Source organism: Xyrauchen texanus, chromosome 18, assembly GCF_025860055.1.
Source record: "Xyrauchen texanus isolate HMW12.3.18 chromosome 18, RBS_HiC_50CHRs, whole genome shotgun sequence".
Classification (NCBI taxonomy): domain Eukaryota; kingdom Metazoa; phylum Chordata; class Actinopteri; order Cypriniformes; family Catostomidae; genus Xyrauchen; species Xyrauchen texanus.
This window is the reverse complement of record NC_068293.1, coordinates 24,750,315-24,822,403: the sequence shown is the minus strand read 5'-3', so window position 1 is coordinate 24,822,403 and position 72,089 is coordinate 24,750,315.

The window sequence follows — 72,089 nt, the reverse complement described above, 5'->3', positions numbered from 1 at the left end:
TGACATTTTGTGCAGAACACCTGTGAGGGAATTGGTGCAGAGGAACTAAATACGGCTCATTCTAAGCTCCACCAAGGACAATAAGACAAAAACAGGATAATATGCATGCAAATGTGAAAGAGGAAACAGAGAGCCTATTCAATGCCCCAGGTACCTGCACTAATTACCAGAAGGAACACATTAAAAATAAATGTGTCATTATGTTAACAATTAATATAATTATGTTTGTCCCTGCAGCCACTCTACTCTCTCTCTCTCTCTCTGTGTGTGTGTGTGTGTGTGTGTGTGTGTGTGTGTGTGTGTGTGTGTGTGTGTGTGTGTGTGTGTGTGTGTGTGTGTGTGTGAGAGAGAGAAAATGAAAGCGAAAGAAAGGGAAGGCTTTTGGCTTTTTGGATGTTCCAATCTCCAGAGGTCCAGCTCCAAGACAGAAACTTAACAAGCACTTCTAAAGAATATTAATAATACTGACATTTCTGACTCTCTTGATCTGTACTGTCTCCCATTTCACACACAAACACACACATGTTGGTCTGCCTATTATTATGAGGAATTTCCATAGACATAATTATTTCATACTGTACAAAATATAGATTCTATCCCCTAAACCTGACACAACCCCTAAACCTAACCCTCACAAAAAACTTTCTGCATTTTTACATTTTCAATAAAACATTGTTTAATTTGTTTTTTAAGCTATTTAAATTATGGGGACACTGGAAATGTCCTCATAAACCACATTTATAGCATAATACCCTTGTAATTACCAGTTTGTAACCTAATAATTGTCCTAGTAAACCTCATAAACGTGCCCACACAAACACACACACACACACAAGCCTGTTTTGATGAAAAACTGTTGAAAGACGTACGTTCTAATATCTTACACATCTAAAGAAAATAACAAACTTTCTTATTAATGTTTGCTTGCTTCGTCATATCTATGATTACTTTCCTGCATATTAATGTAGATTTTTATACCACAAAAAGCAACCTACTATTTTTAAAAAATATAATTTGCATACGCTAATCTTAAGAAAAACAAACATGAGAATTTACTTGCATAGCCTCAAAGAGCATATTTTTACCGCTCCCCCTCAGTTTGCATCTCCCTTTGCATCTGCCAGTATTTAGTATTTCATCTGTCTGTCATTGAATATGATTCTCTCATCCTATGAGAGACTGTAGTCTGTGTATAATGTCTTCAACTGTCATAGATGAAAGATTTAAAGCATGCCTCCTTTGTTTGTCTTTAACAAAAAAAATAAAAAAGAGAGAAAGAGAGAGACACCACAAATACACTTAACATAATGAAAAAATGTGAAACCAAGAAGAATGGAGTATGAGGATTTTTTAAGCAATAAGCAATGTCAGTTTGATTGCTTATTGCTGCTTGGAAGATTTCATTAATATATTTTTATTCTCATCACAACCAAAACTTAAAACACAAGCAACAACAGTCTGAATTTAATTATAGTGCTGTAAATCTGTCAAATTGCCTATGACAATAAACCACAAATACAATATATAGGTCTAAAGACTGCTTACATTAATTTGCGTTGTTTCAAAAATTGTTGAATTGTTTTGACTCCTGGCCATAACTGTTTAACTGTGATTGTGAGTATAAAATGTCGGCTTTGATTACAGTGACTTTTGTTGATGCCCATTTAAAACAGCATATTCCAGGACTTTGTAAATGGCTATATTCCAATATTTATTCCAATATTTATCGTCAAAAGCACCAAATACCTTGGTGTTCACTTGGTGGAGAACCTCACCTGGTCCCTCAACACCAGCTCTATCACCAAGAAAGCCCAGCAGCATCTCTACTTTCTTCGAAGGCTGAGGAAAGCACATCTCCCAACCCCCATCCTCACTACATTCTATAGAGGGACTATTGAGAGCATCCTGAGCAGCTGCATCACTGCCTGGTTTGGGACTTGCACCGTTTCGGACCGCAAAGCCCTGCAGAGGATAGTGAGGACAGCTGAGAAGATCATTGGGGCTCTCTTCCCTCCATCAAAGACATTTACAAAAAACACTGTATCCACAAAGCAACCAGCATTGTGGACAACCCCACACACCCCTCACACAAACTCTTTACCCTCCTCCCGTCTGGCAAGAGGTACCGAAGCATTCGGGCCCTCACGGCCAGACTGTGTAACAGCTTCTTCCCCAAGCCATCAGACTCCTCAATACTCAGAGACTGGTTTGACACACACGTGTCCTGAGTTGCACTTTAATTACTGTCACTTTATAACTGTCTGCTACCTCAATAACTGCTATGTGCATAGAACATTATCTCATAGTATGTTATGTTTACATTTTAGAAACTGTCATCTTTTTGCACTACTGAGTACTGGTCGGCGCTGCACTGTCTATTGTCCTGTTCATTGTCAGAAATTTGTTGTACTGTCCTGTACTTTTTGCACATGTTTGCACGTGCACTTTATATAGGTATATGTAGGTTTTTTTATATAGGTATTTTATTTCGTTGTGTTGTCTCATGTGGTCCTGTGTTGGTCCTTTGTTGTTTTTATGTAGCACCATGGTCCTGGAGGAACGTTGTCTCGTTTTGCTGTGTACTGTACTAACTGTATATGGTTGAAACGACAATAAAAACCACTTGACTTGACTTGACTTGATGGCTAAGTAACAATAATGACTGGAGGATTTCAGACTCCCAGATGTTCTTAAGAATGGGTTGGGCAGCTAATGTTTCCATTGGAATTCCGTTTCCAGTTGAGGTGAGCTGAGCATAAAGGTGATGAGTGTAATATCTGCACCACTAGTGGCACCAAACGAAATTGAAGAAAAAAAAAAAAAACACTGTTTTCAAACACGTTTCCTTAATAATCTTCCCATCTTCCATTGATTGATCAAACAGGTAGTCCCACCCCAAACTTGCACCATTGGTTGAGCAAATATTACCATGACAGGCTAGTTGGGAGACTGGGGATAAAAAGAAACATTTTGATTGCACTACACAGCCACAATGGTAATCAATGATTGGGAATCGCAGAATGACTTGCATAGTGCTTCTGCGTAATAAACTAGAATAGGTGTAACTTTTTCAGCATTGATATTAAACAATTTAACTTTAAGACACAAATTTATCTAATTGAGATGTCTTTTGTTTTTTATATTAAATTAGCTTATATACTGTAACGTTAGTGTGGGAAGCAGGAGCAGGCAGACAGGTGGATCAGATCCAAACGCAGTTTTATTAAGGTTATGACAAAATAAACAAACACGGTGGCGCCATAGGAGGCTTTAGAGGCGGAGACCTGGAAGGCTCTGGAGGCGGAGCCGAGGGAGGTGGCGCCGTAGGAGGTTTCAGAGGCGGAGACCTGGAAGTCTGTGAAGGCAGAGCCGAGGGAGGGGGCGCCGTAGGATGCTCTAGAGGCGGAGCCCTAGAAGGCTCTGGAGTCTCTGGGAGCAGAGCCATAGGAGGCTCGGGAGGCGGAGCCGTAGGAGGCTTGGGAGTCTCTGGGAGAAGAGACGTAGGAGGCTTAGGAGGCGGAGCCGTAGAAGGTGGGTGGCTCGAGAGACTTGAGTGGCAGAGCCCTGGGTGGTTCGAGAGGCTCAAGAGGCGGAGCCCTGGAAGACTCGAGAGACTTGAGAGGCGGAGCCCTGGGAGGCTCAGGAGGAGGAGCCCTGGGAGGCTGGAGAGGCGTTGACTCTTGGACGGGCACGACCACTGGACTTTTGGATGGTCAGGGCTACTGGCGCTGGCTCTTGGACGGTTGAGGCTACTGGCGCTGGCTCTTGGACGGTCGAGGCTACTGGCGCTGGCTCTGGGACGGTCGAGGCTACAGGCGCTGGCTCAGGGACGGTCGAGGCTACAGGCGCTGGCTCAGGGACGGTCGAGGCTACAGGCGCTGGCTCACTGCTGACGGTGGCGACAGGCGCTGGCTCAGGGACGGTCGAGGCTACAGGCGCTGGCTCAGGGACGGTCAAGGCTACAGGCACTGGCTCACTGCTGACGGTGGTGACAGGCGCTGGCTCACTGACGGCTGAGGCGACAGGCGCTGGCTCACTGACGGCTCACATGGCTCTGGCTGGTTGACCGTGGTATGCGCTGGCTTGGGTTCGCTGGGCGCTGAGGACAGAGCCACGGGGGTTTAGGGCATGGGGCTGCGGCAGGCGTAGGCTGGAGAGCAGAGGCCTTTCCCCTTCTCCTCTTTCTCCGGGCTGATGTGACTGGCGATGCTTGAACGCTGTTCCTGGTCGGCGTGGATTCAGGCTCGCTGACCGTGGCTGGCAAGGGCTCAGGCTCACTGACCGTGGCTGACGAGTGCTCAGGCTCGCTGACCGTGGCTGACGAGGGCTCAGGCTCGCAGACCGGGGCAGGCGTGGGCTCTGGCTCGCAGACCGGGGCCGGCGTGGAAGTTTGCTCGCTGACAGGTGGGGCTGAAGTGGCAGGGAGCGCCAGGGATGACTGGAGAGTCTCCGCAGTGGGTGGTGAGGTAGGGTCCTCCTTGGAAACGCCCAGAGTGAACGGAGAGCCGCACAACAGTAGGGTCTTTCCAGGAGGTCGTGGAGGGTCCAGCCGCGCATCGTCTTAGGCAACCGCTCCTTCAGCGAAGGGTTCAGGTTATCTCGGAAGAAAACCACCAAGGCAGAGTCCGGGAAGTCGGAGAGGCTTGTCAGAACAAGGAAGTCTTGAATGTGGTCTTCTAGGGGACGGTCCCCCTGTCGCAAACAGAGCAGCCGGTAGTTTGCCCGCAAAACAGCTGAATCCATTGTGGTCGTGCGTTCTGTAATGTTAGTGTGGGAAGCAGGAGCAGGCAGACAGGTGGATCAGATCCAAACGCAGTTTTATTAAGGTTATGACAAAATAAACAAACACAGGAGCAAATCAAAGGTCCACAATGGGAAAAAGCTAACTAAGGTGGAGGAACATGAACAAAGAACAAAGGCGAGGGTAAGCAAACTAAGGTGGAGAAACATGAACAGAGAATGAAGGCGAGGGTAACGAGCACAGACATGGGCGACGAACAGAGAACGTCAACGCACGACAAAGGGAAGGGAAAACAGCGGGGTTTAAATAACGAGACACGGTAATGACAAAATGACAGACAGGTGCGGACAATAACACAGTGACGGGGCCGAAAAAGACGGGAAGAAGGGAAGTGTAGTTTTTCACAGAGACAGTGAAACACGGGCGGACAACAAGGAAGTCATGACAGGAAGCGTGAGCGGTAAGACAGAAAACACGGAGCGGACAACGAGGGAGCGTGACATGGACGTGTCTAGTGACGGGTGAAACAGAAAACACGGGGCAGACGACACGAAACAGAGTGCAGACGGCACGAAACACGGTGCAGACGACACGAAACGCGATGCAGACGACACGAAACCGTGACATATACTCTATATAAGTAGAGATGTAAAAAATACAGAGTAGCTGAATAAATGAGATAATTTGTCATGATATAACTTACTTATTCACATTTCATTCATATACAAGTTTATTAAAATGTTATTGTTATACTATGCTGTAATTGCTGGTTTCATAAAACATTAGAGTGGCTTGACAATGATTTTAAAAGCCTTGAATTAAGTATAATATTATATATGATTTTTTATGACAGTTAAATATTGTCCTCTAATATGATTGGACAAGCGGTGTTCCAAGAATGCAAATAAAAGTTTTCATTGCTCTGCTTGTCTTTGTTTGTTTGCTACAATCTGTGCATTGTTTGTCAGCATGCAACTGTTGATCATGCGTTGGCTACTTTTGGAACACTTTCATTTACAGCACAAATTTAAACAAAACAACTGTCCAAATTATGTCTAAAATATAAAAGTCTTTCAATATTAGTTTCTTGTTTATAAAACTATGTTGCTGTTGTACTTATATTCAGGTTATATTGTCTTTTGTTTGATTGTTTTGTACATGTATGCTTTCACTGTACTTGAATTATGTTTGAGCTGCTGACAGAATCAAGCTCCTGGATTGTTGATCCTGAATGTTTTTTGTTATGTTTATTTTCTGTTTTTCAGATAGGGAAACATCATTGGCTGTCTGTAGGTTTTGCTCTTCTTTTGAGGAGGACAAATTAATTAGCAAACAAAATAGTTGGAAGTCAGTGAGTATGAAATTAATTTGTAAGAATCCTGCACATTTCAACAATGCACGCACAGGGAAAAGAGGAGGAGAACAGAAGAACACTGATAGTTGCCATGCAAACAAGCATTTGCAGCTGGCTCGATGAAGTGGAATAAAGGGAATTGAAACTTGCCTTGGCAAACCAAAGCCTAGGTGTAAGCAGAGATGTATAGAAAAAGAAAATTCATAAAAATAAGAAAAAAAGGTTAGAAAAAAAAATGAGAATGAGGTTATTGGTGGCTGCCCACCAGAAGAACAGTTTTGTCATACCTGTAGTTCAGTTCCTTTGTTATGGTGCTATAAATGTCTCACACTCTCCTTTATTTGTGTAAAACCTAGAATTCCCAAAATGAATTCTCTCATAAAACCTGAAAATAAAACTTCCCGCAAACACACACACATATACATACACACACATATGCTGAGACACAGGGAAGAAAACACTCAGGAGTGTTGCTCGGGCAAAATTAACTTTGTCATCTCATTTGCATAAACACAAATACAGTGACGGCAAGTATCAATAGTCAAATCGTCTCGGGTTACATATGTAACCCTTGTTCCCTGAAAAAAGCGGAACGAGATGCTGCGCTGAAGAGCACTTTGGGAACACGTCTCAGTTGTGACCAGCTGTGAATATGTATGCAACACGTCAATAAACATTGACTGGAATTTATAGCCTCTGCTGATGTAATCATTGGACGCACCTGGCGCAGTGGCTATAAATAGATGCGTCACCGGTGCATCATCAGATTTTTCGTCTGAAGAGCAGTCCCGGGGCATTGCTTTTTTCAGGGAACAAGGGTTACATATGTAACCCGAGACTTTCCTTTACAAAAAGCTTCACTATGATGCTGCGCTGAAGAGCGCTTTGGGAACGAGAATACCCACGCTGCCGCACTGTGGCTGTAGTGTGCTCACAAGAGCGTGAGAGGCCTCAGACATGAGCTTGAGATGTTGACTCAAGGACATAAGAGCCCGGAGTAGCATGAACATCCAAACTATAAAATTTTATCAATGTGTGCGGACAGGACCAGCCTGCCGCATCACAAACTTGCTGCAGAGGGACCCCTCTAGCCAAGGCTTTAGAGGAGGCGACCCCTCTGGTGGAGTGAGCCCTGATACCTACTGGCGAAGCTTGACCGCGTGCCTCGTAGGCCAGGGCAATAACATCCCTCACCCAATGTGACATAGTCTGCTTGGATGTGGCCACCCCCGGTTGCGGCTCCCATGGCAAACGAATAGTTGCCCTGACTTATGCCACTGGCTAGTGTGGTGGACATAAGTCTAAAGGGCACAGACTGGACAGAGTCTGTGAAGTCCTTGCTGCTCCGGTGTTGCAAACGGCGGGGAACAGAAGGCTTAGAGAGTGACCTGATGTAGGGTCACGAAAGGCAACTTAAGCAGGTAGTCAGGATGAGGGTGCAAAATTGCTTTGGTCATTCCTGGGGCAAACTCTAAACACGCTGGCAAAACAGACAGAGCCTGTAGGTCCCCAGTTCTCTTCTACAGATAATTGCCATAAGAAAAAACATCTTGCGAGTCAGAAGTCTATCAGACACTGACTCTAGTGGTTCAAAGGAGGTCTCGACCAGACCCTCAAGGACTATTGCCAAGTCCTATGAAGAGGTCATGGTCCTAACAGGAGGCCACATTCGCATGGCTCCACGAATGAAGCAAGCGTGTAGAGGGTGCCTCTGAAGGACACTCCATCCATCAAGGCGTGGAAAGCCGAAGTGGTGGCCACATAGACCCTGAGAGTGGCGGGCATAAGCCTGCTGACGGTTCCTGCAGAGAGTCCAGAACTGAAGCGATCTGGCAGTTATCTGGTTCTGCAATATGAACTTTTAATAAAGGGAAATGCATACAGGCGCATTCTGGGCCATGTATGCGCCACTGTGTTCAGCCCCAGAGAGGGGGACTGGGTGACTAGGGGAGAAGTAGAGGAGACATTGCGCTGTTCATAGAGGCGAAGAGGTCCTCTTCCGCCCTGAAAAATCTACCCAGATTTGTTCCAAGTGGAGGGAGCCCTAGAAATTAAAATGGTCTCGATAACCTCAGGAGAAAGCCCTGTGTACTTCAGTTGGTACCCAACAGGGGCCAAGCATAAGAAGGTTCCACAATTCGGGCCGGGGATGAAATACAGTCCCCTATGCCTGAGAAAGAATGTCCTTCCTGTTCGGAATCGTCCAAGGCGAGCCGTCGAGGGGAGAATTTAGCTCAGAGAACCATACCCTGTTCGGCCAGCGCGGCGCTATCAGTAGGAGGCAAGAGCCTTGCTGTTGAACCCTGGCCAAGAATCCCGGGAGCAGAAAAAACGGGAGAGAAACGCATACAGATGCATACCGGGTCATGTATGTGCCTTTACGTCCAGACCCAAGGGGGCTGGGTGACTCGGGGAGAAATAGAGGAGACATTGCTCTGTTCATAGAGGCGAAGAGGTCCTCTTCTGCCCAGGAAAAATCTCACCCACTACCTCAGGGTGGAGTTTCCACTCCCCCTTTGGTATTTTCTGTCTGGACAGTAAATCTGCTCGCATATACGGGCATCCAGGGATATAAACTGCCCTGAGTGACAGGAGCTGCCCTGGGCCCCAAGGAGAATCCGACGTGCCAGAAATTCAGCTGACATGAACGTGGATCTCCCTGATGGTTTATGTAAGAGACTACCGCTGTATTGCCTACACGCACCAACACGTCAGCCTCAGGAGGAAGTATTTCAGGGCCAGAAATACAGCCATCAACTCGAGACAGTTACTGTGACAACCGAACTGATGACCCTCCTATTCCCTTTAAGCTGGATGACCACTTAAGGCCGCTACCAGCCCATCAGAGAGGCGTCTGTCGTTAGCAGCCTGCGACAACGAGACGCACCTAGAGTGGGACCCAAGGTAAGAAATCGAGGTCTGAACCACATAGAAAGGGAACGAAGCCTGCGGCGCGTAACCCTTATTAGCCTAGGAGATTTGGCCCTTGGAAGAACCCCCCCTGGCTTTGAGCCACAACAAAACGGTCTCATGAGCAGAAGGTCCAGAGGGATCACCGAGGACGCAGTCGGCCTGAGACCTAGTACAAATTTGACCTAGCCTGACTTCGCTCAGGGTATTCTTTGTGGACTCGATTCTAGCGGGAGACAGTTGTGCCCGCATTGTGATCGAACTCTGTACGGTCCCCCGAAAGACAGTGTTCAGAGTGGGAGAGAGGACGCTTTTCTTGGTGTTGAGCCTCAACCCCAGAGAAACTAGATGATCTAAGACGATATCCCTGTGCTGAACTGCCAGTTCCTGGAACTGCGCTAGATCAGCCAGTCGTGTATGTAATTCAGAATGCGGATGTCCCAGAGTCGCAAAGGAGCCGGCGCTGCATCCTGCATTTGTGAATTTTCGGGTAAAAAGGGCTAGGCCGAATGGAAAATCCTGATACTGGAAGGCTTCGTCAATGAAAGTGAACCTCAGGCACTTCCTGTGTTGTGGCAGAACTTCTAATAGAAGAAGTGTGTCATGCGATCGATGGTGACCAGCCAAACGTGATGTTGGGCTTGTGACACGATCGTCTCGATAGACAGCATCTGGGCTTGAACACCCAGACTGGGCAGTTCAAGCCTTAAGATCTAAGGTCAAATGCAACCCCCTACCCTCCTTGGGAACCAGGAAGAATTTGCTGTAATAACCTGACTCTCTCTCTGGAAGGGGAACACATTCCGTAACCAAATGATTTTGCAGTTCGTTCCACAGTAGACATGCCTGATCCGGTTTACGGTAGTGGAGACCACGCCGTTGAAACACAATTTCGAATTGAATTCTGTAGCCCTTTTCTACTGATCTTAGGACCCACGTAAAATATCTGGCAGAAGTTTCTATGCTGCCAGGTTCTCAGAGATGGGTATTCATTTTTTAACTCTTCCTGTTGAGGGGGTGTCGAGTGTTCCGTGTCCTGGATAAATGCAGAAAGCAGTGAAACGCCCAACTTTTTGATGGGAACCTCTGCCTCCCGAAACACCGAAGGCGGCAGGAATGGAGAGGTTTCATGGGGGTACCGGGAGGGGCGAAGTGGTGCACGCACCCCGTCCCAAGGGGAGCTACCCCAGAAGACTAGGCACAAGACCATCAGGGTCCTGAGGTCTTGCTTCGGGGCTGTTGAGGGGGAGCACGACTCGCCATGCTTTGCTTTTGAGCCTCCCTTCTAACAGGACTGAGACGGGTCCAGCGAGGGAGGAACTGCCGGAAGGCCTCCTCGTGGCTTTTCGCCTCTTGGAACCTGGAGATAACTGTGCTCATGGCATCTCCGAATAGGCCAGTAGGTGAAACTGGGGCATCAAAGAGGAAAACTTTATCCTTGTCCTTGATGCTCGAAAGGTTGAGCAAAAGGTGCCTCTCCGTGCTGACCAAGGCAGACATAGACCGGCCAATAGTAGATAATAGTAGGAGCAGGCTGTTTGCTTGGTCGCGCGGAGAGAAAGATCTGTGACGAAGCTCAGAAAAAACGTTCTCGTCGAGCGCAGCACCCACACTCAGGTCGTCCAGCAGGTCAGCCTGTAATACAGCCATTGTATGCAGAGCAGCACCAGCCTGACCTGCTGCTTGATAAGCCCTCCCCACTAAAGTGTGGAAGGGTTCCTTTTTTTTTTTGCCACCACACAGAAATCTGTCTTGCAGTTTGGAGCATTGGGGGGGGTCTCTTGTTCGCATGTCCAGTCAAGCTGTAGTCTGGCCACAGCCTGAGTAACCACCTCAAGTAATTTCTCAGCCGCTTTATTATCATGCGTGGAATTTACAGAGGTTCAGCGACTGTGAGTTAAATAGAATGAAGAGGCGCCGGGGCGCTTCAGGCTTACGAGAAGGATCAGCTGGATCTGGGGAGAGCGCGAGCGATAGGGATGGACCCATCTCTTGCTCCTCAGCCAGATATATGCGAGAGCCCCACGATGAAAGAGTGGGCGCTGACTCCCGGAAGTAAGCGAGGCGAGTGCAAAGCATTTAGCCCGAAAGCAGATCGCAATGCTTGCACCCGCCCCGCTCCAACGTGAGAGCAGCATGCTCTTCCTCCAAACAAACAAAGCAAAACTGATGCGTGTCCCTCTCGGCGATAGAGCTTAAACAAGGGAACACGCATCGTTAGCTCTGATTCTCAGTCATTCTCTCTCTATTTATATATATATTTATAGAAAGCAGAGAAAGGAGAAAAGGTTCACTGCGCACTACCTAACCAAATTCTAATTCCTAACAGAGGAAAGAAATTGACAGCTTCTTGATAGCACACTGCACAGAATGGCTCTTCAGACGAAAAATCTGATGATGCACCGGTGACGCATCTATTTATAGCCACTGCGCCAGGTGCGTCCAATGATTACATCGGCTATAAATTCCAGTCAATGTTCATTGACGTGTTGCATACATATTCACAGCTGGTCACAACTGAGACGTGTTCCCAAAGCGCTCTTCAGCGCAGCATCATAGTGAAGCTTTTTGTAAAGGAACTGCAGTAGTTAAAAAGAGCAGTCATAAAGTATATATTCACATTTGTGAAAAAATATCTACTAATTACTTTCAGATGGGCAGACATTTTGATTAAAAATCTAAACACTTTTCTGCTAATGTATTTAATGTTTTCTTTATAGCTGGTGCGGAGACTGATGTATACTGTATATCTGAGCATTTTCAAAACCAGTCTATTATTGTTTAGCGAAGTGGAGAAATTTTATGTAATTTAACTCTGGACATGGATTGGACATGGCCCCTTTGGGGGCCCGAGTTTTGCGGCACCTGCTTTCCAGAGCTCTGTAGTGTTGTGGGTGTGTGCTGTTTGGAGACGTGGGAGCATGCATTGTGCAAGAAAGCTCCCGGTTTTGGTCATAGTTTGAGAATCTATGGGATGCATATGGATTGCATATGTGCAGTTTGACCACATTTTAGTGCACATACGAGGACTGGGCTCTACTGTATTTAATTTCCGTATACTATTTTTTTGTATTCATTACCGTATTAAATTTTTTGTACTTAATTTTTGTATTGAATTTCCTTGATGATAGATAGTTTTTTGTTTTTTAAACAGATTTTTTATAATCAGAATAAATACCCTAAAGATATTTTCGTATACTGTGTTGTTTCTTTTCAACTCACCGGCCACAATTGTATCAACTACTACAGATAAATCTGCTCCTAAACAGCACATGAACTGTGGATGGTTGCTAAATGTGGCATTCCCGACTGGGGGGAACTTAAATCAAAATTAAACCTGACTACGCCACCTTGGGGGAGAGCCAGGGGAATACTCCCAATAAAGGGCACACAGGTAAGTTGTACCAATTGAAGGCAAAGAAATAAGACGGGAGACGTGAGTATCAATACAAAAATATAGCTTTTATTGACACTTCAGTATTACTAAAACACATACAATTATAGGTTCTCTCTCTCTCTCTTGAAGCACAATAAATATTTAAAATAACTAACAATTCTCCAGCGCCAGGCTTAGCAGGAGCAAGGCAGGCCAGCCGACTTGAGAGATAATCCAAACCCACCTCAAATTCAAGCCAAATCGTCAAACACCACACGCAGCATAAAGTTGTGTCGGCACACTTAGCACACTTGTGAAGCACACCACTGAATCAAGACAGCTAGCCTCCCCTCCTCCCCACAAAGACCTCACTGGCTCCTGGAGAAAAGAGAAACACAAATTAGACCAAGATTTCACTGAAATAACAATATACAATAACACTACATACATCACATCAGGTATAATGTGACAGTGTGGGAAATACCAACCTTTAACAAGCCGCCTTCCACACTATATGTGGTCACAAAACAAATTTTACTCAACTTAAATCAAACAATAGTCACAACATAACGTAACCCTATAACAACAATTAAAAAAAGACAAAAAGACAAAACACAGCACAAAGGGGGAAACGAACTTCACAAATAGGAGCTGATATGCAGCACAGCAAATGCGAGACACTTAACCGGAGAGCCCAAGCGAGCCACAAAGCATATCAGCAACACAATTGCCGGTGAGCAAGCAGCAGAATCAAATGCCCATAAGCAAAACAACAAAGGCAAAATTAAAGAGGCAAAGCAAAAGAGACAAAATGCCCGTAAGCAAAATGAAAGAGGCAAAACAAAAGACAAAATGCCCGTGAGCAAAACAAAAAGAGGCAAAATTAAAGAAGCAAAACAAGAGACAAAATTCCCGTAAGCAAAACAGCAGTAGTGTCACATATAGCGTCTTCGGCTAGAGATTTGTTTAGGGTTAGAGGTTCAACTCCCCATGCTTACCTTAACAAAAAGACAGAATTAAATTACATCCATTGAGCCCCGATGTGAAAAAGGGAGAGGCATACTTACAATTTGGATAAGCAACCACCAGACGCAAAGTTGTATGATTGTTCACAACAAAACCTGAGGCTCAGTGTACAGACCATCATTCACCCACCTGCTAAGGCTGCGGTTACTGTGAACATAATACAATAAATACCTCCACAATATGCGATGTAGAAAATTGTAATACTAGACATACCTGAAAGCGACCTCCGCCGCAAACTCACCACAACACGCATGCCACCAGCGCCGCTCTATTAAAAATGCTTCATCAGCATTTTTTTGCCTCGAGATGTTCACATCATTAAACAGTAAGCAACACCTCAACCTACCTGAATGGAAACAAAACGGAAATGCCAGGAAGTGAGGAACCCAGACTCAACAGGACATGTATACACCAGTCAAAATAAGGGTCCTTAAATGGTATGGTAGCTCCCACCTCATTGGGCTGCCAAAACCATACTCCAACCAGGCCAATAGGATGGTAAAATCACTTATCCTGCCACATTCACATATTGGCCAGGCGATCTCTTCTTGTCTAAGTGGGCACTTCTTAGTCAAAACATACTGCAAATAGTATAAGAGTTATGCTGATGGTCAAACATCTTGCTAGTGTACACAAGACTACAAAGAGTAGAATTTGTTGAAAGCTGATGTGCCCATATTTTGCACCTGTAATACATTTGAGTTAAAAAAAACCATGAAGAGCACAAAACAAAAAAGCAAATGGTCTACCCACGTGGCACAAACAGGCCAACCCTATTGTATTGGAACCAGTGACTAAAGTACTGACTGACATTTTTTCTGGGAACCTCATTCTACCTATCCATCATGTTCCCATTTTGCCTAGTGTGATAATTATGGCTTCACTGACTAAATTATACAGTCCTTGATGAGGCAAACAAAGATAAATCTGTTCTCTGATATGAAGGCTGGAAAAAAAAAAAATACATCTTTCATGCATTTTTGTGTGCTCCTTTCAGAGTTACAAGCTCTTCTTGAGCTGTTATTTAATTATGGTACCTAGAGCACAAATATCTCTCTCTTACTCTCTGCTTCATTAAGTTTTTAATAAAGATTTAGATCTAGCAGAAAATGTGCCAACCTTGCTGTCACACTTTTTAATTGATAGCAGGATATGTTGCATTTCACTCTGCTTACACTACATTTCACAACACAGATTATGAACAGAATATGCCCAGTTGCTATACCCTTGAATAATCAGCTTGAATCAAAGAATTGTGGTCATTCACAGGATGCCCGTGACAAGCAGAGGACAATTTGCCTCTAGTGCAGGGAAACCTTTAGTGAACTGTGACATTCTCAACACTAAACAATCCAGTAGCAGTCACAAGGTTCAACGGATGTAAGCACAATAAAAGCACTAGAGTGGCATTATAGCCTTTACATGTTAAATTCTCAAATAAAATAAAAAAAAATGCTTTTCTGTTGAAAACCAGTAACAACAGGAATCAGACTTATATTTTTACCATATTATATATGATACTACATGTAAACAACTGGAAACATGGTCTAAAATTGAAACACATCAAGTGCCAAATGCAAATAAATTTGTATGCCATTAGCAGGTAATTTCAATATAGAATGTGCTTTTTTATATATACTGTATATACAGTATATGCCATGTTCCTCTTAACCTTTCCTGTATTTCTCAGTACCCTTTGCTGTCGGACCAAAGTGCAAAGGCAGAAATTCATGCTGCTTGTTTGTGTATGTGCCTGTGGGGTTTGCTATGTTGGGAAATGCCTGCGGAGTCACTTGCCTGACCACCTGATAGCCAGCAGCACAAATATCTCTCGTAATACTCTCATAGAAACAGAGAGAACCAGTGATGGGAAAACTTTGCTGTACAGTAATGGAGCAAATTACAAGTGAGTTTGGAAGAAGGTTCTCTGATATTGTGGTTATTTCCCAGTGTGAGGAAGATTTTATCTCAAATAAGTTTGGGACACCAGGATGCACGATTACACAACCATGAAATCAAGTGTGGATGTATTTTTCTATTTCTATTTTTATGTACTACCAGTGTCAGAAAAAAATAACTTTTTTATTAAGGGGCAATATTTTCCTGCTAAAATTGGTTTCTTGAGGGAATTTTTTATTGCACATTATTGGGCTGCAGCACCTGGCTCTCAGTTAAATTCCTATTGGTCCATGGAATGGTGTAAATACAATTAAAGACAAAGGTGCATGTGTGGTCAGCTCTGGTCTTGCTAGGTTAAAACATTTTTTAAGGCTTAGTAAAAGCCAAACAATCATCAAAGTAAATCCTTATTTCACAGTTCTCTTTCTTTCAATCAAAATAATATTTGAATTGAACTACACATACACATGCATCTGCATAGTTTAAATTTTTTTTTTAAATATACACTTTGACCATTGCACCAAATTTTGCTGTTTTTTTCAACGTCTTGTGCAGGACTGCACCATGACAAGTAGAAAAATAACTTTCAGTTTAATTTGTGATGTCTAGCTTTTTCAATGCAGATGTCACAATGATTTGACATTCTGAAGAAGTTCAGGTTGCAAAAAGGACTTCATGTGACTGTTATACAAGATTCCATGGAAGTGCAGCGTAGATCTAGCAGGAAGACTAGCAGCTGTACATGATCACATCATTAGCTGGGTAATTCCTAGCCAATCGCAAGTAAGCCATTGCTTTATAAGTCTGCTCACAATCTATCACATTGCTGTTTCAGTGTGCAAACACTGCAACCTCCACCACCACCAGTTGAGTCCTGTCCCGCATGGGGGTAAGCTCCACGCCCCTGCCTCCTATCTTTGGCAGGACATGGCGGTTCCGGGTACAAATCCCTCGGACTGCCTACACCAAAGAGAGAGACTTTACTTTCTGTTTTACATTTATCAAATAAATGGCATCTTAAACTTCACTCAAGCCTGCGTGTTTTCCCGATAGAAATATTGTTCTTTGCCCAGCAAAATTTAAGGGCTTTATATACGGTGAGCCAATGTTTTTCCCTTTTGCTCTGGTGTGCTAACAGACAACCGTGCCTTGTTAAAACTATGTATATCTACTGTTACTTAACTGTTACAAATGTTGCCTGTGATGCTAAAATAAAATGCAGCCCATTACAGCAATTTTAGTTGCTTGGCGATTCTGAGCTGGGTTCATGCTTTAATTCAATGCTGTACAAATCTCTTTTACTTCTACCATATACTCTTGCATGTTTTACCCATTACAGACCATTTTCATGTCATTTTTAAACTGTATGAAGCATTATCAGAACAGATATGAACAACTATTTAGAGGTGTAACTGGTCTACTCCTAACCGCTGTTAACCGTTCTGCGTTGTGTATGAAAAAGAGGTCGGACAACTGCTGCTTCTGATTAACCAAAGGATGTTTATTGGTCTTTTTCACTCTTTCCTCAGCTTGCATGGGGTAACTGTGTAAAACATGAAAAGTTCAGTACATCTTCAGGACGTAAACGCATCGTTTATACCTCCTCTCCCCAGAATGCATAAAGTGAACTGGCGAGAGAAGCGCGCAGATCCAAAAAAATGGCGTCTACCAGCAACAAGACAAAACAAAAGTCCCAAAAACAGTTCTTTGTCAAAAATAACAAGATTGCATTAACAAAACAAGATTGCATTAACAAAACAAGAAAATAATCTCCAACATATCAGAGGGATTTTAGTGAACTGAATTATTCATATTATGAATATTACAACCCCGTTACATTCACCCTTCCTGAATTTCGCTAAAATCCGTACTAAACTCCAATTAGTAAACTGATACAGGTTCACAATGAAACATTCATTAATTCAACTTGTGAGTTACCCATTAAAGGGTTAAGAAAAACCCCAGGGTGATCAAACCTAAGATTTTCTCAGAGAAATATGATGCCTTTTACACCATAATACAACCTGATCCTTATATTCCATATCTAGAATTGAGATGTCTCCTCACAACTCATTCAAAAAAACAAAAAAAACAAATACTCCTTAGAATAAAGAAAGAAATGACCCAGATTTCTTCTTTAAATTACTTCCTACCCCTTGAACATTGAAGGGTTTCTAAACCATGGATTCAATTAATCTGTTCACTCTCTTAACAACTCTACCTGCCCTTGTCCTAACACCCTGTGTGTCAGCTGGAACTGAAACTTGTGTGTCGATATCATCATCGGCTTTAATGCTAGTGTGGCTATCAGTTTGAATGTCAGCTGAAAATTGTACTTCTATTCCTGTGTCACAGTCAGGGTTAACGTCAAGAAATGTTGAACTGGGATTTTGATACTCAGAAAGACTTTCGCTACCATTTTCTTTGGTTTGCATAGGATCGTTAGATCCTCTTTCATCCAGACTGAAATTATCGGTTTCCAAGACTTCCTCATCTACTGGTTCTTGAACTACAGAATTTCCAAGCTCCTCATTCACACGTTTTCTGGTCCTTTCTTTCGGGTTTTTCTGTGAGAAATCTGAGAGATCTTGTATACAGAATTCACTCTCTGAGCCTTGAGATTCACTCTCTGAATCCTCTATGATAGGCGAAACTCTTCTCTCTCCATCAAGCGATTCAACAGGCAGGAAACTTATGTCCAGTATCAGATTTCGATGCACCACTTTCACATTCCCCTTCTCATCCACTAGCTTGTAAATGTGTGTCTGAAGGTTTCTGTCTGATATGGTGTACGGTACTGGATTCCACTTATCAGCCAGTTTCCTTTTCCCTCTTTCTCCTTTATTTGCTATTAGCACACAGTCTCCAATGTTCAGACATATTCCCTTGACCTTCCTGTTGTAACCTTTGGCCTGTTTGGTCTGTTCTTTTCTGGAATGCGTCTGTGCAATCTCTGCTGCTTCATTTAGGTATGACATCAGCGACTTCAGGTAAGTACCATGATCGACAACCACAGGGTCATGCAGCACTTGTCTGAACATAACATCAACCGGAAGTCTTGGTACCCGGCCGAACATAAGCTGAAATGGAGCGAACCCAGTTGTCTCATGAACTGTTGCATTATAGGCAAATGTCAGAGTCTGTATTTGTTCAGGCCACTTGTATTTCTCTTTCAGAGGCAAGGTACGGAGCATACTACCTAGAGTCCGATTGAATCTCTCCGTCCCTCCATTTCCCATGGGATGATAGGCAGTGGTATGAGATTTGGCGACCCCTGATAGTCTTAACAACTCTGCTAAGAGAACACTTTCAAAATTAGCACCTTGGTCTGTGTGAATACGACTTGGGAATCCATAGAGACAGAACACACGGTCCCACAGCTTCTTTGCCACTTGCTTCGCTGATTGATTTGCACAAGGGAAAGCATGTGCCAACTTTGTGAAATGGTCTGTCACGACTAACACATCCACGGAGCGTTTTTTACCATCCTCTGCAGTCCAGAAATCCAGACACACTAACTCCATTGGCACATAAGTCTTTATACTTTCAAGCGGAGCTCACGCTGAAGGTTCTGGGGTCTTAGCCAAGATGCACCTTTCACACTGCTTAATGTAGTCACACACATCTTGTCCCATTCCTGACCAGTAGAACCATTGGCGGATTAGATGAATGGTTCTTGCTTGACCCTGATGACCCGCAAGATCGTGTACACCCTTCAAAGACTGTCCCTTGAGACTGGAAGGTAGAACTAGCTGATACCGTTTTTGCTTACTGCAAGGATCTTTTGTGACTCTGTACAGAATCCCATTTTGAGTTTTCAACTTGTCCCATTGTCTGAAAAGTGTCAAGACCTTAGAACTCATTCCGACCTTCTCACGTCTTGAAGGCTGATGCTTCAAATTGACAAATGACAAGACCCTTGAAATGACTGGATCAGACTCTTGACTTTCCCGAATCTCACCCTCAGTTATCGTAGGTAGGGCATCGAAACCAGCTGGTACTGAATCTTGAAATGACTGAATTAACTGTATTTATTTATTTATAAACATTTATTAGAGGATCAGCCTCATGAGATGAAACATCTCGTATTCATGGGGGTCCTCAGTAACATATCCAAGCAATATAGAAAAGTAAAACAACAGAGTAGATACAGTATACAAGATACAAGAAAAACCTAAACACACTCACGACACACACACACACATACACACACACGCACACACACACACAAGCTCTCACTATCCCTCCCCTTCACAGAAAGTAAAGTAAATCACAATGGTTCCCAAACTGTGGTATGTATACCACTAAACAATAACACCTTATTTAATCTTAGACTCAGCATGATGGTGCTCTGAAAGTCAAGCATTTTAAGAGTGGTAATAAGTGTGACACAATAATCCCAAAAATAACTGACAAAGTTGACATCACTAGACATGTATTTCTACAAATAAACACATTCATACACCCATAGCTAACATGACACATAATAATGCTAAATCTGAAATATTAGAAACATAGACAAGTATTCTCAAGATGTGTTAACAAAGTATTTCGAACAGAGGAAAAGATGTAGCTAGCTGGATAAATGCAGGAAGGCTGTTCCAGTCACGAGGGGCTTTAACACAGAAGGCATATTTCCCAATTTCTCTCTTAGCTCTAGGAACAGTAAAGAAGATCTGTTCATTGTGACGAAGATTATATTGTGAGCTATAAGGCACTAAATATTGTGATAAATAATATGGATATTGAAAGTGAATGCATTTAAATATAAGCTGAAACCAATGAAATTGTCTTCTGGCTGAGGGTGCAAGCCAGGACAGCTGGTCATACATCACACAATGATGTGTCCTATAGGGGCAGCGAAGGACGAATCGACACAGGCTGTTGTATACCACATCGAGAGAGTGTAGACAAGTGACAGTAGTGTTAGCATATATAATATCTGCATAGTCTAGTATAGGTAGCAGCAACTGGGAGACTATTCTTCTCCTAACCTGAAAATTAAAGCAGTCTATCGATTGATATAATGTTTTAAGACGAAAACTAATTTGTTGTTAAGCGTGTGTATATGAGCTTTGAATGAAAGATCATTTTCTAGCCAAACACCGAGATATTTAAATTTTTCAATTAACTCTAAAGGAGAAGAATCCAGAAAATGCAGATTAAGATTATTTCTCTCTTTCTTCTGGAAAAGCATACAGTAAGATTTTGACTTATTCAACAGAAGTTTATTGAATGACAGCCAGTGCTGGACAGAATCAAAGTCACACTGTAAGGAATAATTTATGTCAGAAATATTCAAATTGGAGCAATATATAATTGTATCATCTGCATAAAGATGAATGTCACATCCTGAACAGCAGAGTGACAAGTCATTAATAAAAATGGAAAATAACAAAGGCCCAAGTGAAGAACCCTGGGGTATGCCTTTATCTACACCTGTAAAATTCAACTGACTACCCCTGAAGGACACACACTGACGGCGGTGATGGAGATATGAATTAAACCACAGAAGAGATGAATGGGAAAGGCCAATTGCGTATAATTTATCCAGGAGCAGATAATGATCAACTAAATCAAACGCTTTTGTAAGATCTAAGAAGATGGCTCCAGTACTCATATCGTTATCAAAACTAGAGAAAATATCATTCGTAAATTTCAAAAGAGCAGTGGTAGTTGAATAATGTTTCCTGAAACCTGACAGGACATCAGCTGAGCTAGCCTGTCGGAAAGTGAAAGAGCTGTCGTAGGGCTGAGAATTCACAGGATGAAAGAACGTTGACTGTACCTTAGGTGTTTGGGCAAAATGCAAACTGAATGCATTTGAGATAACAGCTGGATCATTAACAGTTGCATTATTAATTATCATGTTACTGCTGGTACTGTTCGACTTGTCAATTAGAATATTCATTTTATTCCAAAATTGTTTAGGATTATTGAAATCATGTGACAAACTATTTCTATAGTAATTGACTTTAGCATTTCTTGTTTGAGTTGTGCACGTATTTCGTAGCCGTTTATATTCCTCCCAATCATTAAGAAGTTTTGTTTTTTATATATATTCCACGCCCTGTCCCTCTGCTTAAACAGACTGATAAGTTCCCCATTTACCCATGGTAAGTGATGACCTTTAACCTTAATAGTTGTCCATGGGGCATGCTTATCAATGACGTGCACAAATTCTGTATAAAAGAAATTCCAAGCAGCTTCCGCGTCAGGAATTAGGCTAAATGTATTCCAATTTATCCTTCTCACATCATTATTAAATAAATCACTGTTAAATAATTTCATGTCACGGATCCGAATAAATTTTGGAGGAACATGCGGAGTTGAAATTTTCCAAATGCAATATATGATAGAATGGTCACTAAAACAATCCGAGAGAACACCAGATTTGTTTATTCTGTTTGGATGTGTGACTAATATCCAGTCAAGAAGAGATTTTCAACTTGGGCTGATTCTAGTAGGCTCTTTAATAATTTGTGTAAAATTTGAACCATTGAACATGTTACGTTCCGCGAGAGTACCCGGATCAGTCCAGTTTAAATTGAAATCCCCCAACAGCATAATTTCTGATGAGTCACCAAACGATGAGACAGTGGCTAGGATATTCCGAACAGACTCTAGCTTGGGAGATGTGGGTGGCCGATATATATTACCAATTACTAATTGTTTATTTGCATGAAGAATAACCTTAACAAAGATACCTTCAAAAAGCTCAGGTTTCACTTAAGGAATAATTAATTGTGATTTCAAATTTGATGAAATATAAGTGGCAACCCCACCTCCTCTAGATCCTATATCAAGCCTATATATAATGTAGTTGTCCAGTTTAACATTAGAGTCTGCTATGTTTTCATTTATCCAGGTTTCAGATAAAGTTATAATATTAGGATTATTGTAAACAAGCCATGCCCTTAGCTGATCAATTTTAGGAACTAAGCTGCGAATGTTTAAATGAATTACATTAAGACCTTTGCCCATTGATCACAGCTTTGAAAAACGAGTGCCAAAATAGATCCAACTTGACATGTCTGATTTACAAAAAAAGTAGTGAATTGAGGTAAGGAGAATATGAGAGCAAACCATCATGCAAACCACATACGCACACATACACACACACACACACACACACACACACCCAAATAAAAATAAAAAATAAACACAAAATACGATCTTGCATGGAAACAAAGCAAAAAAGTCAACAACTCCAAGAAAATGGAGTATGGAGAAATGGAGAAAATGGAAAAACTGTATGGCTCTTGCTCGGGATGCCTCTTCCCACTGATCATGTAGGCTTAAACAAGCTTTGACTGTGGCACTGTCACAAGGCATGGCAAAACAAGGCTGAAGGAAAGCCTGTGAATTCTGAGCTCCCTGACGAAAGGCATCCTGAACTCCATCTACACTGACATCCTTAGCTTCAAGAAGCAAGTCAAAATAACATTCCGTCATCAATCTACTGCTCACTGTTTTAACGAAAGGGTCTCTGCTCAAAGTGTCAGCTACCACGTTCTTTGTCCCTGCTATATGCTTTAATTCAAAGGTGTAAGCTGCCAGTTTTGACACCCAACGTTGCTCACAAGCGTTGAGTTTGGCCTTTGTCATAACATAAGTGAGCGGGTTGTTGTCAGTCCAGACTGTAAATGAATTTCCCTTCAACCAATGGCTGAATTTTTCACACACACTCCACTTGAGTGCCAAAAACTCGAGTTTATGAACCGGATAGTTCCTCTGAGAGCTGCTTAAAGTCTTGCTCACGAATGCAATTGGGCGGGCTCTTTCCTCGCCTGCAGGTACTTGGGATAATACAGCTCCCAATCCATTCAAGGAAGCGTCAATTGCCAGTATTAATGGACAAGTAAAATCAGGGTGTGCTAATACCACACTGTGTAGGAGACTCTCCTTAAGACTGGATAAAGCGTCATCACATTCCAGTGTCCAATCTGTGGGCTTGAGTTTTCTGTAAGTGCCTGCTTTTGCATCTCCCTTAGCTCCTCTTTTCCTTCTTTGCCCAGCTGTGACAGCGAAAAGAGGCTTTGCCAAAGATGAACACCCAGGAATGAAATGTTGGTAATAGAAGATCAGGCCAAGGACTGATTTAATTCTCCGCACTTACGGGGTACATCCATCATCTTCCATGAAATCAAACTTGGAAAGCTTTGATATGACCTCAACTTTGTCAGGATCCACAGAAACTCCATCACGATCTATGATGTGATCCAGAAATTTGACAGATGCCCTAAGGAGGTGACATTTCTTAGGGCTCAATTTGAGATTGTACTGTCTCAATCAGTTGAACACGACTTCCAATCTTTCCAACGCTTCCTGCTCATTCGGAGCAAAAACTAGCAAGTCGTCAAGATAGCACAAGATGCTGGTAAAATTCAAATTTCCAAAAATGCTCATCATCATGCGCATGAAGGACGCTGGGCTGTTGCATAGTCCTTGTGGCATTCTGTTGTATTCATGCAGCCCTATGGGGGTTGTGAATGCAGTGTACTTTTTATCCTTTTCAGCCATGGGGATGTTATAGAATCCTGATGTCAGATCCATGGTACTGAAAAGAACATTTCCACCTAGAGCAACCAAACAGTCAGACTGGTGTGGGAGTGGGTGTGCATCCTTTATGGTCCTTGCATTTAACCATCTAAAGTCAGTGCATAACCTCAGGCTGCCATCCTTTTTCCACACCAATACTAAAGGGGAAGCATATTCGCTCACCGACTTCTGAATTATGCCCTGTTCTTCCATCTGAGACAAAACTTGTCGCAGCTTTTGATAATGTGCTGGTGGCACTCTGCGATAGGGGAGTCGGAATGGCCGTTCATCCATTAGTCGAATACGATGGACGAATCCTTTGACTTCTCCACAGTCCAATGCATGTTTGGAAAACATATCATTGTATCTCTCTAATAGTTGCACTAACTTTTCCTTAGACGCATGGCTGACAGAACACGACCAGATATCAAGATCCGCGAGTCCCACATTTTCCAGCCTTTGTTTGAAATCAGCTGTAGAATTTGGTGAACACAGACTCTCATTGCAATCTAATTCAACATGACTCAACCCTTGGAAAACTTCAAAATCTTCAACAGAAATGCATGGAAACACATCTGCCAATTTGCGATTCCTTTTGAGGGTGACTGGTTTATCAGAGAAGTTAGTTACTTTTACGGGAACCCAGCGATCACCCCATAATGGCGTCACAACCCGGCCAACTATAATGTCTCGTGAAATGGACCTTGAAGAAGTTGGTTCCACTACAACGGTGCTCCCCGGTGACATAGGGACATTTTTTGGCAACTTTCCCCAGACAAGATGTTCTTGTTTGGCCAAAAGGGTAACGCTCTGTTGTAACTTAACCGTTCCCACCTTGTCTGGCAGCTCGGAACCCTTCCATCGACACGTGTTAGCCATGACATCCAAGAACTGCTCACATTCTGCGGTTGGTTCCACTTTATGATTAGAAACGAGTCTCCAATAGTCATTAATACCTTTCATGCAGTGTGAGAGGAACTTGATCACATTCGTTCCAATGATCAAATCGTCCCGCTGGTCAGGTACGACAAGAACAGGTACAAGACAACTTTCTCCATAAATCTTTAACTCCACCTAATACAAACATTTCGGCCTTGTGGCTTTGCCTCCACATCCTACTAAAATCACTTCCTGCTTAAGTGGTGTCGGTGTAGGAAGCACATGCTCACTTAACATCCTTCTCTCTGCTTCGTCACTGAAGGTGCAGGCCATGGACCCCGTATCAAGCATTCCCTTCATTAAAAACGTGTTATTTACGCTAACTGGTGCATAGAACAGTTCATCGAACGTTTCAACTGCCTGGACATTCTGTGCTATCACTTTAGCTCCCGCTGGAGCTTGCGCACATGCACTCTCATAAAACTTTTGAAGGTCAGCACTCTCTAGGGGTTGTTCACTCTTGCCCACGCATCCCCCTTCCAAACGTGAGCTGTCTAGTTTAAAACTGACTGACCCTGCAATGACTGCTTACTTGCAGGGTTAGGTCTGTATCTGTCACTCGTACAGTCTCTCTTACTGTGCCCAGACTGGAAGCATGTAAAGCACAGGTAATGTCTACGTCAATGTGCTATGGTAGTGTGTTCTTGAGATCGACATATTCTACAGGGCTTACTTTGTGACTGACGGGTTGGCAACTGCTTACCCACATTCTGGATGTTCTGAGACAGCGCACGGTCTAGAAGGCTGACTAAAGTACTCATGCAATTGTCACTCTGTGAGGCATATGCATTACTAGCTGTACACCATTCACTTGGCTCTACTTGAGGACCAGCATTAATTGAATCAACCACGTTAGATGTTTGAATTTGTGCTGTGACATGTCTCGTGGCAGCATGACGCTTCGGCTTAGCTGACATTTGCTCTTTCATTTCAATCTGATACCGATCAAGCTGTTCTTGAATCTCCTGTGCAGTCCATTTTTCAGGAGCTTTGAATCGGAATACCGTAGCGAGAGTAGCATCAGGACAGTACTTTACAAACATCATGGAAACTTCTTGGCATGGGTCCTCAATTTGTCGCCCAAGCCTCCTCAAAGCCTCCTCTGCAAGATCCACTGCCTTGTTTAGTCGCACCCAGTACTCAACAGGATCCTCTCCTGCTAAAGGAACAGTACTATAGAAATCAGCCAGAGGCATGCATGAGTATTTAACATCACCGAAATGTTGTTTCAATATGTCAATAATAACTTTTGGGTTCTCTATTTGGTTTAGAGATGGATTGCAGCGAAGTGTTAATCTGACGATATCTTTAGCTTTACCCATCAATCTGCATAATATCTCTTGATGTTGCTCTGCTAGTGGTATGGCTCTCTTTCGCGATACGTATCCATCAGCTCCTCCCACTCATGCACACTAAGCTTATCTGACCCATCACCACGGTAGACTGGAGGCTCTTTTGCTTCACTCTGCATAACTAGCTTCACTCCAGTCAGGTTAAGTGAGGGTATGTCTGAGAATGTCTTACTGATCCCCATCCCCTGTGTCTGCGCACCTCTGTCTTCCCCTCCCCCACAACCAGTCTCTTTTTGAGATGCTAACATGGTCTGCCCTACTTGTTGAGCAATGTGTGCTATCAAACCATGCCAATTTGGGTCGGTTATGTCAGGGACAGCTAAGGGTAAGGTGTCAGCTGTGGGACTAATGCCATGGTCACCTATACGAGTGGAGCATAACACCGGAGCTATTCTGTTCACTTTGCTTCCTCTCACTATAGGGGTGGCTGGAGTTCCACCAAGAAACCTTCCCCTCCCCAGACCTAAACCTGTCATTGTGTCAAATGCATCAAATTCGTCTCCCCTTAGACTAAATGCCATGTTCAGTTACACATGAAAATAATACAAGTCAAGATAAATGTCCAAAAAAAACTATAACTCTCGAAAAATAAAAATAAATCTGAGAAAATAAATCACTCAAATGATAAAATGCATAAATATAAACATTAGAAGGTGTCAGATGTAAATTTGCATCGTTGACATATTTACAGTCCTTTAATGAAGAACATTAAACCTCAATGCAGCGTCCTCGGTGACCCAACTGACGTTGATCCTTTAGATGAAGATCCCGGGCTGAACTGATCTTCATCCGGGTCACGGCACCAATGTAACCGGTCTACTCCTAACCGCTGTTAACCGTTCTGCGTTGTGTATGAAAAAGAGGTCGGACAACTGCTGCTTCTGATTAACCAAAGGATGTTTATTGGTCTTTTTCACTCTTTCCTCAGCTTGCATGGGGTAACTGTGTAAAACATGAAAAGTTCAGTACATCTTCAGGATGTAAACGCATCGTTTGTACCTCCTCTCCCCAGAATGCATAAAGTGAACTGGCGAGAGAAGCGCGCAGATCCAAAAAAATGGCGTCTACCAGCACCAAGACAAAACAAAAGTCCCAAAAACAGTTCTTTGTCAAAATAACAAGATTGCATAAACAAAACAAGAAAATAATCTCCAAAATATCAGAGGGATTTTAGTGAACTGAATTATTCATATTATGAATATTACAACCCCGTTACAGAGGCATTCGACTTGAGAAAATTTTAATTGTGAGGAAACTAACTGGGGGATCACAGGCATTTTTTATAACCCCATAAAAACATTCAGCATGTGCCCATTTATGTTACATACACCAGTTCAATCAATTTTCCAAAGGCACTAAACTAATACTGAACCCATAGCTAGATCAATAGAATTCCTAGAATAGAATGAAATGAACAATTTAAAATGTTAGTTAACAGATGAAAAGTGGAGAAATTACATTGCAAATACCTTGGGCATTCTTTTATTTTTTTATTGGCCAAAGCCCTGGTTAATTTCTAACTTTCTACACTCTTTCTATACAGAATAGAGAGTGTGGTGATCATGAGTAGCAATTGTCATGGCAACCTGTTTGCTATTGTAATAATTCTTTGAGTTTTAATGGCCTTTGTGTAAAACACCGTCACAAATAAGAATCTCAACAGAAGTTGCCATTTCCACTCTAGTGAGCTCTGTTTCTTGCCATCAGTTAATAATTAAATCAGATGTGGTGGGACATGTGCGCCGCTTGTATCACACCGTATGCAATAGGATGGATTACAGCCTTAGTTAATGTGAACGGGCACAATATGCTTATTCACTAGTGCACGACCGGGGAATTTACATTGCATAATCAAATAATCAAGTCCCAAAACTAATTACTGTATGGCAACGCATCTTCATTTATTGAGGACTGCCTTCACACTCTATGGCATACTCTGTGGTCCGTCAAAGATTTTTTTTCTCTCTTTGCAACAGAATAACTGTGTTAATTAATGTCATATTTTAGCTTGCATTTTGGGAGAAAGCCCTGATGTCATTATAACATTAGGAGCAGATAGAGGTATCATGCCCATTCAAACTGAGGGGGCACATGCCCCCTTAGAATTTTGAGCCAAGAGGATTTTGAATGGATTATTTAAACAAAAAGGTATTTGAATCTATGATAATTAGGTTAAATTATCAGTCCATGTAAAAAAAAAAAAAGAATATCTGTGGCAGGAATATTTATTGACATGCCTAAATTTGGTCAGTCTAAATCCAATTGCGTCTATACATGTTTTTAAAAGGTTTTGCCACTTTTTACATTCTGTAAATGTGCAATTAATGCGCCAATTGCGTCTTTTACATGTTTAAAGAGAGCAGCAGTTTATTATCTATTTCAGTGTGAATACTTTCCTTTAAAGTCTTTATAAAAACTTTAAGCGACAAAAGGTGGTTCCTTTTTGTGGAACTCGAGCTGCATGTGATCGCTATGCGCCACCGTCCAAGTGTCACATAGTGTGATGCCCTTTTGCAGTTATGGCAATTTATTGGAGTATCGCTGGGAAACAAATTAGTCAAAGTGATAATTTTGTTTGCAGACTTTGTGCCTCCTTCTACGAATCAAGATTAGCAAACTCTCCCCTCACGTGTATAGCATCTCACAGATGAGCGCTTAGGGTTTGTATCGGTGCATTTCAGAGGACCATACTTCTGAACAGCCGAAGACCGCTAAAGTATTTATTGATGCATAGTTCACTATCGAGTCAAGTTCTCTGTTCTTCATGCCTCGAACGCTCAAAGTTGTGTCTGTCTGCGTTTTGAATTATCTTGGCGATTGGTTGTTGTTAGCTAACATAGAGACTTTGACTGCTCAACATCGAGATGTCGTTTTCAGCCATTTGAGTAATCTAGGGATACGTGTAAACCTAGACAAGATCATCCTGTTATCAGGGAAACGTCTCGGGTTACTTAACTACTTTACTCGGGTACCCTGTTCCCTGAAAAAGCGGAACGAGATGCTGCGCTGATTTAGCGCTTTGGGAACGTCTTTAGGAGTGACCAGCTGTGAATATGTGTGCAACACGTCAATGAAATTGACTAGAATTTGTAGCCTCCGCCAGTGACATCATCAGGATGCGCCGGTACAGGCGCTATAAATAGATGCGCCACAGGTGCATCGTCAGGTATTTTGTCTTCAGACAATTCTGTGTGTGTTGTGCTTCTCAACCCTGTCAAAAACATTCTACTTTCCTCTGTTAGGAGTTCGAATTTGTTAGGCAGTGCGCAGAAACATTTCTCTTTCAAAAAAAATTTACAATTGAAAATTACTGATAAACATAGCAAGCGGTGTGTGTTCCCGTGTTTATGCTCAGTGGCCGAGAGCTTGTCTTTATGAGTTTCCACTGATCATTCTGGTGCACGCAGGTCTGCAGCAGGATTGGAAGAATTGGGTTTGGCTTCTTCATGTGAACATGTTTTCTCAGGCATAGGTCAGCATTTGGCACCCCCGGACAGACATGTGGAAGTTATGGGTGTGGCCCTTTAATAGGGCGCTCTTTTGAATGATGGTTATTCCCTGCTATGGTTGTTAGCATTCTAAATGCTAGAGCTCCATCACAAAGGAGTCTAGATAAGTTTAAGTGGTGTATTTTTGCTTCTTGGTGTTCAGCGCAAAGAGAAAATCTCTCGCAGTCTCTCGCTTTATGCATTGGGACCTTTTTGTCCTGTCCACGTTCCTTTATGGGATTTAACTGTTATTTTAGAGGCCCTCTCGGCTGCTCTGTTTTAGCCCATGATAATCATTACAGACAAGTTTTTGATTCTCAAAATGGCACTGCTAGTGGCATTGGCATCATTTAAGAAAGTCAGTGATTTGCATGCCCTGTCGTTCAATCCCTTGTGTATGGATTTTGCACCAGGGTGTTCAAAGTTTGTGTTAAGACCTCTTTTGGGCTATTTGCCCAAGGTTAATTCTACATCATGTAGCTTGCAGGCCATTATTTTTCAGGCTTTCTCTCCTCCCCCATTTGAGTCGGAGGATCAAGATTGCATATGCTTTGCCCAGTTTGGGCGCTGTGAGTTTATGTTGACCATACTAGCCAGTGGTGTAAGTCAGAGTAGTTGTTTGTGTGCTTTGCTGACCGTGACAGTTGTTTCGGTGTCCGAAATGATGCAAGTTTGAGTGCTTACGTGCATGTTTGAGTGCATGTGGTTAACCTTCCCCTTTAGGATTCGAGCCCATTCTACAAGGAGTATGGCATCCTCTTGGGCTTTGGCTAGAGGTGCGTCCTTCTTGGACATTTGTATGGCGGCAGTGTGGTCCTCTCCACATACATTTGTTAGATTTTATAATCTGGACAAGGGTTTGAGTCCTGCTTCCTAGGTTCTCTCTGTTGAAATATTAGTAAATTCATAATTCCTTTATTCACATGTTGTAGCTCATTTGTGAACCTCTATATGCATGCCACATGGGCTTAGACAGTTGGCCGCTACTGTTTGCATGGTGTGAATGCATTTTGTTCCCATAGTGATCATGCGCAGCTCAAGTTCAACAAAAGGGAACGTCTTGGTTACGTACATAAACTTGGTTCCCTAAAGGGAACTCTGCGTAGCTGGCCATACTCTCTAGCAGCTGTATAAGCTTGTGCCTTTAGCAGAAAATGTGACTTGATGGCGCAAAAGCAGGCATCTTCATGGAGCCCATGACGTAGCTCCCTAAGGGGCATCGCTTAAGCGCCATCAGTCAATAAATTGCCATCATTGTATAAGGGCTTCAGACCACAAGACACTCGGACGGTGTCCCATAGCGGTCATATGCAGCGTCTCGTTACCCTCAGGGAACCAAGGTTAAGTACGTAACTAGATATTTTGTATGGTTCCTTGGTAGCCACTGGTTCCATATTTTCCATGGGTGAAATGCAGCGTGTGACTGAACAGACTTTGTCACTGCTTATAACTCACACTGCACACAATAAAAGTATTTAATTTTTTCACGTTTGATGCATGCCATTGACCTTCTCCCAGAGATAACTTTTTATTCAGTTGGCATTTGGATTTTAATTATTCTGTACCGTTAAGCACAGTCTGATCTGTTTGATTGTTATCTTATGGAGAACAAACTCACTCTTGGAGACATGCAAACCATTTAATTTTTATTTAATTATTATTCTTCATTTTTACACTAAATCATAAATATACTAAAATATTAACAGTAAATGACTCAGTCAGAAATAGGCAGGGTTGGTAAGTAACGGAATACATGTAACGGGATTAAAATACTAAATATAAGTAACTGTATTCCACTACAGTTACAATTTAAATAATTGGTCATTAGAATACATTTACATTAAAACGTATTTTGATTACTGAAGCGATTACTTAGCATTTTTTTTTACATATAAATGATGCGATCCAAAGTGCATTTGAACAGCGGTGAAACACTTTCTTATGATGTGTTACATTCATATGAGCAGACAGAGAAGTAAGTTCGAAATAAGTCTACGGCAGAAGAAATAGAAATAAAACTTGTGTTAACTGTCAGCTTTACGCTAAGCTAAAATGGTATTCCTATCAATTTTACTTGCACGTTACCAGGCACGATCATATTTTTTTTATCAAGAAAATTCACATTAGATCATCATTTCTTTTTTTCTGGTAAGACCTTTGATATTAGGGCTAATTTTTTTAATTGTTTTCCAGTAAAAAAATCTAAAAATCCTTAAAACAGTTTGATTTATCTTGTTTTAGAAACAACACTGCATAAGATATTCAGGTTTTTCAGAGAATTGTTTCAACACAATGGGGGCCACGATCCCAAGGGTAAGCCTATGTTGGGGACAGCGTTCCCTTTCCACTGTCCACCAAGCAGACAAAGAGCTGCTCAGAGTGCCTAGAGCTTGTGTGATCCAAGTGGGTGCGCAAAGTACGCACCAGACACAGCAATGCTAAGGCTGTGTCTGCCTCCTCCCAGGGCCGCGCTTGTGGGTTAACTACCTTAACCCTAAAGAAAGGGGTCGTAGGAACCTTGGGCACTTAGCCTCAGGGGTTTCAGGTAGACGTGAGAGTCTGCCAGACTGGGCTCTAGGCAAGGGTCGCAGACAGAGAATGCTTGCAGGTCCCCAACCCTCTTGATGGAAGTGAGCGCAATCAGGAGGGCCATCTTCAAGGGGAGGGCCTTTAGTCCGACTGATTCTAGTGGCTCAAACGGGGCTCAAGTTGGCTACCAAAAGGACAATGAGAGATCCTATGAGGGGAACAGGCATAGCCTTGGAGAGTTCAGCCTCCTGGCGCCTCTTAGTAACCTGATAATCAGGTTGTGCTACCCAAACAACTTACCGTCCACTCCATTGTAGACCTTCAAGGTGGAGGGGGACAGCCGTACTTGCACGTACTCACACGTACTTGCGAAGCCCCCTGGGCCAGCTATGTTCCAACGCGTCTGTGCATAAGGGGGCTTCTGTCAGAGAGACCCAGAATAGGCAGTGGGTGGAATCTTGGCAGGCGAACAGATCTACCTGTGCTGTGACGAACCAAGCCCAAATAACCTAAGGGTGGAGTCTCCACTCTCCGCTGAGCATTACCTGTCATTACAGCGCATCCGCCGTGGCGTTTAGGTTGCCCGGGATATGAGTGGCATGCAGCGACCTTGGGGAGAGCTTGCTCTTTTCCCAGTTGACCCGAAGCTCTAAATGGCTGAGGTGCGTGAGCACCAGGTCCCTGTGTGCACAGAGCAACTGTCGAGAGTGTGCTAAGATTAGCCAGTCATCAATATAGTTGAGTATGCGAATCGCGCACTTCCCTTAACGGGGCAAGAGCTGCCTCTGCGACTTTCATGAAGACACGAGAGGACTGGGACAGATCGAAGGGGGGGACCTTGTACTGATACACCTGGCCATAGAAAACGAACCACACGTCCAAGCTCCAGGCAAGGGGCACTAAGGTGACGTTCACATGTGGCGTACCTTGAGATGGGGCCTCGTGGCTGGGGGGAGCAGGTGACATCACGTCTGGGAATGTTGCTTCGTCCCGAGGTGGTTCTGCTGAGGAGACGCTCAAAGCACTTACCTTGCTCGGTGTACCCAGCCTGGGGCGGGTAGGCGACTGAGGAGGAGGTTCTGTAGCGACGACCTCTGGACTTGTCACCACCTGCCAGCCTGAAGCACGGGTGTGGTGCAGTGAGGCACGTGAGGGCAGATGGTCCACGTTCATAGGGGCCTGGCTGAAGGTGCTCGGTGTCTGATCGCCATGAGAATGGTGGTTGTGGGCATCCTCTAAGTGACCCAGGGAGTGAGGAAACTACTCTTTTATTGACAATGTGGGTACTGCAGCCCGTTCGGGGTGTGGCAAACAAAGAAATGGAACAAAAGATTTTCCACTCGGCCCTCCACTGGGGGATGTAGTGGTCTGAGCACCAGCTCCGCTGCAGGTGTTTCTTTCCCTGGGTTGCCCGTCTCAGGAAGGTTTGGGAGCTTTCCTGGTCCGAGAGGAGGTCCGTGAGATGGGGGGCGTCTACCTCTTGCAGGGAGCTCTACACGGGCTGAGAGCTGGGCCCGGTCTGGGGCGAGCAGGCGGGGTGAGGGACAAACGCCGCCTCTCGATGTGTTCTCTGCCCAGACATGTGAGGCAGCGCCCGTGGCCGAATGAAACGGAGAGGTAAACGCCTCCAGGAATAACACAAGAACGGAAAAGCATCTTGAAAAAGATGTTCAACATCCAAGTGCTTGCTCTTTTAGAGAAATATTCTCTTTAATAGAATAAAACTCTTTTAGATGGCTGTCGAAGCACCCTGGGGCGTAGTCTGCACTGGGGTGCAGAGAAGAGAAAAGCAGCTGATTTGCACCATATCTCCAACAGCATACGCTCTTGTAGAGGTGAGTGGAACAGTAGTGGATTTATTCAGCTCACTGAAACACAACCGCTCGGCTCCGAAGAGAAAATCTTTCTGAACAGACGCACACTTCCCTCCTTTTAAACCCGTATGCCTGGGGGAGGGGCATGCAAATTCTGTTCGCCAATTCTCATTGGCCTTTTATCAAAGATAAGAGGTAACGTAGGCACTCAAGTGAGACCCCTAGTGTCACTACAATCACACAAAGTCGAGTGAGTGGCAGACTTTGTATTCATGTGACTGGTGGCAGTGCCACACCATAAAAAAAATGTCTAAGTTTAACAATAAAAGACTGTAAAAATACTACAGTAAAATACAATAAAAATTTTAAATACTAAATTGGTTAACTGGTAGTTACCAGTTAAAAAACATAACATATATGGTAATAAATAATAATAAATAAATTATAAAGACAATACATGTAATTTTATGTTAAAATGTTGTAAAAATAAAAAACATTTGCTGCAAAAAGTATGATTTTACCATATAATTAACAGTACAAATTTTTTAACAAGAGAGTACATGTACTTATTACAGTAAATTATTTGTAATTACGGAAAAAAAAAAAAACAGGGGTTCCCAGAATTCCCTGCATGACCCATAACATTTCATTATTGTAGTACAGAGGCAGAGGCATTTGGATCCATTTGCAGTAGTTTATTGACACAAGCGATCAAACAGAGAGGCAGACATAAACAGAAACAGGCTCAGATGTAGGGACAATCCAGTACTCGTAATCAGACTCAGGCAAGGGTCAGGGCAGGCAGCAAGGGTTCACAGAGTCGAGAGTCCATGCAGAGATCTAGGGTCCAGATAATAACAGGGGTCAGGGAATAACGCTTGGTAATGTCAGCTGAGCAAAACAACACTTCGCAAAGTGACAATGAACGGGGCAGTCCAGATATAGGGGAGATAATGATGAACAGGTGACGGTGATGAGGATAATCAGGTAAACCAGGCAGGGATGGAGATAGATAATGACCAGAGGGAAAGATGGGAAGTGCAGTTCTAAAACTCCGGGGAGAGGGAGCGGGTGAAACCAGCGGGAGGCGTAGCTGAGCGCTCCGTGACAATTATATTTATGGGAATAGTTATGTTTTTTCTTATTTTTAATATCACTTATCTACATTAGGGTTTAGATGCATTACTTTATAAAGTGAAAAGCATATTCTTACATCTCAGCAGCATAATCATAGGGCAAAGTGACACCACTCTTAAATTTACACCGTAAAAGTTTACTGTACATGATTTGGTGATAAGATGGACAATTAGTAATAAAATGAAAGGACAGCGTTAAATATGGCAGCTGTAGGGTTGGAAGTCCTACTTAACAATAGAGCACAACAGTGCCCCCACACTTTTTCAGCTTTCTTGGTTCGAGAAGTGTTCTTCCCATTCATTTTCTCCATAAAGATTTCATAAAAGTCTTCTAAACCTTAAACCAAACTACCTAGCTATGAGGTGAATTACAAGATTACAAACTTTTATTTGAAGCAAAAAAAAAAAATAATAATAATTTTTAACTCTTCTTCAGTCTTATTTACTGGCTGACACTCTTACTATTCCAAGTCAAATTTGACTGGATACAGTAATCATGTATTTTATTTTATTTTTCAAAAGTAAAACAATACAATTATGATTTTTACAACATATTTATATATACAGTACTGTGCAAATGTTTTAAGCACTTAAGATATTTCACAAAAAAACATTTGTGTAAAGATGGTTATTAATATTTTCAGCTTTAGTGTGTCAATAGGAAAAATATGTTTTAGATTCCCAAACAGTACTTTTGCAAATAGATTAGAATAGAACAAGGCACTCAGCAAGAGATGGCATCATCCCCACAGAGCCCCCCACTGAACATCAAGTCAGTGTGGGATTACATGAAGTGTAGGACACAGAAGCAATTGAGAAAGCCTAAATAGATAGAAGAACTGTGGTGAATTTTCCAAGAATCTTGGTACATCCTATCTGCCAACAATCAAGAAAAACTGTGTCCAGGTGTACCTAGAATTGGTGCTGTTTTAAATGCAAAGTTGGTCACACCAAATATTGATTTAGCTTTTTTATGTTTACTGGACTTTGTAAGATGTTAATTAATAAATGAAAACTATTTATGGCATTATTTTTGAAGACATCCTCACTATGCAACATTTTTCACAAGTGCCTAAAATTTTGCACAGTACTGTACATTTTTCATTTTCACCTTTCGTTTGCATATGTAAATAATAAAATCTATGTAACATTACAACAGTAAAAACCTACACTTTTCTAAGTTGAAACGTTAAGAAAATATAAGAATGTGTCATGTATTGAGGACAGTTTGCTGCCATCTGGTGTATAAAAGAAAAATAACATGACTTGAAATTATTATGACAATAATTGCCAGTAGATGGCAGCAGTGCTCTCTCTCTCTTTCTGTGTGTGTGTTCTGTTCTGCCTTCGGGTTGTGTAAGTCTCACCATGCAGTGTGTGTGCATGTGCTGTATTTTGAGTGTGTTATTGCTCCTCCCTCACCAGGCAGAACCTACCACCGCGCCACTTTCATGTGTGGCTTGTAAGCCCATGTGACGTATTTGCCACATGTTGACCTCTCCAGCCTGGGCAGGATGTGGTTTCCACTGGGTCTTTTCCCCCTGAAAGAAGAGGATTGGAAAAGAACACCTTCCCCGATGCATGTTATAGCGTTAGATGGCCCCAGCCGCATCTAACACTCTATGGAGAGAAAACATAGAGAGAGAAAAGGCCGCGGCTGGCGCGGCCTGCTCTCATGCTTGTCATGTCCTTTTTTTCCCTCCTCAGGGATGCTGGGTGCGATCTGATGCAGTGTGCTCCTTTGGCACCCAACAGCTTGCTGAATAAATAACACTCCTGGAAACAAACTAAACAATTTAATACAAATAAATAAATTATTTAATTAATAAATAAATCAGACTTTCTATAGATTGTTATTATTTAAAAATTCACATATTAATCTGTCCCCATATGAGGATTTATTTTTAGGAAAAATATTTGCTCTAGATTTTTTTTTTTAATGTTTATTAGGTGCTACTTGTTGCGAATCAAATAGGGAAATGTAAAATGCACACGGAGAATATGCCCTGCAGAATACTTGTCACTGCTATTACAACTGGCACGCTGTAACAATAACTGGCAGTTATTGAATAAGATGAGGAGAATGTTCCCATGACATGTGTTCTGTTCCCAAAGAGATTTTCCCCATGTTTTTTACATCACATCCTTTTAACACCCAGGTTAAAACATTTTGAGCTGAATTCCTTCCTTCAGAAGCAAGGCATAGCGATGGGCTCCATATTTTCGCCGGACTATGCATGTTTATTTATGGGATACCTAGAAGAGAAATTTTTTAATAATAATTAATTTCACATAATATTGTAGCATTGTGACTTTTTCCAGGAAAGCGGTCCAGTTCACAAACACCCAAATCAAATGTTTTATTGCCTATAATTTTATAGGCTAACCAAACGGGTATCAGGAGGTGTCTTAACTTCACCAAAAACAATAAATATCAGCTACTGCTCTGCTAAACGGCAAGATAGGGGCAAAAACCTGCAACTTTTGCCACACACACTCTGTTCTTCTTCTCCCCCTCTTCCCACTCCACCCTAATCAAAATAATATAAACAAAAACAATAACTCCACCTTATTATTCACCCTGACCTATCTATTTCCCTAGCTATTCTTGCCCTAACAACTCCACCCAATCACAGGAAAACACAGAATACGATGAACTCCAATAAGAGAAGGGAGAGGGGAACTACACGCACACATTATACAGAAGGGTGACCAACTATGCGCCACAATATCATCATGTGAAAAGATATGCGGATGAGTTTTTTTTTTTTTTTTGCATATTTTAATTGGTTTTGATAATTTTCTTCTATTGTTGAATAACATGGTTATCTCCATCAGATTTAATGCAGAAACTGATTCACACTAGTTTTAATTTCTCAATACAAGAGTTCAGTTTGAATCAGGTACTCTTTGTGCTATTTTATTCACTAAACCTACCGATAAAAAAAAAACTGTATTTTACATGCTTCAAGAGTGCATCCTACTTATTTTAAAGCAGCTCTCAGTAATTTTTGTTTGTGTCATCTTGGACTTACAGAGACACCTATATGTGTGTATGCAGCATAATTCAAAATCAATAGCTTTCAGTCATGACCGAAAGAACTATGTCGCGAGTACAAGCAGCCGAAATGGGCTTCCTCAGAAGGGTGGCAGGCTTCTCCCTTAGAAATAGGGTGAGGAGCTCAGTCATCCATGAGGAGCTCGGAGTAGAGCCACTGCTCCTTTGCGTCGAAAGGAGTCAGTTTAGATGGTTTGGGCATCTGGTAAGGATACCCCCTGGCCACCTCCCTAGGGAGGTGTTTCAGGCACGTCCAGCTGGAAGGAGGCCTCGGGGAAGACCTAGGACTAGGTGGAGAGATTACATCTCCACACTGGCCTGGGAACGCCTCAGGGTCCCCCAGTCAGACCTGGTTAATGTGGCTCGGGATATGGAAGTTTGGGGCCCCCTGCTGGAGCTGCTGCCCCCGCGACCCGACTTCAGATAAGTGGTTGAAGATGGATGGATGGATAGCTTTCAGTTACAGATGCCATTGGAGAAATTCACTACTCACAAGCAGCCATGATTAGTTTAATCCAAGAGTGAAAGTCTCCAATTACAAGATGGTTATTGAGATTAAGCGAGTAGTATTCAGTGGTCATGTGATTTTAAAATGCCAGCCCCCATGAGGTCGCCCCTCCCCCATGTGGAATAAGAGAGCTTTTATAAGTTTACTGATATGACAAGAGTCCTCATCTCATGTAAGTGGTAATGATTGTATACATATGTTTCAAAATTACAATACTTTCTTTAGGAGTTAAACTTTTTTTAATGGGGAAAAAATTATGAGTGCACCTTTAAAAAGGGATTACCATACACACATACATGTCTTCGGCTGAAGCATATCTGTACCTTAGAATGCGTTTTTTTTTTTTGGTTAAAATTTACAATCAATTTTGTTTAAGGGGATATCTGAAAAAGTGGCATGGCGATGCTCTTGATAGAGTGCGTAATACAGCTTCCACACAGACCAAGAAAGATAAAAAAAATTCGGTCGTATACACTACTATGTATTCGGATTAGAGTTAGAAAATTAAGAATGTAATCAAAAAACATTGGCATATACTATTGAGCAGAGGGATTTTTAACATAAATCTACAGTAGTACCTTTACGACACATGATGCAATGGATGGTCTTTTAAGTAAGGCCATTGGTTTTTGTGCTGCATGTACAGTAAGTATGCACAAATAAGAACTTTATCTTTTAATAGTTCGATAACAGCCCGAACATTTAACATCAATCAACTTGTTACATGTGGTTCAGAAATGTTGTTTATTTGCTCTCATGTCCTTGCAACAAAAAGTATGTTGGCAAAACAAATAGACAGATTAAAACGTGCATTATTGAACATATTGAACACATTCCATTGCACATCATTTTAGTGAGGTGAATCTTTTTGTTTCTGAGCCTAACTTTTTTGTGATTGAATGAATTTTATCTAAATTATATGTATCTTTTGGGAATGAATGAAGATCTTTCTTTGAGTTGTTTTATTTAGATTGGAACTATGTGATTAAATTCATTTCTTCTTGATTGTCCATGTATAGAAATGCACCAACATAAAAATCCATAGAAATGCATTTTTTGCAATTTTCAAACCGCAAATAATACAAAGAAAACAAGTTCACATTCATTTTGAAACAACACAATACTAATGTTTAACTAAGTTCAGAAATCAATATTTGGTGGAATAAACCGGATTTTTAATTACAGCTTTCATGCATCTTGCATGCTCTCTACCATTCTTTCACATTGATGTTGGGTGACTTTATGCCACTCCTGGCGCAAAATATTCAAGCAGCTCGGCTTTGTTTGATGGCTTGTGGCCTTCCATCTTCCTTTTGATTACATTTCAGAGGTTTTCAATGGGGTTCATCGGCCATGACAGGGTCTTGATCCGGTGGTCCTCCATCCACACCTTGATTGTCCTGCTGGATAAAACAATCATCAGAGTTGGGGAACATTGTCAAAGCAGAGGGAAGCAAGTTATCTTCCAGGATAAACGTGTACATCTAAAAAAAAAATAATATTGTGGAAAAAGCCTTTTTTGGTTTAAACTTTATGATTATGGCTTACAGCTCATGGAAATCAAAAATCCAGTATCTCAAAAAATTAGAATAAAGAATTTATAATACAGAAATGTTGAGCTTCTGAAAAGTGTTAATTTATGCTCTCAATACTTGGTCGGGTTTTCTGACCAGTTAATTACTGTGCTTGATTGGCCAGCCAACTTGCCTGACCTGAACCCCATAGAGAATCTTTGGGCTATTGTAAAGAGGAAAATGAGAGACACCAGACCCAACAATACAGACGAGCTGAAGGCCACTATCAAAGCAACCTGGGCTTCCATAACATCTCAGCAGTGCCACAACCTGATTGCCTCCATGCCACGCCACATTGATGCAGTAGTTTGTGCAAAGGAGCCCCAACCAAGAATTAAATGCTTAAAGAACATACTTTTCAGAATTTTAACATTTCTGTATTATGAATTCTTTATTCTAATATTTTGAGATACTGGATTTTTGATTTCCATGAGCTGTAAGATGTAATCATCAAGATTAAAACAAAAAAAAAGGCTTGAAATATTTCATTTGATGTGTAATGAATCTAGAATATATGAAAGTTCCACTTTTTGAATTAAATTACATAAAATTTTACTTTTCCATGATATTCAAATTTTTTGAGATGCACCTGTATGTAGCTAAATTCAAGCATCCTTCACAAAGATGAATCTGCCCGATTCCAGCCTTGCTGAAGCACCCCCAGATCATCACCGATCCTCCACCAAATTTCACATTGGGTGTGAGACACTTGGGTGGCTTGAAAGCCTCTCCAGGTCACAGTCTAACCATTAGATGCAGTTGGAGGATAGGTGATGATGAAGTACAGAGAAACTGATAATTTTGCAGTGGTCTCCTTAATTGTTTTCCAGATCTATATATATATATATATAAATTGTGCATGAAAGAAAACAATCAAAAATTACTGCGCATCGTAACCACATTACCACCTTGGGTGTGCATTCAATGTTCATCGTCAATTCCTTTTTGGATGTATACAGCTTTGTCTTTATGACTTCGTTTCTGTTGCATACCTAATAGTAGAATATTTACGGTAAATGTTTATACTATAAATTATTGCAGGTTTGATGCCTATAGATATCTTGCACTGATGAAGGGGTGATCCTGAAAATATTTTGCTACTGCACTTGACAGTTTTTGCACATCTTTTGCTCTGTAGGGCCTTCTGAGACATTTTTTTCCTACTTTGAGTGTGAACTCATTTTTAATTTACCTTTGGATTATTCTATTTTTTTTTTTTTTAAATCTATGCACTTGGGCAATTAGATTATTGTTTGAAGCCTGGACTGGTGTTTGGCACAGTGTTGTTTGTTATACTGCTAACACCCATATTTTAACTCTGTCTTCATCTCCAAGGTGACAGTAATTAGCTTCCATTATGTCATATCACTGAGCTAAAGGAAGAGCAGAAATGTAAACAAACGATGTCAGCCCAGTTTAAGATTAAGATGCATCCGCGCACCTGCTAAAGTAATAACAACGAAGACATACACAAGTCAAGATCACAAACGACAGCAGCTGCTTGAAGTTGAACTGTGATGCTATAATTACAGACAGGGTGATATCCGTTAAACTCAGCAGAAAAATTAGCAGAGTTTTATATACTGAAAAAGTCAGCTGAGATCTTCTATAAATGAGCAAGAAAATTACTGCGAGAAGGGGAAAAAAGGAAAGTTTCACAAAAGAGTCTAGTTTTTCTTCATCAGAGCTTTTTTCTTCCAGATATGGGTTACAGAGATGGAGAGGAAAGGGTCAGGATGGTTTCTCCTTTCATCCTTTCTTTCTTTCATTCTCTCTCCATTCTTTTTATTCTGTTTCTGAGAACCGTACTTTAAATGGCAGCCATTTCTAGCTATTCAGTCAAGAAAATAGCCACTGCACAGAGACACATTCATAAAATGACTCACAAGAAGAAGAAAAAACCTGTAGTGAAACAGTGAGAAACCAAGATTGTTGAGAACGAGGTGAAGGTCTAAGAAAGAGAGTAAAAAGTGCATGTGAGATTAGGTTAGCATACAAATGATGTGGAGCAAACCTCATGTCAATCCATTGGCTGGAGGTGACCATCTTTGTCAGGCCTGTGGTTTAACCCACAGCCCCTGGAGATTAGGGAGGCCGATTGATCCAAATGGTTCAGATTATTCTGGATAAGCATTTCAGATCAGAAGATCTTAATGGTGGGAATGAAAGTCATAGACTGATACAGCAGGAAACACTATTGATCATTGTTCAACATGCAAGTGTAGAGACGAGATCAGGGATACAGTTCATTTAGTTCATCAACTATTCAACTTCTGTGAGAGAGAGAGAGAGAGAGAGAGAGAGAGAGAGATAGATTAAGACAGACAAAAAAATACAGAGAAGGACAGAGAATAAACCACTCACAGTGCTCCTACCTGTACAGAGGAAAAAATTAATTAACCTGTATTGAACTGAAACAATTAATTTAACTCCCTCCATAACTCTTACTGTATGTTGTATGATGAGCCATACTTGGAAAGCGTTAAGAGAGAGATTAAAATATTGAAGCCTTACAGAGAGGCATGCAGAACTCTTGGTGAGCGATTTGCTGCTCTCCTTGCTCCATCCATGCCAAGAACAGAACCATACTGTCAACACCAACAGATGTTTCATTTCCTTGTCAATAATGTATTATTTAAAGTAGTCAAGTCTATTAATTAGATGGAAATGGTCTTGAATGAAATACCTAATTTTGGTCAAATTCTAGAGCAATCGTTGAATGCATTACAACTGAATAAAATAATAACAATAATTACAGACAAGTAGACAAATGGCTGCTATAAATAATTTTAATCTAATTAAAAATGGACTAGGGGAATCCTAAATTGATGAGTCATCATAGTGGTATTTTTCCTGTACCATGAAATGTCAGAAAGGTCTCTCTTCAGTTCAGAAGATTTGGTGACAAAATCTGGTGGCTCGGCAATCTTCAACACGTGAGGACATCATTGAAAATGAGCAGTTTGTGTGTGGATTTTACCGCGTTGTGAAACAGGCCCGATGGCACTTCATCGTGGCTCTGTCAAAACATGCAGCCTCTTAAATAAGCCATGTGAGCATTTAGGCTCTGGTCCTTGTTCTAAGAAGAAGGACTGATGAGGGGCACTGGACTTTTCCTTGTTTTTTTCACTTCCTCCGGACAGATGCACCATTCTCGCCATCGAGACATGCTCCTTGTTCTGGCGCGGCCGAGTTTGGCGGCGTTACGCACCATGCAGGCTGCTTCCATCAGGATAAACTGGTTTGGAGGTTTTTCATTGCGGGAATGATGGAAATGGCAGGCACTTGTTTAAAAAATGCCTAATTGATTCTATTTTTTCATACTTGAGAGTTCGCAAAAATGTGAATGAGGCAGTTCAGTCACAGCCCTTGCCTCTCATTCTTTCTTTCCTGTTTTTGGAGCACTGTTACATGATGGGTGAGCTCCCGCATGACTGGTGCTCAGGCCCGGGGATTTAAGAGGCTCTAAAAAAGAGCATTTTTCCCCAATACAGTAATTATGAACCGACGCGAGGTGCTTCATCAGGTTTAACGCCTTTGCCGGTCCGATGTCTCGCCCACGACCCACGGTGTGTTTCAGAGGTTTATGTTTTTGAAAGATAAAACAAAACAAAAAAAAAGTAAACATAATACATATATTTGGAAAGCTGAGATACTCGTGATTCGAACGATGTAAACCTTTTTAAGATGCAATCAACACATACAATGCGTCGAAGTTGTGATAGCACTGTCGGCTAACGCGAAATGCTACTACTATATTCCGTGGATGTTTATTGATATATAAATGTGTTATGGACTATATACTTCATTGAATTGGAATGTATGACCCTTTACAGTGTAACCAAACCATTTTTGTTGGAATGTAATGGATCAGTGGACTAACAGGAGGCTTCATGGGTGAGTTTCTTCCAGTTTGGGTTTGTTTATGTGGCTGTTGGTGGTCTGAAAAAGAGACAGACTGTACCCGCTGTGTTGATTGTATCGTGGGGGAGACAGCCCTTGCCTCTCATTCTAAAAAAGAGACAAAACAAGTGCTAAACCAGAGAGGTTGCAAATAGCCTCTGAAAAATGTTAGGTGGAATCTGTTTTAGAGCACGCATAGTTTTGTTTGAGTACCAGATGTGCCCCTGGAAGAGATATGTTCTTGGATTCTGAAAAAAAGAATAATTTGTAAATAGTTTGAAATACATATACAGTACATACATGTGTATGTATATATATATATATATATATATATATATAGTGTGAATTCAAATATTAAAGTGTTTTAGTACCATAGCACTTGTTTTGTCTCTTTTGTAGAAAGTTTGGTTTCAGGAATTGAAAAAAAAAACACTATAGTGTGTTTATGCTTCAGTTACTTTGTGTCAGAAATTATTGACAGTGAATCTGGATAAGGAATATAATAGCCCTAAGTGTAACCTTTCATTAGAGCCCAAAATTATGACTGTAGAGTAAAGCATTCAAGAATGGCAGCATTTTATGTGTCTATGGTCACAAAGGGTCATTTGGAGTCTCCATGTGGCCTTTTTTTGAGAAGCGCCTAGACATACACTTAGATAAACATGTGTAGAACACTCATTTTATAAGGTATTGTTATAAAATTTTAAACTGTGTTTGGTAAGGCTTCATGCTGTGATCCCATTGTGTTTTCCAGCTAATAGCTCCCAGCTGTAGTTATCTGCAGGCATCTGTTTACAAAAAAAAATGTAGGCGGAATTTTTTTGGTCCTTTTTCAGTGTGTTCAAAGTTATATTACTCAATAACAGTAAGACTTACAGTGATTCTGACTATTTAGGAACAAACCTCTGAGTGTCACAGGAACGCTAACATGTTAATGTTCTCCCTGGTTTCCATCAGGAGATGGCAAGGCTGTTAAACTCAAATGGTTGCGTGGCCACATTTTCTTTGGCAGGGGATGTCCCCTCTGGTTTTCTCTCTCTCCTCGGCAATGCAGAGTATCGTTGCGCTGGCGCATCAGTGGCCAAAAGCACATCTTTATGTGTTTCCAGAGGATTCTGCATAGGTTCTGCAGATCGCTATAGCAGCTGAGCCAGCCCTGGTGAATGGAGTTCCCCTTCTGTCACTCACTCGAAGTTGTGTCGATGTAGAGACACTAGGGGTCTCTTTTGAGAGCCTCGGTTGCCTCTGATCTAGAGATGACTTAAGGCAAAGAGCCCAAACAAGTTCTCAGCATGACCTTAGATAACCCTGGTGCAAAAGCCATGCACGAAGGATCGATCAACAGGGCATGCATATCACCAGCCCTCTTAAACCATGCTAATGCTAAAAACAGGGCCATTTTAAGTGTCAGAATTTCATCAGATACTGATGTTAAAGGCTCGAACAGAGCAGACAAGAGTGACTCTAACACCATAGATGAATCCCTTAAAGGAAAGCAGGTGGGACGAAAAGGTCTAAGCCTGTGTGCTCTGTGCAGAAAACAATAGACACGAGAATGTCTTCCAATAGAAACGTCTAGGTTACTGTTGTAACCCCAATTCCCTGATGGAGGGAACGAGATGTGGTGTCGATGTAGTGACACTAGGGGTCTCTCTTGAGGGCCTCGGTTGCCTCTGAACTTGAGAAAAGGCCATTGAAAAATTGGTGAACAGAATCTGCATGTCCCTCCCCTAGACATTCGGGTATAAAGGAGGGTACAATAATGCTGTTTATTCAGATTTTTTTCTTAGACTACTGTTCCAATCACCTCTGCAGTGCTTTGCTGTTGGATCTTTCGGCATGCTACCAGCAGCTTTCTCTTCTCTCTTTCTCTTGTGGATGGCTTTTGTTCTCACTGCGAGAACTTGCCAATGGGAATGTTGCCAATGGCAACTTTCTGAAAGTAAGTGCCACTCCAGCTGCCCCCCGCATCTTGCCTTCTTGCCACGGGATTGAGGCCAACATTGCTGGCAATGGAGGCAATTGGGGGAGTTCAGCGGGTGCAATTTCACCGGGTAAATTCCCACAAACCACCCTCTCCCTGAAGAGGGTTGGGGACCTGCAAGCATTCTCTGTCAACGACACTTGCCTGGATTTTGGTCTGGCAGATGCTCATGTCATCCTAAGACCCCGACCAGGCTATGTGCCCAAGGTTCCTACAACCCCCTTCAGGGACCAGGTAGTGAACCTGAAAGCGCTGCCCCAGGTGGAGGCAGACCCAGCCATATTGTTGCTGTGTCTAGTGCGTGCTTTGCACACCTATTTGGACCTATTTGGACCTCACACGGAGCTTTAGACATTCCGAGCAGCTCTTTGTTTGCTTTGGCGGACAGCGGAAAGGGAACGCTGTCTCCAAACAGCGGCTTGCCCACTTTGTCATCGACACCATTGCATTGGCTTATCAGACCCAGGCCGTGCCCGCCCCCTTGCGGGTTCAAGCACACTCTACAAGGAGTGTGACATCCTCGTGGACACTGGCCAATGGCACCTCTCTAGCAGACATCTGCAGAGCAGCGGGCTGGGCAACACCCAATACCTTTGTGAGATTCTATATTCTTCGGGTTGAGTCGATCTCATCCCGTGTTTTTTCAGGTCCAAGCACATAGAACTCGGTAATACAGAACAGCTGACCTGGTGTACCGCTTGCGCATAGCACCTCTGAGGCGAACATGTGCGCTCATATCAGCGAGCCCACAAACTCATGCTCCATGGATGTCTTTCCTCCCTATCCCTCTGGGTCACAAATTTAGCGGAGGATTTCCTGACCAGACCCACTATAGGTACTAATTACTCTGTACTGGTATAGGTGCTCGGCAGGTGTCTGTTATCACGGTAACCCCCTGTGTTGTATTTTTCGAGGTACGTTTCCCCTGTCGGCAGACAGTTCCCTCTCAAGTCAAGTCAATTGTATTTGTATAGCGCCTTTCACAACACACATTGTTTCAAAGCAGTTTTACAGAAGATCAGGCATTAACAGACGATAAAACTAATGTCTATAATGTCGATAAAATGTGATCGATCACGGAAAGTAGGGACACAAGTCGGTTTTGGGGCATTTTGAGTTATTCACAGATTCTGAAAGTGTAGTCTCCAAGCTTTCCAACGATTTGTAACACATGGAAATCTGACAATATTTGGAGAAGTTGTGGCCATTTGAAGGTAGGCACTCAAAAAAGCTAAAAGGGGAGAAAACGGCCTCAAAAGATTGTGCAGTTCTCACCTCTCTCTGCTGCTGGGAGTGACAATAGGGCTCATTTACATCTCATTTAGATAAGCCATACCCCTGTAAAGCTCCCCTGTAAACATGGACTAAACATGAGATAACGTGTACGTGTTCTTAGAATGAACAAAAACGACAAACTTTGATGTTTATGGAAACTCACCCCATAAGAAACAGAAAAGTATTCTTGCAGATCTCGTTGCCTCCAATGAAATAAGTCGTTCGGGCACACTTTCTGTTTGTCGGGGTCTTCTTTGTGGATGTAACCATCTCCGAAGTTTGCACTGTGCGTCTGTTTGCCTCTAAATGTCCAATAATTCGCATGACGCCAGTCCGATACATTCTTCCTCGTCTTCATCTTCGCTCAGTTGTAGATTAGGGATATTATTCAGTCTTATCATGCCACTTTCATCGTCGCTCAGATCGTCTTCAGAATCAGTGAACGCTTGTTCATAAGCATCCGGCTTGTCGAAGAAGTACTTCAAAACATTTTCGTTGTAACGGCCACGGTTCAGCTCGTCTCGCGACATTCTTTGCGGCGTCCATCTTCATTGAATTTTGATATCAGATAGAGCCGGCTAGAGCTGCATAATAAGTAGCCACGCTGTTAGGGGCGGGGCAAAAGCGCCGGCGCTATTCAGTACGGAAATACACACAGACAATGACACGCCCTACTGCATGCTAGAATCTCCGAAAAACAAGCCGATTTCAACCTCAAAATGTACGCTTTTAAATATACCAATACTGTTATCTCAAACATGGAGAGGCTTCTTCATGATCTCAACTAACAGATTCTGCAAAAAAGCGGAAATCACCAATTTTGGAAAAAAACACTTGTTTCTCATTTTGCTCACAAGTTGTGCTGCCGACTTGTGTCACTGGTTTCCGTGACGGGTCACAAATACGATTGTTTAGTAATTAAATAATAATTGTATTAATAACCCCAGTGAGCAAGCTGAAAGCGACTGTGGCAAGGAACACAAAACTCCATAAGATGTTGATTAATGAAGAAAAATATCCTTGGGAGAAACCACTCACTGTGGGGGCCAGTTCCCCTCTGACTAACATCATGAATATAATCACAATATTAATTATGTATAATTAAAGTCATGGTTTAAAATGATTAAACTAAGTAAGTGTTAAGGGTCAGTGTTTAAACAAAGATTTAGTTTCAACTGTAAGATTAATGACCAATATCTTTGAAGTCCATCCTGGATTAACTGCAAAAGTTCACATAGGTACAATTGTCCTTGTTAATTGGCTGATGAAGGCTTTTGTTGGCAATTGTTAGTCTATGCAGTCCATTTCAAGATCATAGTCCATCAATAGACCGAGGTGATGCAGGCAGAGATGAGGGATGTGAAACGCAGTTCAAGCTGGCCGGTAATTTCGGTGAGGTTCGCTGTGGTCCATCCTAAATCCAAGGTTCAGACAATGGCATATGAAGTATCCCATGTCTTATGGTTGGAGTTGGCATCAGTTAATCATCTGAAGCCCATCATAATAGACTGAAGTGATGTTTGGCTGGCACCGGCTGCATTTAGTCATCATCATTCAGCGACACGTAGCAGTGGAGTCCAACATGAAGCATGATTGGTGCTGGAGCCCCGAGGTTGAGACAGGGAAACAAATTTAATTAAATTAAATAATATAAGCATATATGCCATTCAGTTTAGTGCAGAGATATAAATCATGATCAATGAACGTGATGGAATATAGCGTGGTAGAAGTTCACTTAAGTACTGCGGAGCTGGACCATTCAAAGCTTTGTATGTAGTTAACAGAATTTTAAAATAATATGGAATTTAACAGGTAGCCAATGTAACGATGATAAAATTGGGCTAATATTATCATATTTCTTGGTTCTCGTTAGCACTCTGGCTGCTGCATTTTGAACCAATTGAAGTTTATTTATTGATTTTGCTGGACATCCTCCCAGTAATGCATTACAATAATATAGTCTTGAGGTAATGAACGCATTAATTAGTTTTTCGGCATCAGCAACAGAGAGCATGTGCCGTAATTTAGCAATATTTCTTAGGTGGAAGAATGCTGTTCTACAAACATTGGTAATATGATTTTCAAAGGACAGATTGGTATCAAATATAACACCGAAGTTCTTAGCTGTTGAATATAATGTAAAAGTACATCCATCGAGAGTCAAATTATATTGTAGTGGCTTATTTTTAGACTTTTTTGGTCCAATAATTAGTACCTCTGTTTTGTCAGAATTGAGTAGAAGGAAATTTCTTGCCATCCAATCTTTTATTTCATTGATACATGCTGCTAATTTCGAGAATTGTTAAAGCTCATCAGGTTTTGAAGAAATATAAAGTTGTGTATCATTAGCATAGCAGTGGAAACTTATTCCACGATTCCTGATAATATCTCCCAGGGGAAGCATATACATGGAGAAAAGCAGAGGCCCTAAAACTGATCCCTGTGGCACTCCATATTTTACTTTTGTTTGGGTTGACAATTCCTCATTTACATAGACAAAGTGGAAGCGGTATGCTAAATATGACCTAAACCATGCTAATGCAACTCCACAAATGCCAACATAATTATCTAGCCTATTCAAGAGAATGTCGTGATCTATCGTGTCACATGCGGCACTAAGATCTAAAAGCACTAGAAGAGAAATGCAGCCGCGATCAGTTGATAAGAGCAAGTCATTTGTAACTCTGATAAGTGCAGTCTCTGTACTGAGATGAGGCCTAAATCCTGACTGAAATTCTTTGTATTTCTCTGTTGAAATTAACATATTTGGGAGGATACTACTTTTTCTAGTATTTTTGACATAAACGGGAGATTTTAAATCGGTCTATAATTAGCCAATTCTCCAGGATCAAGTTGTGATATTTGTTTGATAACTGCCATTTTAAAATGTCTTGGGACATGTCCTAAGCATAGCGAGGAGTTAATAATATTAAGATGAGGTTCTGAGATTACAGAGGATATCTCTTTTAAGAGCTTAGTTGGTTTAGGATCAAACAAACATGTTAGCGGGCTTTTGATGTTTCGATAAGTTTTGTTAGCTCTTCATGACCTATGACAGAGAAGGACTGAAGTTGCACGTGAGGAAAATTATTAGACATTGTTTTCTGAGGTGCTATGACAGATGATTGCATAATTCCAATTTTATTTCTGATTATTTCAATTTTATCTGTAATGTTTTATCTGTAAAGAAAATTCCCTCTGTTACTGTGTTTGTAGAGCTCCTCCCTTACCATGCAGGACCTACCACCACACCACTTCCATGTGTGGCTTGTAAGGACATGTGACGTATTTGCCAAATGTTGACCTCCCCAGCCTGGGCAGGATGTGGTCTGCTCGTGGTCTTTTCCCCCTGAAAGAATAGGATTGGAAAAGAACACCTTCCCCGATGCGTGTTATAGAGTTAGATGACCCCATCCGCATCTTACACTCTATGCAGAGAAAACATAGAGAGAGTAAAGGTAGTGGCTGGCGCGGCCTACTTCCATGCTTGTCACGTCGCTTGTTCTCTACCTCAGGGATGCCGGGAACATATTATGCATATGACTTCTTATGGGGCGTTGGGGATGGTTACGTTCAGCCTGATGCAGTCCACGCAACAACTTGCTTGCAACTGCATCAGCAGTTCACGTAACATGGTTCAGTATTGTGGCGTTATTGGATAGGGACCCCTAGTGTCATGACATCGACACAACGTCGAGTGAGTGACAGAAGGGAAATGTCTAGGGTCTAGGGTAATGTTGTAACCCCCGTTCCCTAATGGAGGGAACGAGACATTGTGTCCCTCGTGCCACAACACTGTACAAACCGCTGTAACGGCTGAACCTTATTCTCGGCTCCTCATTGCAAAACCTGAATGAACAGCCATATTGCACCTCCTTTTATTTTCATTGGCCTTTTCTCAAGTTCAGAGGCATCCGAGGCTCTCAAAGGAGACCCCTAGTGTCACTACATCGACACAACGGTCTTGTTCCCTCCATCAGGGAACAGGGGTTACAACAGTAACCTAGATATTTCTATCGGAAGACATTCTCTTGTCTATCGTTTTCTGCACAGAGCACACAGGCTTATACATTTTCGTCCCATCCGCTTTCCTTTATGAGATTTATCTATGGTGTTAGAGTCACTCTCGTCTGCTCTGTTCGAACCTTTAACATCTGTATCTGATGAATTTCTGACACTTAAAATGGCCCTGTTTTTAGAATTGGCATTGTTTAAGATGGATGGTGATTTGCATGCCCTGTTGATCGATCCTTCGTACATGATTTTGCACCAGGGTTATCTAAGATCATGCTGAGACCTTGTTTGGGCTCTTTGCCTAAAGTCATCTCTACATCCTTTCACTCAAAGATTATTAATTTGCAGTCCTTTTCTCCTCTATTTGAGTCAGAGTAGCATAAGAGGCTACATACAGTAAGCTTTGCCAAGTATGGGCTCTGAGGGTTTATGCTGACCGTACTAGCCAATGGCATAAGTCAGAGCAGTTGTTCCCTTTACAAAAAGCTTCACTAGGATGCTGCGCTGAGAAAAGCGCTTTGGGAACAATCCTACATGTTTGTGACCAGCTGAAATATGTGTGTAACACGTCAATGAACATTGACCGGAATTTATAGCCTCGGTTGGTGTAATCATTGGATGCACCTATGACTGGGCTATAAATGGACACGCCACCAGGGTGTCGTCAGATCCTTTTCTTCAGAGTATTCTCTGTGTGTGTGTCTCACAAGCCTGTCAGAAACTTTCTTTCTTCTGCTAGGATTTAGAATTTGTTATGCAGTGCGCAGTGAACCTTTTCTCCTGTCTCTCTTTCTGATATATATTTAAAATAAAAATTAAAAATAAAAGAAAACGGTGGAACAATGTCGGAGAATAAAAGCTAACGATGCGTGTTTCCCTGTCAACATTCTATGACTGTCAGGGACACGCATCAGTTTTGTTTTGTTTGTTTGGGGGAAGAGCATGCTGTTCTTCCGAGAGCCGGCACCCACACTTCATTCGTGGGGCTCTTGTATGGATCTGGTTGAGGAGCGAGAGACGGGTTCGTCCCTTTTGCTCGCTCTCTCCCCAGAGCCGGCTGGTCCTTCCCGTGATCTTGAAGTGCGCTCCGGCGCCTCTTCGGTTCATGAGGGGGACTTTGATTCTCTTGTGTCTGCGGACTTTGAGTTACCCACATCCGAGCACTCCAAACACGACTCAAAATCTTACTCGATTTACTCGATGTGGTTACTTGTGCGGTGGCCAGACTACAGTTAGACTGGCCAAGCGATCAAGAGACCCCCAAACGCTCCAAATTAGAGGACAGATTTCTGTCTTGTGGCCAGGGGAAGGGAACGCCTCATCAGTCCCTTCCCTTCTTTGATGACCTCCACGACGAGCTTTCTCGTTCGTGGAGGAAGCCTTATACCTCTCGCGTTTACGTGCCCTCGACGTCGTTATATTCGACTATCGTGGGTGCTGAGGTGCGAGGGTATTCAATGATGCTGCCGGTCGAAGAGACACTTGCGGGTTATCTCTTGCTGGGTTCAGCATCATCACACAAGAAACCCGCTCGCCCCACTAAGCCATGCAGGACTACCTCCATGCTAGTGGGGAGGGTTTAAGCGGCAGGTCAGGCTGGTGCTGCGCTGCACACCATGGCCATGTTACTGGCTTACCAGGCTGACCTACTGAAAGACCTGAGGGCGGGTGCAACGCTCGACAAAGAAGCCTTTTCTGAACTTTGTCGGGCCACAGATTTATCTCTCCATGTGACCAAGCAGACAGCCCGTGCTATTGGTTGGTCTATGTCTGCTTTAGTCAGCACGAAGAGGAATTTATGGCTTAACCTTTGGGACATCAAGGATAAGGACAGAGTTTTCCTACTTGATGCCCAGGTTTCACCTTCTGGTCTCTTTGGAGACGCCAGATTCCAGGAGGCGAAAAGCCATGAGGAGGTCTTCGGGCAGTTTATTCCTCGTCGCACTCAGGGGGCGGGGCCATTGGACACCCAGTCCTGCCCCGACTCTGCTAGGAGGGAGGCTCAGAAGCAGAGCGTGGCGAGTCGTGCTCCCCTTGTAAAGACTGGGGACAGGCTCGTCGCCCTCAGCAGCCCTCCAAGCAGGACCTCAGGGTCATGGTTTCTAAGAAAGAAACCCTGACGGTCTTGTACCCAGCCTTGTGGGGGGTAGTTGCCCTCGGGATGGGGCGCGTGTACCATCCACTTCTGCCCTCCCGATACCTTCACAAAACCTCTTCACTCCCACCGCCTATGGTGTTTCAGGTGACAGAGGCGTCCAACAAAGAGTTGGGTGTACCATTGCTTCCTGCCTTAATCCAGGACGCGGAACACTCAACACCCTCTCAACAGGTAGTCTTAAATTAATACCATCTCAGAGTACCTGGCTGCGTGGAAACTTCAGCCAGATACTTCTATGTGGGTCCTAAGAACAGTACAAAAGGTCTACAGAATTCAGTTTGCTCGCCTTCAATAGTGCGGTCCCACTACCGTAAACTGGAGCAGGCATTTCTACTGTGGAAAGAACTGTGAAATCTCTTGGTCTAGGGGCCATAGAACATGTTCCCCTTCCAGAGAAAGAGTCAGGTTATTACAGCGAATACTTCCTGGTTCCCAAGAAGGGTGGGGGGTTGTGTCCGACCTTAGATCTTCAAAGTTTGAACTGCCCAGTCAGGGTGTTCAAGTCCAATATGCTAACTATCAAGACGATCGTGTCACAAGCCCAACATCACGTTTGGCTGGTCACCATCGATCTCATGGAAGCATATCTTCATATAGAAATTCTGCCACAGCACAGGAAGTTCCTGAGGTTCGCTTTCGGGGGCAAAGCCTTCCAGTCTCTGGTTCTTCCATTCGGCCTAGCCCTATTAACCCACACATTCATGAAATGCATGGATGCAGCACTGGCTCCTTCACGACTCCGGGGCATCCGCGTTCTGAATTACATAGACGACTGGCTGATCTTAGCGCAGTTCCAAGAACAGCACAGAGATATTGTCTTAGCTCATCTGGTTTCTCTGGGTCTGAAACTCAACATCAAAGAGCGTTCTCTCTCCCACCCGGGGAATCACCTAACTGGGGGTTATATGGAATTCGATCACGATGTGGGCACAGTTGTCTCCCGCTCGTATCACATCCATTCAGAACACCCTGAGCAAACTCAGACTAGGTCAAGGTTGCACTGTTCACCAGTATCAACAAATACTAGGTATCATGGCCTCTGCATCCACAGTGATCCCTTTGGGCCTTTCTAAAAGCCAGGGGATTTCATCCAAGGGCCAGTCCCCTAGGGCTAATAAGGGTTACGCGCCACGCGCTTCGTCCCCTTTCTATGTGGTTCAGACCCCGGTTTCTTACCTTGGGTCAAACTCTAGGTGTGTCTCGTCATCGCAGGCTGCTAATGACAGACGCTTCCCTGATGGGCTTGGTAGTGGTATTAAGTGGTTGTCCAGCTCAAGGGGATGGGAGGGTCATCAGCACGGTTGTCACAGTAACTGTCTCGAGATAATGGCTGTATTTCTGGCCCTGAAATACTTCCTCCAAAGGCTGCCATGTCTTGGTGCGGGTGGGCAATACAGTGGCAGTCTCTTACATAAACCATCAAGGAGGTCCACGTTCACGTCAGCTGAATCTCTGGCACGTCAGATTATTCTTGGGGCCCAGGGCAAGCTCCTGTCACTCAGTTTATATCCCTGCCCGTATGTAGGAGCAGATTTACTGTCCAGACAGGAAATACCGATGGGGGAGTGTAAACTCCACCCCGAGGTAGTGGAACAAATCTGGGGGAGATTTTACAGGGCAGAAGAGGACCTCTTCGCCTCTATGAACAGCGCAATGTCTCCTCTACTTCTCCCTGAGTCACCCAGCCCTCTGGGTCTGGACGCGATGAAGCATACATGGCCCGGAATGTGTATGTATGCGTCTGTATGCTCCCGGGAGACTTGGCCAGAGTTCACCAGCAAGGGTCTTGCATCTTACTGATAGCGCTGCGCTGGCTGAACAGGGTATGGTACTCGGAGTTAATATCTCTCCTTGACGGTTCGCCTTGGGCGATTCCGAACAGGAAGGACCTTCTCTCTCAGGCACAGGGACATATTTCATCCCCTGCCCGAATTGTGGAACCTTTCATGCTTGGCTTTCTCCTGAGGTTATCGAGACCATTTTAAGTGCTAGGGCTCCCTCCACTTGGAACAAATCTGGTGAGATTTTACAGGGCAAAAGAGGACTTCTTTGCCTCTATGAACAGCGCAATGTCTCGTCTACTTCTCCCGGAGTCACCCAGCCCCCCTCATTGTCCAGAATGCACCTGTATGCGTTTCCCTCTACTAAAAGTTAATAATGCAGATCCAGTTAACTGCCAGATTGTTTCAGTTCTGGACTTTCTGCAGGAAAAACTGTCAGCAGGCCTATGCCCCACTACTCTTAGGGTTTATGTGGCCGCCATTTCGGCTTTCCACGCCTTGATTGACGAGGTGCCTTTGGGGAGGCATCCTCTACTCGCTCGCTTCATTCGTGGAGCCATGTGACTGAGGCCTCCTGTTATTACCAGGACTCCTTCTTGGGACGTAGCAATAGTCCTGGAGGGTCTGGTTGAGACCCCCTTTGAACCTCTAGAGTCAGCGTCTGACAGACTTCTGACTCTCAAGATGGACTTTCTTAGGGCGATCACCTCTCTAAAGAGGATTGGGGCTCTGTCTGTTTTGCCGCCCTGTTTAGAATTTGCCCCAGGTATGGCTAAAGCGACTTTGCACCCTCATCCTGACTACCTTCCTAAGGTGCCTTTTTCGACATTACATCCGGTCACTCTTGAAGCTTTCTGCTCCCCACCATTTTTAACGCTGGAGCAGGAAAGTCTTCACAGACTTTGTCCAGTCCGTGCCCGTCAGACCTATGTCCACCGCGCTAGCTAGTGGCGTAAGTCAGGGCAATTATTCATCTGCCATGGTGGCCGCAACAAGGGGGCGGCCGCCACCAAGCAGACTATGTCGCATTGGGTGAGGGATGCTATTACCCTGGCCTACGATGCGCACGATCAAGCTTCGCCAGTAGGTATCAGGGCTCACTCCACCAGAGGGGTCGCCTCCTCTAAAGCCTTGGCTAGAGGGTTCCCTCTGCAGCAAGTTTGTGATGCGGTAGGCTGGTTCTCTCCGCACAAAATCATCAGATTTTATAGTTTGGATGTTCATGCTACTACGGTATCTTATGTCCTTAAGTTGACATCTCAAGCTCTTGTCTGAGACCTCTTGTGAGCACACTTCACAACCGTAGGGGTCCGGACAGCCTCAGTATGGGTATTCTCATTCCCAAAGCGCTTTTCTCAGCGAAGCATCCTAGTGAAGCTTTTTGTATAGGGAACGTCTCGGGTTACGTATTGTAACCCTTGTTCCCTGAAAAAAGCGGAACGAGATGCTGCGCTTCTTTGCCGCACTGGGATGCCCCAGGACTGCTCTTCAGAAAAATATCTGAATATCTATTTATAGCCCAGTCACAGGTGCATCCAATGATTACACCAACCGAGGCTATAAATTCCGGTCAATGTTCACTGACGTGCTACACACATATTTCAGCTGGTCACAAACATGTAGGATTGTTCCCAAAGCTCTTTTCTCAACGCAGAATCTTGTTCCACTTTTTTCAGGGAACAAGGGTTACAAAATGTAACCCGAGACGTTTGTATGATTTGTTGAAAGTGTGTTGATTGAACCACTAAACAATTTGGCACACAGAAGGAGACTTATAAATTGAATGAACTGACTTTACCAATTATTTTTATGGGTATATATTTTGTATGCTATAACACATACAATATATTTTTTATATTTTATATTTGTTCTGAAGAATGCATGGAGAAGAAGAATGCAGCTAAATTATTTAATTGATTAGAAAGCATTGGAATGCCCTAACTTTGGATTACAGAAAATAATGTTTATTTCTATCTCTTTCTCTTTTTCTTTTCTTTTTTTTCCTCCTTTACCATTATATTTTTGTCTGCTCAGGTTAGTTGAGATATTTGTTGTACATTTGACATTTTTGCAATAATAATATTAATAGTAATAATAATAATATAATTAGATTAGCAACATGCTAAGATAAAACTCTATTGGAATTAATTGTAAGCTGTCCTCAATTTAAAGACTATGTATGAAGAATATAATTGTCAGCTGCACTACGTTTCTGACTATAAAAGCGTTCCAAATCAGTCACTTAGGAGGTTCCATTTCAGTTGGAATGCTATCTTAGGCCACATCCACACATAACATTTTTTGTTTAAAAACACATTCATTTTGCCACATTTTCACCTCTCAACAATTCTGAAATGGTGTTTACCTACACCAAAAATACTTTGTAAAATGATGCTTTTACAGTAGGAAACTGAAAACAGTTTTCAATTGAAAAATTATTAATATTGGTGTAGCCTTAAAAGGCACCTGCCTTTGTTATCAGATTAGTTTAGCAGGTTTTGGAACAGAGCCATATTAAAACATTAGATGAGTATTCTATAAATGCTAAAACACATATACTATTAAATGCTATACAATATATTGTGTTGTTCACCAGTAGTTTATCTGAGTAAATAAAGGCAGTTTATTTATTTAACTATGCACCGGAATTTGGCCAACAACACTAGACGTTGTGGTTTCCAGAATCAAAATGCTGATATTTTAAGAAGTAAAATTGTTATTTAGTTATTGCATATTATAACAGAGAGAGGGGTGGGGGGGACGACAAATATTTTGTGCTGCATCAATAAGAAAGGTTAAGGGTCTATGGGGAAATATAATAAGTACAAATTGTCTCCCCTGTTAAATTAAGAGGCTAATATGTGATTTGCATGAGAAGTGCAGTATTGCAACGCTAAGGCAAGAAAGGTTACTACTTTCAAGCAATACAAGACTATATAAGACTTTAGACTACAGAGGACAGTTCGGACTGCTGAGAGGATTATTGGTTGCCCCCTGCCCCCCCTTCGAGAACTATACACTTCCAGAGTGAAGCAAAAGGCTGTACAAATCACTCTGGACCCCACTCACCCAGCCCATTACCTTTTTGAACTGTTGCCTTCTGGCCGACGCTTAAGAGCTCTGAGCACCAGAACCATCAGGCACAGGAACAGTTTTTCCCTCAGGCGATCCATCTCATAAACAGTTAAAGCCGCCCCATTGGGCAATAATTATGTGCAATTCACATGCAGTTTAAGTCTATTTATATTATCTAACATATCCACTTCTGACATTACATACATTGCATTGTACATAATAAACTGTATTTTTGTTCAGTTTATATATGTGGGTATGTACAAATATGTATAATTATTTATTTTTCTTCTGCTTCTTTTTTTTTTTTCTTTCTTTGTTTTGTTTATAAAAATCTATGTCTTGCTGCTGTTTTTGTATTGTTGTGCACTGGAAGCTCCTGTCACCAAGACAAATTCCTTGTACGTGTAAGTATAATTGCCAATAAAGTTGATTCTGATTCTGATATAAGAGAGAGAGAGAGAGAGAGAGAGAGAGAGAGAGAGAGAGAGAGAGAGAGAGAGGTTTACATTCAATTTACAAATATATTTTTGAAGTTAATTCCTCTCTGCAGTTTTCTGAAGCAATTAAATTATTCAAATGGGTGCATTTGAGAGAAATGACAGGCAGTCCGTCATATTCCTTGCATGCTTTCCAAGGAACAGCCAAATTACACAAAGAGAGGAAGGAGAGATTTGGAAAAAGACAGACCATTCTTCCACTGAATTATATGGCACATAAGAGAGCTTGTCTGGTTTTAGAAAGAGTAATAGCCACTCTTATGTCTTCTTTTAAGTGTTATGAATTTGTGCTTATGCAATTTTCTCATGGTAGCTGTCAGCGGTTCACAGATGCCTGTATGAGGAAAAGCAAGACAGGTAGTGCTGATGGATCTTTCTTAGGAATTCTGCTGTTTATTAGATTCAAACCAGCCTAGTTACATCAATACATGGGTGACCAGGTTTTCCAAACCTCAAAAGAATCAAAGGCAGATTATATAAAATAAATAATAACAAATTGTTTCTGTACATTTTTTACATTTAGAGTACATGTGAATTACAAGTTAAAGTTACAATTAAACACTTACCAAAACATTCTATACAATAAGTTTTACACACAAATTTACAAGTTGGTAAATACAACTATACAATGTTATTCTACTTACAACATTCCAGTGTTTGTATTGCATAAAATGTGCAGTGTCTATATCTAATTTGTTTTACCTCTATGCAGTGCCGTAACCACAATATAATTAGAGCTGGACAAGTCACCCCCTTTATATATAAAGTCGAGCCTTATCACCATGATATCACCAAAATGGTAAGACCTGTGACTTGTGACTTCTATTGTGCTTTTAGGTTTTGGCAAGGACAGTGTCATACATTCTTAATATTATTAGGTAATAATTTAAAATCAATGTAATATTTTAGGTCTTTAATTCTGAATTTTGTACAGCATCTCCTAAGACGTCTTATAAAAGAGACTATTTTATTTTGAGCATGTCTTGTCAGGTTTGTGCTCAAAAAGCTACCAGTTTAGGTTTGTGCTCAAAAAGCCACCAGTTTTAGGAGTAGTTCACCTAAAAATGTAACATTTACTTTTACTCACTCTTTAATTCCTCTTATGTTGTTCAAAACCATATTCTGGGTTTTTTCTTGGAACATAAAAAATAGATATTTTAAGCAGCTCTATTCCATAGAAAACAGTTTATAGTGAGCAGTGCTGTTAACTTCAAAAAGGCCAAATACTATAAAGCACTACTAAATGTTTAGAATAAAGACATCATATTCTGTTGTCCATATGACAAGTGCACTATATTCCAAACAATATAAGACGTCAAGGGCCACACAACAGCTTTGTGTTGTGTGGACTACTTTCACGGTATATTAATAAAGATTTTGTTTCTTTGGACCTTAACAACTGTGGACAAAATTAAGTTTTTATATGGAAAAGAGCAGTGTTAGGATTCTTAAAGAAAATATTGTGTTAAGATTCTACTGGGAGGAAAAAACAAAGACAGACACATTGAGGGCAGTAAATATTTTTGTGTATTTTTTTTTTCTAGCCAGCTGACACAGTCATGTCATATCTGTGGTGAAAATAAATTCTAATTATATTAATATTTTCTTTGCGACAGCACAAAAAAGAAAGAAAAGATGACTGAAACTCAAATTGCTAGCAATGCAGACACAGTGTTTGTGTTGTACTATGTGAACTTTAAAAATACATGTAAACCAAAAAACATAACATTTTGGAAATTCCCATCTTGAAATTTCATTTCAAGCCTTTATTCAGAAGATTATTGCATTCAGCGACTTTACTATATTAAAGGACCAAAGAGGTCCATTGTGTTTGTGATCTCAACTCCCGTGACCCCCCACCCCCAATGTTCAAGACATGCTTACGGCCTTGCCTCTATGAATGACAGAAAATGAACATTTACACTCAAAAAATCTAAACTAGCCACAAACTTTCCACAAATTTGTAGCAAATTTGCCTCTCATTATTTTCACATGCAAATGAGCTTTTGATTCACTGCAAATGTTTCCCAGAAGTTTGCAGCTCTTCGCCTGTAGTGGTGAGCCTTCACCAAACCTTTGGCAACAATGGACAATTTGGGGGACAATGTGGGGGGGCCAAGATGGCGGCATGAGAGTTGGATGCTTTTGCTGATGCTCCTGCCTCACTCAATATAGAATTCATCATTTCTTCAGTTGAGTACGTAATTTAATCAATTTTGGCAATGCAACCTGAGGTACTATGTCATTAGAAACATTTTGGTCTGATTCTTTTGTGAAAATGCCGAAACCAGCGAAGAAACTCGAGAAAAAGTATCTACCTGCGGACGCAGCTAGCGAGGATTCCCACACGAGCGACCATGTTGGCCAGCTTGATCCAGCGTTATCCAGGGCGCTACAGGAGATGACTGAGAAAATCACAAAGGTGATTGACGATAAACTGGGGTCGCTTGCGCAGACTATCCAAGCCCATTCGCAACAACTTGAGCAAACGACGGGCAGACTTAATGAAGCCGAGAACAGAATTGCTGAGGCCGAGTCGTCAGTTGATACAGCGAACGCTCGGCTTCAGTCTCTCGCGCGTCAAGTTTCGTCACTCGCCGAACACCTGGATGATATAGAAAATCGAGGTCGGAGGAAAAATCTACGCATCATTGGCCTTCCTGAAAATGCTGAAGGAACTAATCCGACCGCATTTCTTCAGTCTTGGATCCCAGAGTTCCTCGGCATCGAAACATAGTCGGGGATGCTTAAACTGGAGAGAGCTCATCGCATCTCCATGCCGAAAGCTGACGCCAGGGGTAGGCCTCGTCCGCTTATTGTTCGCTTCCACAACTTTCAGGATAAACAGCGGGTTGTGGATGCCAGCAGATGTGAGGCACAAAAAAGAGATCTGATATACAACGGCTGTAAAATATCGTTCTATCAGGATTTTTACGCTGCTGTTCAACGCAAACGGAAGGAGTTCTATGCGGCGCGGCAAAAGCTACAGCAGATGGGAGCTCAGTATGTCATGCTTTACCCAGCTAAACTCCGAGTTACCATCGGTAAAGCTACTAAAGTCTGCGAGTCCCCTGAAGAAGTTCTGGCCTTTATTGACTCGACATAGTGAAAATTTTCTGTTGAATGGATACCTGATGGTCTTAGGTAGGCTTACACAGTTTTATGGACCGTTTCGTTTACCGCCTGCCTCAGTGGTATGTTGAAAAAGTAATGTTAACTTAGTCCTGTTTGATTTCGTACTCTCTAAATTGTCAATGAATGAGACAGGTTGCGTTAAAGTGCATGGTTACTTAAGTTGTTTAGTGTGTGCTTATCAGCCATACTCTCTTTGAGGTCTGCACAGCAAGAGCCTATTGCGCTGAACAGCGCTTTATTGTTGCGCATCGTTCCCCTTGTTATGGGGGAAATACCCCTCATAAATGTATTGTTCATTGTTTTGTTTTTGTTTTTTTATATATTTGTTATAATGTTCACTGTTGAAGTTTGGGCAGGCTCTTTTTCATTTGAGTACTTAATTTGTTACTTTATAAAAAGGGAGGAGCAGTTCCATATCTTTGTATTTGCTCTATTCATTAATATTTGCTCTATATATTAATGTTGGGTACTAAACTAAGAATATGTACTTGGAATGTCAGGGGTTTGCATGGAACACTGAAATTGAGGAGGGTAATGTCTATTCTTGTTAAGGAAAAGGTAGATATTGCTCTACTACAGGAAACACATTTGGATGATGAGGCACATTTAAAGTTAAAACACAATTGGATTGGCCAAATCTTTTTTCATCATTCACAACTAGTAGAGGGGTTGCTATACTTATTAATAAGAACATCCCCTTTAATGTTGTAAAGAGTGACAAAGACCGATTTGGTAGATATGTTTATCTTAATGGGGTTCTGTATGGGGAAGAGGTGTCATTGCTAAATGTGTATTTTCCTCCAAACTTTTCCCCTGATTTTCTCACGTCAACCCTTGCTAAATTCTCTGTATATCCCTCTGAAACACTTATAATTGGAGGGGATTTTAATTGCCTGATGAACCCTTTGATGGACAAATGGCCTGTTAGAAATCCCTCTCATACTAAGCAGTCAAAGACATTAGTAGCTATCTGTGAAGAACTAGACTATTTGGATGTTTGGCGAACTTTAAACCCCACAAAAAGGGACTTTACCTTCTATTCTGCCCCACACAAATGACACACAAGAATTGACTATTTTTTCATTAATAAGCTGTTTTTGCAATCGATCGCTGGCTGTGAGTTGGGTAACATTTTAGTATCAGATCATGCTGCTGTATATTTAGATATATTAGTTCAGGGAGTCCCACAACGAACAAAAAGATGGCGTTTTAACACTAGCTTACTTAAGGATACGGCTTTTCTCTCTTTTTTTGTACAGAACTCAAAATATTTCTTTCAATTAACTCCACTGACTCAGTTAGCCCATCTTTAGTATGGGAAACTTGCAAAGCATATATTAGAGGGCTGACTATTTCATACTCATCTAGCAAGCGACACAGACAATTGGCAAAGCAGAAACTTCTTGAAACTGAACTCGATAATGCTAAAAAGGAATTTAATGCAACATCAGACTCTAAAATACTTGAAAGAATATCTAACCTTAGGACCTCTTTGGATTTGTTGTTAACACAAAAAGCTAATACAAATGTTTTATTTTCTAAGCAGAAATTGTATGAGCATGGTAACAAACCCAGTAAATATCTTGCTCAGTTGACTAAGATTAGGGTAAAACAACAATTAATTACCTCTGTGTTGGACACATCTGGCAAACAACATTTTGATAATCCTTCAATTAATGATGTGTTCAGGGAATTTTATTCGGATTTATACAAATCTGAGCAATGTGTTGACGGTGCAGAACGAATGTATTCCTTTTTTAACAATTTACCCTTGAAAACTCTCCCACAAGCTTATAGGGACCTTCTTGATGCCCCAGTTAGTAGAGAAGAGGCTATGCAAGCACTTCAGAGTCTCCAGGCCGGTAAAGCACCGGGCCCGGATGGCATAGGTTCTGAATTATATAAGGAATTCCATTATGTCCTGCTGGATCCCCTTCTTGAGATGTTGAACCACTCTTTTGAATTAGGATTGTTGCCCGATTCACTAAGAGACGCTGACATCTCATTGATTTTAAAAAAAGGGAAAGATCCAGAGGATTGTGGATCTTATAGGCCGATAGCTCTGCTCAATTCTGATTTGAAACTGCTATCCAAAATACTTGCACTCAGATTAGAGCAAGTATTGCCAATATTAGTCTGTGAGGACCAGACTGGTTTCATTAAAGGAGTTCTAGCCACAACGTCAGAAGACTTTTAAACATAATTAATATCTCACAGAATCAAAAACTTGACACTTTAGTTATTTCATTAGATGCTGAAAAGGCATTTGATCATGTTGAGTGGCCCTACTTATTTTATACTTTGCAGAAATTTGGGTTTGGGGACAAGTTCTTAAGGTGGGTGCAGATGCTCTATAATAAACCTTCATCTGCCGTCATCACTACTGGCATCAGATCTACAACATTTCTTCTACCAGGCAGGGCTGCCCACTTTCGCCATTATTGTTTGCCCTTGCCGTTGAACCCTTGGCAGAAGCTATAAGACATGATTCATTGATTAGAGGGGTTACATTAAGTGACAGACAACACAAGATTTCACTTTATGCAGACGATATCCTGCTATTTTTGTCGGATGCAAATACATCAGTTCCACAACTGGTTGATGTTATACACTTCTTTGGAGAATTTTCTGGTTATAAGATTAATTTGACAAAATCTGTTGCTTTACCATTGGGCAGTCTCACCTCAGAAACACAAATGCTCTCCTCTTTCCCTGTTAAATATTCCATGTCAGGTTTTACTTACCTAGGTCTTCATATAACCCCAACATTCCAACATTTATTTAAAAGTAACTTTGCTCCTCTTTTAAAAAAAATTCATAATGATTTGCAGAGGTGGAATGCTCTTCCCTTATCTTTTTTGGGAAGAATTTCTATTATCAAAATGAAAATTTTACCTCGTTTAATATACCCTTTAATGATGCTGCCTATTTTACTTTCTAGCAAGGTTATTAAGGAGCTTAATGGATGGCTTTCTTGTTTTATTTGGAGTAAAAGGAAACCAAAACTGAAGATGAGCAAACTACAGCTCCCTAGTCATAAGGGTGGTCTAGATGTTCCCAATATCAGATTGTATCAGCTGGCGTGTCAGCTTCGTTTTGTGGCGGACTGGTTGAAGAATGATCCAGGTTATATTTGGCTTGATCTTGAAGCCTCACAATCTCTGTGCCCTCTTCAGAATCTTTTGTTTGTTGTCAATCCTAAAAAGTTAAAAGTTCTATATGATAGCCCAATCATACGGAACACTCTTAAAGCTTGGGCACAGTCACACAAGCTAGAGGGTAGGTTTAATTTGACATCAGCTCTTACACCAATTCAGAATAACCCAGATTTTCCTCCTGGTACTGATGAGTCTGGGTTTAACCTCTGGAATTCTTTAGGTATTGTGAGGCTGAAAGATATATTTGAGGGTTCGTCACTTCTGTCTTTTGAACAGCTGTCTGCTAAATTTAATCTGCCAAGACATCATTTCTTTAGGTACTTGCAGCTAAGGGACTTCATTGGAAAAAAGACCACTTTGAATATTGATCATTCTAGGACTGAAATTGAGAAAATACTACAAGAAGACAAGAGACAAAAAAAAATATCTCATATTTATGTTACACTGAGTTTGACTCTCCCAGGAGACACAGATAATCTTAGACAGATGTGGGAAAGTGATTTTGCAGTAAATATCTCCAGAGAGGATTGGGATTTAGTCTGGGATCACGCTAAAAGAATATCAGTGTGTAACAGAGCACGTGCTATTCAATTCAAAGTAATACGTCGGCTACATATCACCCCTTATATTAGAAATAAAATGGACCCCATACTTTCCCCCAATTGCTCAAAATGCAAAATATCAGTTGGTAATTATATTCAATGTATTTGGTCTTGTCACAAAATTCAGTTGTTTTGGAAGAAAATAGCAGACCACATTGGCAATATTCTGGGAATGATAATTGATGTTGATCCTTGTTCATTTATTCTAGGTCTGCCGGCTGGTATTATTTTGAATAAATATCATGAAAGACTTTTTAGAATTTTAACTTTTGCTGCAAGAAAGAACATTTTGATGTTTTGGATAAGTGAAAAAACTCCTTCAATTAAAAAATGGCATAACCTTGTGAAAGAGCTCATCCCAATGGAATTTTTAACATGTATATTACATTCTTCAACAGACGTATTCAAACGGATATGGACACCCTATTTGGACTATGTTTCTCTCACTTTGGACGATTGCTTACATTCTTCTTGAAATCTGTTGTGTTGGCTTAAAACGGGAAGCCTATTCCTGTGAATGTTTATGTATCTTCCTTTGTAACCTATCTTTTTATTTTATTGAGAATTGATTTGAGAATCGCGACCCTGTACACAGGTTAAGCGGTTGACGATGGATGGATGGATGGATGGATGATTTGAGAATTGTGCATTTAAGGTCTGCCTGAACTGTTGTTCTGTTTTTTTATTTATTTTATTTATTTATTTATTTATTTTTATTTTTTTGTGTTGTTCGTTCTGTATAAAAAGGGAAAAAGAATAAAAAAAAAATAAAAAATAAAAAAAACAATGGACAATTTGTCTCAAAGCTCTTTTGCATGTGAAAATTATCAGTGGCGAATTTACGTAAAGTTTGCAGCAAATTTGCCATGAACTCTCGATTTTCATAAGGGCAAAATCTGCTAAATACGTCACTTTCATTTCTTTTTGTTGCGTGAAGAAATGGGAGATCTTAAGCTCTTTTCATTTATGTATTTTGCCAGCTTAGCCAGCAAGCTAACTTGTAAAGCTGCTTGTACTGAGAGGAAGACAAACAGCAGCAACAGGTGCTGAAATTATTGTTATGACAACAAGATATAATGCAAGCTAATTTTCTAAAAGACATGTAGAATGTAAGTATCAGCAAATCAATTTGCAATGGCAAAACAGAAAGAAACCGCTTTCCAATCTTGATTGTCATCCTATAGAGTAGCCACTGTAAAAATTAAAAGATACTCAATGCACTACTTAGTTCTTCAACTCTAATGAGCTCTAAGGACTGTCAGCATTTCTATTAATAAAAGCATCATAAAGGAAAAGTTTGAGGAACTTAAAATATCTTTAAGTTCTAGGAGTACATAAAGTACATTTTTGAGGTTCATATAAAGGGTGTCTGGAGGATCTCCAGAGGGTTCAGCCAGTGTCGCAAATGAGGAAACCCAAATGGTGCATCAAGAATCTATTAATTTTAACAGTGGAATGATACAATGGTAAGCTAGAAGGACACTGAGAATACTTAATTTTAAGTCAGTGAGCCAAACAGCTGAAACCAGGACATATTTTCATTTCTGGCTAATTGTTGGGACCCCGTGATACACCTTGTGAGACATAGGGTCACCCTAATCTATATGCACCTGCAAACACCCCCATAAAGGCACACACATTATACAAGTTTCAGCATGTTTGTTTGTTGAAACCATGATCATTCTTTGGTTACTTCCAGAAAAAAAAAAACACACAAGGTGCCGTCAAACCCAGCTACAGCCATCTGAATCTAAGAGTTCTCTGTTCACACACAAAAATTGATAACCAATGACAGTTGCTGTCTGTGAACAGTCTCACATCATATTGACTCTCACTGAGCAAATGTAACTCAGAGATTTCAATATGAACTCAAAAAGTTCTCATCAAATTCTTACCGAACTATCTGAATTAACCATCATCCAATTTATGCATTAACAAGAATTGATGGACCGGCAATATCTTATGTGTAAAAAATGAAAGGTTATGTCATATTATTTATAATACAATATTTGATTACACATATTATTTATAAGAGTATAATGTCAATCATATTATGACACTGAACATGAAAGCTGGTTAGTCACTGAGTACAACTTGAGACTGAAATTCAGTATGTGACATATGCAATGACACACATAACAACTTGTTAATTTCTGTAGTTCATTCACATATAGGCCTACTGTTGCGACTCAAGGTTCACTACATTTGCTTGCAAGTTAAAGTCAAAGAATTAAAATCCTTACGGAGCAAGAACATGATAGAAAGACCGTGAGAGACCATTGGTATTCAACCCTGAGAAAAGGGTGTGTATACATGCAAGGGTGAAGTGTGGCCAAGTGCATAGAATCCAACAGAGAGCACGTGTGCATGTGTGTGTGTGTGTCTCTGTATGATATTGGATTATTGTTATAATAATCCCAGACATCCACTGGGAAACCTGCTGATAGCACAGATTGGGATTTATTTATTTTTTCCACTACACACAGCAGAACTGTGCAGAACAAGCAAACCTTGACAGCATTCCATATCATGATTATCAGATTCAGTTACTGAATATGATACCAGCTACTTCTGCCAGAATTCCAAACCGGGAATTCTTAAAACTGGGCTGTTTGGACTTTGGCCACAATCGTCCAGCAGGATGAGTTGCTGCTATTGAGTAAAGGGTTAAAGCAACAGTTCCTTGAAAATATTTCCTCATCATTTCCTCATCCTCATGCCATTTCAAACCCTCATGACTTTCTTCAAAGGTGACAAACTAACCATTTATAGGGGGATTTTCAGTTTATATCAACACGCACACTTGAACATGTCATTGTCCAACCATACCCTTTGGGATGATTTGGCATCCCTTTTGTGTGGCACCCCTTTGTGGTGCATATATTATAGTTGCACCCCTGAATTCCTTTTTTCCTGACTCTTTCTTCCCTGGAACACAAAGGAGATGTTTAGCAGAACATTCTTGCTGCTCTTTTCCAAATAATGATAATGAATGGGGATGAGAGCTGTCAAGCTCCAAAACCTTCCTAAAGGTTTGACTTGTGTGCTAATTTACAAATCCTCAAAGGCATAGAATAGCTTTGTGTGAGGAACAGGCAGACATTTAAGTAGTCATATATTTTCTTCCACTGTAGCTCTTAAATCTCATTTGTGCTTCTGCATAGTCAAATTTAGCATGTTTCAATCGGTTATGAGACACAAGAAAACCAATGTTTGGTATCATTAAAATGGTATTAACATCTTCACATAGCATGTTTGAATATAAATGCATATACCTGCAGAAGATCATGTAAGAAATCTCACTGTGTCACAATCAAATTTGCATATATAATGAATTCTTTGATATTACATACAATAAAGAGCTCTAGCCGGGGGACCATTCAGACAGTTTGGATCATATATGTGACAGAGATAATTCTATTAGTCCTATTGCTGTATAAGATACAGTAAACACTTATGACTCATTTTGTGAACTAGACAGGCTTAATAATGTTCAGAGACATAGAAGAAATGACAAGGATCTACTTGCCATGCTCCAGAAGGTGACAGATAACTGTAACAGCAAATCCTCCAGCATCAGCTGTTGATAGCTGGCATTGTCAGAGATCAGTTCTGCTTGTTTAAACCATAAACATGTAAACAAAAATAAATTATACTTATTAATGAAAATACTTTCATGTAAAACTACAGTATATTATAACAAGCCTAATATAATAGTTTAAAATGACAGATTTCATTAATTTTAGCAAAGGTTAATAATAGGGTAAATTGAATTTAAAATAATTTAAAAGAGAATCCAAATATAAAGATCAACACAGCATCTGTTTGTATATGGAGCCCTTTTAGCTGAATTAATGAACAACCAATATATATAGTGTTTGTTAAACAAGCCATAGGGAGCATTTTATCAGTTGAAGATAGAAAATATTTTAGAGTGATAAGACTCTTAGTTATTGTGGCTATGATTATTATATTCTTAGTGTCATGTGTTTATGTCTCGTAACATAGGATGTTTTCCATGCATATCTAGGTGGATTAAAGGGATAGTTCACCCCAAAATGAAAATTCTCTCATCATTTACTCACCCTCTTGCCATCCCAGATGTGTATGACTTTCTGTCTTCTTCAGTACATAAAAAAATGTTTTTAAAATAATATATCAGCTCTGTTGGTCATCACAATGCAAGTGAATGGTGACCAGAACTTAGAAAGCCCAAATGGCAGTATAAATATAATCCATAAGACTCCAGTGGTTAAAACCATATCTTTTGAAGCAATATGATAGGTGTGGGTGAAGAACATCTTGGTTACTGATGTAACCTCTGTTCCCTGATGGAGAGAACGAGATGTTTTGTAGATGTAGTGACAATAGGTGTTCACTCTTGAGAGCCCCAATCACCAATGAAAGGAAAATTGGCGAGTGGAATTTGCATGCCGCTCTCTGCCCTGGATATACGGGTATAAAAGGAGATGGCGTGCACCACTCATTCAGATTTGTGCTAGAAGACGAGAGAGAGTCCTGGCCATGTCAGCGGTCAGTTCAGCACCACGGCAAGAGGAGCACAACTTCTCGTTCCCTCCATCAAGAAAAAGAGGTTACATGATAAACCAAGATATTCCCTGTCTGTCAGTGAGGTAGGTAAGGCATCTCCCTGGTCCCGTTAAGGGTGGGAGGAGGCACTTACCCGAGGAGGCTACAGGCGGTGGCCTATCATGATTTTTCTATAAAGCAATTTCCCACCGCACACCTGCTAGAATAGCGCTGGCGAATCGATCTTCCCTCTCCAGGAGGGAGAGCACTACGTAGACCACATCCTACCATAGGGAGGTTAACATGTGGAGAATGCCTCACATTGACTTCACCGATGGGGAAGTTCACATATGGAATGATACCATTGGGAGGACCACCACGTTGCCGCTTTGAAGGTTCTCAGACAGGCCTGCACTGACTCCGCACCCTCGTTCGTAAGGTATGCTATCATGGTGACGGAGTCGAACTCGAGGTGCTAAAGCACAAGGTCCCTGTGTGCTCACAATTGAACTAGCGAGTAAGCTAGGATCAGTCAGTCGACGAGATAATTGAGGATTCGAGTGTCCTTCTCCCTTAGTGGGGCCAGGGTAGCCTCTATGACTTTGGTAAAGAAATTAGGAGACAGGGACAGACTGAAAGAGAGGACCTTGTTTTGGTATGCTCGTCCCTCGAAGGCAAAACAAAGAAAGGGTTTATGTCGAGGAAGGATCGATACGTGAAAGTACGGTCCTTCAGGTTGATGGCCGCAAACCAAACCTAATGTCGTACTGATGCCAGGATGCGCTTCTGCATCAACATCTTTAACAGAATACTGTGAAAGGCTTTGTTCAAGGAACGCTGATCCAGAATTGGGCGCAACCCACCCCCTCTCTTGGGTGTGATACAATAAGGGCTGTAAAAGCCCTTGTGCATCTCGGCTAAGGGGATGGGCTCTATTGCCACACAGACGATTTTTGCAGATGCCTTCTGCATTACCGTGCCAGCCTGGGGGTCCACCATAGGCGAAGAGAGGAGTCCCCGAGAGGCTGCCCCCCGCGTTGACCATGCTAGGAACATCGAAAATTGCACCCACATATGCAGTTCAGCCATTGCCCACAGGGTGGCAACTCCACGTCTCCCAGCAGATATATAGCCATTCATATACATTGCATCAGGAGTCAGGTGGGTCAGGGAACACCCCCAGCATTCCTACAATTGGTTTACGCTGGGGGTGTATCTGGGAGGAGGTGGGGCTGGGGCCCTTTAATTATGATCAAGAAACACCGGCACTACATCCAAAACTAACATTTTCAATGGACATCAGAGACAGGAGATTCAGTCGGTTTTGGACCATCGCGGCTCTCAGTCTATTTTTAATTAGTCCCAGTTTTGAAAAAGAGCACTCCCTGCTGGCGTTGGTTACAGGCAAAGTCATAAATAGCTGGAGTGCTATATCAACATTTGGAAACCCTGATTGTAGTTTCCTTGCTCTTATAAGTTGCAGCAGTGACCTTGTTGAGGTGTCCACTTTTTCATTGATGAATTGTCTGAATTGTCCAATTTCGTCCACAAAATCCTCCTCTAGATCACCTGCATATTTCTTCTGCAGATTAGCTGCTCCTGTGCAAAGATCTTGTAGGGAAATGGATGGGATCTTGTTCAAAAATCCAAATGTCTGCTGAATATATTTTTAGAATTGACACCTCCTATCCAGCTCGGCAACGAGACGGTCTATGACAGCGATAAAAACAGT